The sequence below is a fragment of the Ovis aries genome, chromosome X (assembly GCF_016772045.2).
Source record: "Ovis aries strain OAR_USU_Benz2616 breed Rambouillet chromosome X, ARS-UI_Ramb_v3.0, whole genome shotgun sequence".
NCBI lineage: Eukaryota > Metazoa > Chordata > Mammalia > Artiodactyla > Bovidae > Ovis > Ovis aries.
The window spans coordinates 23,622,773-23,694,861 of record NC_056080.1 but is presented as its reverse complement, the minus strand read 5'-3'; the positions used below and the strand labels follow the sequence as shown (position 1 = coordinate 23,694,861).

The 72,089-nt window shown below is 40.5% G+C and overlaps 2 protein-coding genes across 2 annotated transcripts; both read left to right on the top strand.

The window, feature by feature from the left end:
• The first annotated feature begins 23,414 nt into the window (after positions 1-23,414).
• Positions 23,415-25,750, top strand: LOC114111443 (serine/threonine-protein phosphatase 2A 65 kDa regulatory subunit A alpha isoform-like). Its single transcript, XM_042241762.2, has one exon. It carries the CDS (start codon positions 23,431-23,433, stop codon positions 25,198-25,200), a length of 1,770 nt encoding a protein of 589 aa, XP_042097696.1. The 5' UTR covers positions 23,415-23,430; the 3' UTR covers positions 25,201-25,750.
• A 2,919-nt stretch (positions 25,751-28,669) lies between these two features.
• On the top strand, positions 28,670-57,798 carry LOC101109519 (serine/threonine-protein phosphatase 2A 65 kDa regulatory subunit A alpha isoform-like). Its single transcript, XM_042241952.2, has 3 exons — positions 28,670-30,478; positions 31,066-31,131; positions 56,673-57,798. Exon 1 carries the CDS (start codon positions 28,679-28,681, stop codon positions 30,446-30,448), a length of 1,770 nt encoding a protein of 589 aa, XP_042097886.1. The 5' UTR covers positions 28,670-28,678; the 3' UTR covers positions 30,449-30,478; positions 31,066-31,131; positions 56,673-57,798.
• Positions 57,799-72,089: the final 14,291 nt, after the last annotated feature.

Here is a 72,089-nt window from a genome sequence, read left to right as displayed (position 1 = left end):
CCTAATCAAATAAATGGGCCAAAGAACTAAACAGATATTTCTCCCAAGAAGACATACAGATGGCTAACAAACACATGAAAAGATCACTCATTACCAGAGAAATGCAAGTCAAAACCACAATGAGGTATCATCTCATGCTGGTCAGAATGGCCATCATCACAAAGTCTACAAACAATAAATGCTAGAGAGGGTGTGGAAAAAGGGGAGCCCTTTTACACTGTTAGTGGGAATGCAACTAGTACAGTCACTATGAAGAACAGTGTCGAGATTCCTTTAAAAACTAGAAATAGAACTGCCATATGATCCAGCAATCCCACTGCTGAGCATACACACCAAGGAAACCAGAATTGAAACAGACCTGTGTACCCCAATGTTCATCGCAGCACTGTTTACAATAGCTAGGACATGGAAGCAACCTAGATGTCCATCAGCAGATGAATGGATTAAGAAAGTTGTGGTACATATACACAATGGAATATTACTCAACTATTAAAAAGAACACACTTGAATCAGTTCTAATGAGGTGGATGGAAACAGAAAACAGAGCCTATTATACAGAGTGAAGTAAGTCAGAAAGAATAACACCAATACAGTATATTAACGCATATATGTGGAATTTAGAAAGATGGTAATGACAACCCTATACACGAGACAGCAAAAGAGACACAAATATAATGAACAGACTTTTGAACTCTGGGAGAAAGCGAGGGTGGGATGAGTTAAGAAAGCAGCATTGAAACAAATATATTACCACATATGAAATAGATGATCAGTTCAAGTTCAGTGCATGAAACAGGGCACTCAAAGCCAGTGCACTGGGACAACCCAGAGGGATGGGGTGGGGAGGGAGGTGGGGGGTTCAGGATGGGGGACACATGTACACCTGTGGCTGATTCATGTCAATGTATGCCAAAACCCACAATAAAGTAATTAGCCTCCAATTAAAATATAATAATTAATCTAAAAAAATAGGAGATTTTCCTTGTAAATGTCTCTGACAAAAGACAACTTCTACTGGGTTTTCAGAGCTTTTCTTATCTGCTGTTTCTTAAAAAAAAATCAGCCTAAAACAAAGTCTCATACCAAAGGACATACTTTAGGGTGACAAATTCTGCTCCCCTTCACATCTAAACAAGTAAATGCCCACTCATCATTCTCCTCCAAAACCTCATCTCATCATGAATCATAGTAAATATATAAATTCTTTTAGAAAAAATTCCCTTGGGTCATTTAAAAGCAAATGGCTCCTTACATTTAAAATATGCAAATTCTGCCATTTTTGCTAATGATATAGATTTGAGCAACTGATCCCACAAAAGAATGTTTTGAAGACCACTATTTCATGTATTGATTAAATTTCTTCAGAATTTTTTTACTTCAAAGAGCTAAAATTATTTACAAACACTCACCACTTATTAACATTTTGTTGTTTAATATTGAGAACTCAAAAATTATCATTTTTGTTTTTTAGGGTTAAATTGTGAAATCCCTATAACCTGTCCAACACAGTTCAGTTCAGTTCAGTTCAGTTGCTTAGTCGTGTCTGACTCTTTGCAACCCCATGAATCGCCACACGCCAGGCCTCCCTGTTCATCACCATCTCCCAGAGTTCACCCAGACTCACGTCCATAGAGTCCGTGATGCCATCCAGCCATCTCATCCTCTGTTGTCCCCTTTTCCTCCTGCCCCCAATCCCTCCCACCATCAGAGTCTTTTCCAATGAGTCAACTCTTCTCATGAGGTGGCCAAAGTACTGGAGTTTCAGCTTTAGCTGCCAAAGAACACCCAGGGCTGATCTACTTCAGAATGGACTGGCTGGATTTCCTTGCAGTCCGAGGGACTCTCAAGAGTCTTCTCCAACACCACAGTTCAAAAGCATCAATTCTTCAGCGCTCAGCCTTCTTCACAGTCCAACTCTCACAACCATACATGACCACAGAAAAAACCATAGCCTTGACTAGATAGACCTTAGTCGGCAAAGTAATGTCTCTGCTTTTGAATATGCTATCTAGGTTGGTCATAACTTTTCTTCCAAGGAGTAAGCGTCTTTTAAATTCATGGCTGCAGTCACCATCTGCAGTGATTCTGGAGCCCAAAAAAATAAAGTCAGCCACTGTTTCCCCATCTATTTCCCATGAAGTGATGGGAACAGATGCCATGATCTTCGTTTTCTGAATGTTGAGCTTTAAGCCAACTTTTTCACTCTCCTCTTTCACTTTCATCAAGAGGCTTTTTAGCTCCTCTTCACTTTCTGCCATAAGGGTGGTGTCATCTCCATATCTGAGGTTATTGATATTTCTCCTGGCAATCTTGATTCCAGCTTGTGTTTCTTCCAGTCCAGCGTTTCTCATGATGTACTCTGCATATAAGTTAAATAAACAGGGTGACAATATACAGCCTTGACGTACTCCTTTTCCTATTTGGAACCAGTCTGTTGTTCCATGTCCAGTTCTAACTGTTGCTTCCTGACCTGCATACAGATTTCTCAAGAGGCAGGTCAGGTGGTCTGTATTCCCATCTCTTTCAGAATTTTTCACAATTTATTGTGATCCACACAGTCAAAAGCTTTGGCATAGTCAATAAAGCAGAAACAGATGTTTTTCTGGAACTCTCTTGCTTTTTTCATGATCCAGCGGATGTTGGCAATTTGATCTCTGGTTCCTCTGCCTTTTCTAAAACCAGCTTGAACGTCAGGGAGTTCACGGTTCACGTATTGCTGAAGCCTAGCTTGGAGAATTTTGAGCATTACTTTACTAGCGTGTGAGATGAGTGCAATTGTGCAGTAGTTTGAGCATTCTTTGGCATTGCCTTTCTTTGGAATTGGAATGAAAACTGACCTTTTCCAGTCTTGACAGTGACTTAACCCTTTTGCTAGCTACAAAAAACCATGGATAAAATCAAACCTAGAGGACTTCCCTGATGGTCTGATGGATAGGAGACTGCCTGCCAATGCAGGGAACAGGGGTTCTATCTCTGGTCTGGGAAGATCCCACATGTCATGGAGCAACTAAATCTGGGTGAGCCACAACTGCTGAGCCCATGTGCCACAACTAGTGAAGCCTATGCACCCTAGAGCAAGAGAAGCCACTGCAATTCGAGGCCTGCACACTGCAACTAGAGAGCAGTCCCCGCTTGCCACAACTGGAAAAAGCCTGCGCAGCAATGAAGACCCAGCACAGCCAAAAATGAGTAAGTGAATAAGTAAAATTTTAAAAATCAAACTTAGGAAAACATTAGATATGCCAATAGAAATATGAAGAACCATTTTTTTAACCCTAGGGAAAAGGAAGGATATTGCAGCTATTGTTGGAATTTTGTGTTCTAAAACACACAGAGAGAGAATTTTGAAAAAGAACTTACAATGCTGGTGTGGTGTCCACAGAAGTACATTAGCAAAATAAAGACAGATGGCACTGAATTAATCTAACACCCAACTCTAACACTTAACAGCTATGTTGCCATCACACACTTCTCTACTGTAGTAATTCAGACTTCAACTTGACATAGACCACAAAATATATGCATGTATTCAACACCATCTGCTGCATAAGTAGAATTCAAGGGAAAGGAGCTTGCCACCATGGGATGTCAGTAGTAAAAGCTCATTCTAGGGTAACACTCTTCTAATGGGAAGAAGTAAAGAGCTTGGGTGGCCCAGTTGCTGACCCAGGTATATTTGCCAAAAGCCAACTGACACCTCTCCCAAAATATTCTCCCGAAAACAGAGTGGCACAATGCACGGACCTTCACATGAAGTAACCCTGTTGTGAACCCTGTTGTGAAAATTTTAAATAAATTTTCAAAACGAATTAAAAATCAGGCTGTATAAATAGACTTTTCGTTTGCTCCTGTCAGTAAAGTCCTAAACTAACAAAAATGGGATGTTCAATGTACCCAGTGTGAAAAGGAGAATTTCATGTTCTGTATCAGTTCAGTTCAGTTCAGTTCAGTCGCTCAGTCGTGTCTGACTCTTTGCGACCCCATGAATCACAGCACGCCAGGCCTCCCTGTCCGTCACCAACTCCCGGAGTTCACTCAGACTCACGTCCATCGAGTCAGTGATGCCATCCAGCCATCTCATCCTCTGTCGTCCCCTTCTCCTCCTGGCCCCAATCCCTCCCAGCATCAGAGTCTTTTCCAATGAGTCAACTCTGTGCATGAGGTGGCCAAAGTACTAGAGTTTCAGCTTTAGCATCATTCCTTCCAAAGAAATCCCAGGGCTGATCTCCTTCAGAATGGACTGGTTGGATCTCCTTGCAGTCCAAGGGACTCTCAAGAGTCTTCTCCAACACCACAGTTCAAAAGCAACAATTCTTCGGCGCTCAGCTTTCTTTATAGTCCAACTCTCACATCCATACATGACTACTGGAATATAGACATAGCTAAAAAGATACAGGGAAATCAAATGCTACTGTAAGGAAGCAAAATTCACCACTCTAAAATGTGCCTCTTTGACATGAAGATTAGTTCTGGCTGATTATTTTTAAGAAACAGTAGACTCAATAAAATTTTCTTGTTACCTGATCCTTAACAGCATAAAAGAATTTAGATAAAGGTCCTGTTCCTGGAATAGAAGCGTCACCACTCAACTTCTTCACCTCTTAACCCTGGATAAACAGGCTTGAGATCTCTCCTAGTTGGGATATAAGGAGGGGGTCACAGGCATGTCGTCAGCATCCAACCATCATGAATTTCAGGAAGGCCATCATGGGGAGAAGAAAACAAAACACTGGATCATGATGATTCAGATGTTAAATTAATGCACTGTTCTGATAGACTTCAAACTCTTAAAAGTAAAAGAAAACCTCTTAATAATAAGCCAGAAACAAAGGCGACTAAGCAACCAAGAAGGTAACAGAGGATATTTGATGGTATTTTGACATATTCCCCAAAACAGTACACTCTGGGTAAATTTGTAAACTAAACCAAATATATTTATGAGGAGAGGAGAGAAAATAAAAACGTTTTAGAGAATAAGTTGTTTTAAAATTACACCAAGCAGGGCTTCCCTGGTGGCTCAGTGGTAAAGAATCCACCTGCCAGTGCAGGAGACACAGGTTTGATTCCTAGTCCAGGAAGATCCCACAGGCTGCAGAGCAGCTAAGACCATGAGCCTGTCTGCTAGAGCCTGGGAACCACAACTCCTGAGCCTATGGGCCCCAACTACTGAAGCCCACACATCTAGAGCCTGTGCTCCACAACAAGAGACAACACTGCAATGAGAAGTCTGCACACTGCAACTAGAGAGTAGCCCCCACTCACCACAACTAGAGAAAAGCCCTCACAGCAATGAAGACTCAGCATGGCCAAAAATAAATTTTAAAAAATCATATCAAGCAGTTTATTTCTAACATCAACCCTAAGACTTAAATTAAAAATACAACAAAACGAAATAAAAAGCAACACGAACATAATGTGGTTTGCCCCTACGATAGCTGTGAATGTTCAAAAACCTCAAAAAGGCCCTTAAAAAGAAGAAAAACTGCCATAAATGATGATTCAAGCCTTTAATTTCCTGATAATATAACGGAAGTTAAAGATAATTAATGCAATTAACCAACATCAAAGGAAAATAAACTTTGAGATAGCTGCACCTATAGTTATGCAACCCTGCTTCCCAAATGCTCCAGGACATTCCAAAATCACGAAAGGAGGTAACAGACAAAAGGTTCTCACTTTTACATGGAATATATGAGATGCTGTGAGATTTAAATGCAGAGTGCTTAGGAGTGTTTTCACTCTATGAGATGCTACATTCACTATCACGGTAATCTGAGTCTATGCCCTGACCAGTAACACTGAAGAAGCTAAAGTTGAATGACCACCAAATGGTCATTACTTAAATCAGACTGATTATATTCTTTGCACCCAAAAATGGAGAGGCTCTATACAGTCATCAAAAACAAAACCAGGAGCTGACTGTGGCTCAGATCATGAACTCCTTATTACCAAATTCAGACTTAAATTGAAGAAAGTAGGGAAAACCACTAGGCCATTCAGGTATGACCTAAATCAAATCCCTTATGATTATACAGTGGAAGTGAGAAATAGATTTAAGGGACTAGATCTGATAGATAGAGTGACTGATGAACTATGGACGGAGGTTGGTGACACTGTACAGGAGACAGGGAGCAAGACCATCCCCATGAAAAAGAAATGCAAAAAGGCAAAATGGCTGTCTGAGGAGGCCTTACAAATAGCTGTGAAAAGAAGAGAAGCAAAAGGCAAAGGAGAAAAGGAAAAATATACCCATTTGAATGCAGATTTCCAAACAATAGAAAGGAGAGATAAGAAAGCCTTCCTCAGCGATCAATGCAAAGAAATAGAGGAAAACGACAGAATGGGAAAGACTAGAGATCTCTTCAAGAAAATTAGAAATACCAAGGGAACATTTCATGCAAAGATGGGCTCAATAAAGGACAGAAATGGTATGGACCTAACAGAAGCAGAAGATATTACGAAGAGGTGGCAAGAATACACAGAAGAACTATACAAAAAGATCTTCATGATCCAGATAATCACAATGGTGTGATCATTCACCTAGAGCCAGACATCCTGGAATGTGAAGTCAAGTGGACCTTAGGAGGCATCACTATGAACAAAGCTAGTGGAGGTGATGGAATTCCAGTTGAGCTATTTCAAATCCTAAAAGATGATGCTGGGAAAGTGCTGCACTCAATATGCCAGCAAATTTGGAAAACTCAGCAGTGGCCACAGGACTGGAAAAGGTCAGTTTTCATTCCAATCCCAAAGAAAGGCAATGCCAAAGAATGCTCAAACTACTGCACAATTGCACTCATCTCACAAGCTAGTGAAGTAATGCTCAAAATTCTCCAAGCCAGCCTTCAGCAGTATGTGAACTGTGACCTTCCAGATGTTCAAGCTGGTTTTAGAAAAGGCAGAGGAACCAGAGATCAAATTGCCAACATCTGCTGGATCATGGAAAAAGCAAGAGAGTTCCAGAAAAACATCTGTTTCTGCTTTATTGACTATGCCAAAGCCTTTGACTGTGTGGAGCACAGTAAACTGGAAAATTCTGAAAGAAATGGGAATACAGACCACCTGACCTGCCTCTTGAGAAATCTGTATGCAGGTCAGGAAGCAAGAGTTAGAACTGGACATGGAACAACAGACTGGTTCCAAATAGGAAAAGGAGTACGTCAAGGCTGTATATTGTCACCCTGCTTATTTAACTTATATGCAGAGTACATCATGAGAAACGCTGGGCTGGAAGAAGCACAAGCTGGAATCAAGATTGCCAGGAGAAATATCAATAACCTCACATATGCAGATGACACCACCCTTATGGCAGAAAGTGAAGAGGAACTGAAGAGCCTCTGGATGAAAGTGAAAGAGGAGGGTGAAAACGTTCACTTAAAGCTCAACATTCAGAAAATGAAGATCATGGCATCTGTTCCCATCACTTCATGGCAAATAGATGGGGAAAGAGTGGAAACAGTGGCTGACTTTATTTTGGGGGGCTCCAAAATCACTGCAGATGTTGATTGCAGCCATGAAATTAAAAGACTCCTTGGAAGGAAAGCTATGACCAACCCAGATAGCATATTAAAAAGCAGAGACGTTACTTTGCCAACAAAGGTCCATCTAGTCAAGGCTATGGTTTTTCCAGGAGTCACATATGGATGTAAGAGTTGGACTGTGAAGAAAGCTGAGCGCCAAAGAATTGATGCTTTTGAACTATGGTGTTGGAGAAGACTCTTGAGAGTCCCTCGGACTGCAAGGAGATCCAACCAGTCCATCCTAAAGGAGATCAGTCCTGGCTGTTCATTGGAAGGACTGATGCTAAAGCTGAAACTCCGGTACTTTGGCCATCTGATGTGAAGAACTGACTCATTTGAAAAGACCCTGATACTGGGAAAGATTGAAGGCAGGAGGAGAAGGGGACGACAGAGGATGAGATTGTTGGATGGCATCACTGACTCAATGGACAGGAGTTTGGGTAGGCTCCGGGAGTTGGTAATGGACAGGGAGGCCTGGTGTGGTGTAATTCATGGGGTTGCAAAGAGTCGGACACAACTGAGCAACTGAACTGAACAGTATGGAAAATATAAAATGAAAATAAAATATGAAAAACTTTTAACCCATGGTCTTATAATTCTTTTTTTTCTTTTTTTAATTATTATTTTTTTTTTTACTTTACAATATTGGATTGGTTTTGCCATACATCAACATGAATCCACCACAGGTGTACACGTGTTCCCCATCCTGGACCCCCCTCCCACCTCCCTCCCCATACCATCCCTTTGGGTCATTCTGGAATCAATTTACAATTTTGGGCCTGATGGATAGCATTAACCAGTTTTATAACAGATGCTCACCCAAAGAAATTCAAATCACGTTAATAAAAAACCTACTTTAGATGTTTCCTTTTCATCACATGGAGCCAGATTGAAGAGCTAAGAAGAATGTCCCATTTCTACATAATAGCCACTAATGGTAAAGTTTGCAAGTATTTGGGTAAATGTTAAAAACATGGCTTGGCTTTAAGACAAGTTTAGATTCATCACCTACATGCACAATTCACAAAGGTTATGCAAAAGACTAAAGGACAGTTGTAGTAGTTTGGGATGAGAAACTGGACAGGTAACTTATGACTCCCTCGATAAAGGAGGGGAATTAATGGTTTCCCTGGGTATCTCCATGTATACAGGAAGTATAAACTCTATTAAACTTGTTTGTTTTTCTCCTGTTAATCTGTCTTTTCATCCCAGCCAAGAACACAGAAGGGTAGAGGGAAAATTCATTTTTCTCCCTGACAACAGAAACTCATAATGAAAGAAAATGTACAGTGCTATTCAAGTGCAAAATTCTTGGTCAGCCTCCCTGCTTCTTCAGCAGAGGGCACTCTGCAGTGAAAAGTGGCCACCTTCCCACTATAGTACCCAAGACTACAGTTGAAGTGAAGTGAAGTTTCCCACCTTCACTGGCCTATCAGTGTGAAGCTCCAAAGGCCGGGCTATAGTGGTCAGTGGTGGTGAATATACATCTATTCAGGGTTTGCCTGATGCTCAGCTTCCACCCACACTGTCTTCTTGATCTGTTCTAAGCAGGTATGTGTAGCAAAACGATCAATCCTAGGAAAGCTGAGAAGTTACTACAAATTGCTAAAAATATCAGTGTTATGGCCTTCACACCCCTTACTTAAAAACTGATGGATTCAGAGGGAAAACACCACAGAAATTCAACCTTCCTTTCTGTTCCAAGATAACACTGAAAGTCAGATAGCCCTTCCTTCTATTTTCTCAGCACCATAATGGGATCATGGTTACCAGATTCCAGGAGCCTTAGTTGCCTAAACAGGCATCTCAGGAAGCTGGGGAAAAGAAGTGCAGCTTAGCAGCTACCAGCACAGACTGTGAAGTCCGACCTGGGTCCTGCCACTTAGCTGTGTGTGAGCTGTGTCATCTGGTACAAGTTACTCAACCGTGCAATGCCCCGGCTCTCTAGTCTGAAATCAGTACACAGGTGTGAGAAATTAAAGGAGATAATGTATGTTCAGTGTTCAGCTTGTGACATAGTAAACACTCGGCATACTTCTATTAAATCATCATTAATAAGAGTAGTTTCTCTTTGTTAATGCCATCTGCTTCTCATTATTTCATTACTCTCTAACTCTCAGAACACAGTCACTTGTTTCAATACTTTAGACGCACAAAAATCAGTTATGTAAACAACTTAACACTAAAGACTCTAAAATAAGAATAAATGGTTCCATGTCTCTCTGTTCCTACAGTCCTACTTTATTGAGATAATATTGCTAAAATAAGCAGTAAAAATTTATAGCTTATTGTTCCATAAATTCTCCCTGCATTAGTGCATATAGCATGCATACACACACACACACACACACATAATATACATCTTTTCTTTAACTTAAAAAAAAATTTTCTAACTGACCTCTTTCACGTCTTGCCATGCCCTCCTCCACGGGATCTTCCTGACCCCAGGAATGAACCCAGGTCTCCTGCATTGCAGGAAGATTCTTTACTGACTGAGCCACCAGGGGGGCCCCCAGTTACCTATAGTGCTATCTTATTTTTTCCAATATAGTATTCTGAACTGGACTGCGATTTAACTGGCCCCGCATTAATGAATACTCAGGTTGCTCCTGTTTGTATTATAAATAATGCTGCAAAGAACCACCTCTCACATACATCTTTGCTTATATATGTAAGTATATCCATACAGTAAATTCCTAACAATGGCAATGCTCAGTCAAAAATCATGTACTTTTTAAAAACGTTTTCTCGTGTATAGGAATGCAAGGGATTTCTGTGTGTTGATTTTATATCCTGCAACTTTACTATATTCATTGATTAGCTCTAGTAATTTTCTGGTGGAGTCTTTAGGGTTTTCCATGTAGAGGATCATGTCATCTGCAAACAGTGAGAGTTTTACTTCTTCTTTTCCAATTTAGATTCCTTTTATTTCTTTTTCTGCTCTGATTGCTGTGGCCAAAACTTCCAGAACTATGTTGAATAGTAGCGGTGAAAGTGGACACCCTTGTCTTGTTCCTGACTTTAGGAGAAATGCTTTCAATTTTTCACCATTGAGGATAATGTTTGCTGTGAGTTTGTCATAGATAGCTTTTATTATGTTGAGGTATGTTCCTTCTATTCCTGCTTTCTGGAGAGTTTTTATCATAAATGGATGTTGAATTTTGTCAAAGGCCTTCTCTGCATCCATTGAGATAATCATATGGTTTTTATTTTTCAATTTGTTAATGTGGTGAATTACATTGATTGATTTGCGGATATTGAAGAATCCTTGCATCCCTGGGATAAAGCCCACTTGGTCATGGTGTATGATCTTTTTAATGTGTTGTTGGATTCTGATTGCTAGAATTTTAAATGCTGGAGAGGGTGTGGAGAAAAGGGAACCCTCCTACACTGTTGGTGGGAATGCAAACTAGTACAGCCACTATGGAGAACAGTGTGGAGATTCCTTAAAAAATTGCAAATAGAATTACCTTATGACCCAGCAATCCCACTGCTGGGCATACACACCAAGGAAACCAGAATTGAAAGAGACACACGTACCCCAATGTTCATCGCAGCACTGTTTATAATAGCCAGGACATGGAAACAACCTAGATGTCCATCAGCAGATGAATGGATAAGAAAGCTGTGGTACATATACACAATGGAGTATTACTCAGCCGTTAAAAAGAAATTCATTTGAATCAGTTCTGATGAGATGGATGAAACTGGAGCCGATTATACAGAGTGAAGTAAGCCAGAAAGAAAAACACCAATACAGTATACTAACACATATATATGGAATTTAGAAAGATGGCAATGACAACCCTGTATGCAAGACGGGAAAAAAGACACAGATGTGTATAACGGACTTTTGGACTCAGAGGGAGAGGGAGAGGGTGGGATGATTTGGGAGAATGGCATTCTAACATGTATACTATCATGTAAGAATTGAATCGCCAGTCTGTCTGACGCAGGATACAGCATGCTTGGGGCTGGTGCATGGGGATGACCCAGAGAGATGTTATGGGGAGGGAGGTAGGAGGGGGGTTCATGTTTGGGAACGCATGTAAGAATTAAAGATTTTAAAATTTAAAAAATAAAAAACTAAAATAATAATAATAATAATAAATAAATAAAAAGACTTTTATCACAAAAAAATAAATAAAAATAAAAACGTTTTCTCTATACTGCCAAATGGGCACACAAACAGGTTATAACTCTCATACTTGTCAATCACTTAAGAGGATGACTACACATTCACTTTGCTAATACTCTTATTGAATTATTATTTGGGAAATACAAGCTATGTCTCAAATTAAAATGCACAGCTGAACAAGAGCAAGGACACTGCCTTTCCTGTCTTGAGGTAAGGTGAAGTCGCTCAGTCATGTCCGACTCTTTGCAACCCCGTGGACTGTAACCTACTAGGCTTCTCCGTCCATGGGATTCTCCAGGCAAGAATACTGGAGTGGATTGCCATTTCCTTCTCCAGGGTATCTTCCCGACCCAGGGATCGAACCCCGGTCTCCCGCATTGGAGGCAGACGCTTTAACCTCTGAGCTACCACACACACAACGACTGACAGACTGTTTGACCCATAGGAGCCTTTTAGAATATGTGGATTTAGTGAGTGGTAACACTGGAGACACGAGAGGGGAGAGTGGGTTCTATGGGTCATCTAGGAAAATTCCATACTTATCACAAGCTTTCCTCCTGTTTTCTCACATTTTCCATCTATCCATGGGAGTATTATTTGCCAGCAATTTCAGAGAACTGTTGTCACAAAAGCTATGGTTTATAAATAAACCCCCTTTTCAAACTCAGAGTTCTAGTGTGCATTTTTTATGTCACTGTAGCGCACTAAGTCTTCAGGTGGTGGCACCTTAGTGGCTTCAGAAGTCTTACCAAGACTAAATTACTTCCCCAAAATTTTAGATGGGGAAATTACTATCAATTAATGCAATTAAGATCAATCTGAAAGCTAGCATGGGGTAGCACTTGAATAGTTCAAACCCCAGTAATTCAGATTTGGCAAAAAGTTAAATGGAGCACCAAAAATAGGCCAGAGAACTGTCTGTGGGTCTTACAGAACATTTCAGCAATACTGGGCATAGTACAGTACTGTCCCACCAATTACACAAGGTGGCAGCTAATGGATTAGGGAGCTGTGGTATTTGGTGACAAGTCACAGCACTTAAAATGCCAGCTATTAATTTTGTTGTCTATTATTTATTTTAAATATTAGTCATAGAGTGTCAACTGGACTTCAGGCTATTAGAAATCCCCTAGATAGTATAATTTCTGTGAAGGGAAATGTACCTATCAGTTTATCCTTTAATGACATTTGTCATTTCTGAATGATGGGAAGGGGTGAAATGTTTTGACTCTTAAAAGAGCACTTATTTGTGCTCTCCCATTTTCTTCAGGTAGAAAATGCTGCAAGGCATTCTTCTTTGAGGCATTTTCATATAGAACCAGTGACATTTAATACACATTAAAACCAAGAATGGAAGTAAACATTTCTGAGCACCTCCTATGTCCCTGACACCATCCCAGGCTTTGTGTATGTGTAATTTCATGTAACCCTTATGTATATACTATTTTGTGTGTATTTTTGTTTTACATATATGGAAGTGGACACAGAGAGCTTGAGTAACTTGGTCAGGGATTCAAAACTCGTTATCTGCCTCCAAAGCTTATGCTCTTTCTACTGTATGGCTGCTTTGTCTACATCTGTCAAAATGCCAAGAAAATATTTTCAGATAAGAGCCTAAGCAAAAAAAAAAAAAACAAAACAGCATTTTCATCCCTGGGAATTTTTAGCATTGAAATGAGCCAGCTTTTCCAATCACGAATGAATGATAAGGAATGATGAACGCATGCAAATGTCCGACTTATAAACAGACAGAAGAACACTGTACATCATTAGTCAATTCTGGATTGCTTATACTAACAGCCGAGAGTGGGCGTGAAGACAATCTGGAATAGAGAAATTTTAAAAATTCTATTTGACTTCAGACTGCATTTTTGGCCTATGAATTATTAAAAATAGTAAATTATCACTGCCTTATTATTATGAGATGTTATTTCCTGGACATCAGCTTCCAAATCATAAAACACCAAAACATTAAATTTAAAGACAAAGAATTCCACAGGAAAAATTTTACACGAAACCACAAAGCAGATCATTGAAGTTTGGACTATATGACTATATAAATTGGTAGCATATGAAAGATTTCACACTCTGGTATGCTACACTCAGTTCTCTGACCCATGCTTCTTATGAACACAGACTCAATTTATCTTCTTCAGGCACTGGAATTACTTTATTCAAAGATAAAATAACAAATCCATATATAACTTGCATGGCTTTTTTAAGTTGCCCTATCAGGCTCTTAAACTTTTTACTTTTAAATCTGTGTATAATAATAGAAAAACTTCTTTAAAAAGGATTTTAAGTAGAGATACAAACTGCAGTGCCAATATGAGTACAATTAGCAATATTTTCTTCATTCCTAACTTATTCCTTTACAAATAGAAAGTGATTATTAACTCAGGTACTATTCGTGCTAAGTCACTTTAGTCATGTCTGACTCTTTGAGACCCAATGGACTGTAGCCCACCAGGCTCCTCTGTCCACGGGATTCTCCAGGCAAGAACACTGGGATGAGTTGCCATGCCCTCCTCCAGGGGATCTTTCCAACTCAGGGATCGAACCTGGGTCTCTTATGTCTCCTGCATTGGCTGGCAGGTTCTTTACCACTGAGCCACCTGAGAAGCCCCAGGTACTATTAGTTACACAATTAAATGAAACAATAATTTCATGTGGACAAAGGGCTTTGAAAGAAAGAACATATTTGTTGAGTACTGTGGAGAAATTAATGAACAACACGGCATCAGTCAGGCTCTCCTGTCCCACTCTCTCACAGCCTCATACCTTATGTTCTGCAAACAGTGATATTGCTAACCTTGGTAGCACTGCGCCTGGGTGCCCACTTGGCCATGGGCCACTTTTGTGTATCCTAGTATATCAGTAGTCTTTGAAGACTCGCTGCTGCTGCTGCTGCTGCTGCCCAGAGAAAATAAACATGTCTGCAGTCCCCACAGCTCCTTGAGTCTTCTTCCATTTTCCCTGGCTGCACCTTATCTATTATGGGTTCAGTGAACAGTGTGAGTGGCAAGGCAATTGGTGTAGCCAGCAGCATACCTAGCAGGTAGGGGAGCCTCAGGCAGGGAGGAAGCCAGTGGCCACCACGGAACATGTGGTATCTGGTGGCCACTGTCCTCTCAGTGTGGGCCCTGATGGAAGACTGGGAGGCAGTGAATGGGTCACTGGATAATATTGAAAAGACACTATAGGCAGTGAGCTCTCACTTGCTGGACAAATCTGCACATACTGCTGCTAACACCATGAGGTGGATTTTGTTGACTGCCTTGAAGGCAAACATGGGGAATGCTCTCCCTGATGCTGCGCGAGTGCACAGAGAGTATTATAAAGACGTTAGAAGTGGTGAGCTTTCGGAAAAAAAGCAGTGCACGCTGCTGCTGACACCATGGGGTGGACTTTATTGACTGCCTTGAAGGAAAACATGGAGAATGCTCTCTGTGATGCTGCACCAGTGCGTGAACTACAGAGATGGGCAAAGGAAGTAGAGCAACAGATGTAGATGCTAGGACAAGAGCTGCATGGCCTTGGGGACCATGGTGTCTCGGACTGTGAGATTACAGAATGCTAGGCAACTCACACAGGGTGCACCTAATCAAACACACGGCCTGATGAAATGGATCAATGCCACCATCTGCACCATGCAGACCAACGCAGGAGTGTTCCCAAATACCATAAGTAAATGGCATACTTGTGCCAAGCTAACCCAAGTGGTAAGAGAATTGGGCATGAGACAGGCGATGTTTAACCTAAATGCCTGGAGCCCAGATGATAAGCCTCTTACCGGCGGTATGTGAGACACCATTTTAACCAGTGCTCCATCTGCCTATTTTGGATCACTACCTGCTATACTTACACCCTATGTGGGGCACCTCATCTGGCCAGCTTGAGAAACACAAAAGGGCAGCAGCAGCAGGCTAAAGGGATTAGAACAGTGAAAGCCTCCAAGCGGGGTTGAGCTGGTAAAGGCCCCACCTGGTTAACAGCGGTACAAGTGAGGGCTGATTCACTAGCAGCAGGTCTTGACAGAAACAAAATTGATAAGCAACCTAATGCTGTACTCCTAGAGCTGTGGAAGCAATTGAGCCCAGAGCAGCAGTTTACCAAGTGCGGAAAGCACCCACAGCATGAGGTACAGGCAGTTCGGATAGAGGACTTTATGCCAAGTGGAGATGTCTCTGCTGATGCCCTGTTCTGTTTTGAATAGGGCTCAGGCCAAGGTACCCACCCAGAAAGCTCAAGCAGGGACTAGAGGCCCCATGTGGAACATGTAATTCACTGGTCGCTGACCAGTGTACAAAGAGTAATGGCCCTGGTTGACCCTGGTGCTGAATGCAGCCTGGTACATGGCAAACCAGAACAGTTTCCTGGCCACAGTACATATATCAATTGCTACGGTGCCCAAACCACTGAAGTAGAGGCTGTGTCTTTACCACTAGAAATTGGGCAGCTTCCTGTGCGAGTATACACTGTATGCTAAGTCGCCTCAGTCGTGTCCGGCTCTGTGTGACCCCAGAGACGGCCGCCCACCAGGCTCCCCCATCCCTGGGATTCTCCAGGCAAGAACACTGGAGTGGGGTGCCATTGCCTTCTCCGATACACTATATATGTGTTCCCAATTCTGGAATATATTTTGGGGATAGATGTCTTGCAAGGTCTTGTGTTGCAGACCTCTGTGGAGGAATTGTGTCTCCAAGCATGTGTTGTGAAGGCAGTCGTGAGGGGATATGCAAAGCATCCCCCACAGATGTTGCTGACACCCTGGAGGGCAGTAACTGTGAGACAATATCATCTACCTGGTGGCCACAAAGAAATAGGCACCACCATTGCTGAGCTGGTGAAAGTGGACATGTACGTCCTGCAAGAGCCCATTCAACTCCCCGTGTGGTCCATCCAGAAGCCCAATGGCTCTTGGCAGTTGACTGCAGACTACAGGGAACTGGATAAAGTGAGGCTGCCTGTGCATGCTGCTGTACCATCCATCCACGACTTGATGGACCAGTTACCTACAGCGCTGGGCACTTATCACTAAGTGGCAGACTTAGCAAATGCTTTTTCCCCCAATAGCTATAGCTGTTAAAAGTCAAGACCAGTTTGCATCCACTTGGGAAGGGTGTCAGTGGATGTTCCAAGTCCTTCCCCAAGGATATCTACATAGCCCAACAATCTGTCATGGGCTGGCTGCAGGAGATTTGGAAAAATGGAACTGCCCTGCATCAATGAAACTCTTTCATTATATTGATGATGTGCTACTAACCTCTGATTATTTTGCAGGTGTAAAACAGCGTACTGTGAAGGCTGTGTCCCATGATGTACATTGTACTGTAAAGGCTATGTACTATGATATAGACAGTGAACTGTGAAGGCTGTGCCCTCCTAATGAGGTAGTGGCTTGGCTATACCAGCACCTGCATCACACAGGGACAAAAACCATGTGGGCAATTGCCAAAGGGTGGGATCTTCCTATTTCTTGGAGAGAAATAGAAGATGCCTGCCATGACTATTCCACATGTGCCTGGGAAGCTCTTCACCCCCACAGGCTGGCAGCCACTGATGGACAGGTGGTGAGGGGGAGAATTTCTTTGACTCGGTGGCAAGTGAACTTTGTAGGGCCTCTACCACTAGCAGAGAACGCCAGCTTTGCTTTAACAGCTATAGATGCAGCTACAGGTTTGCTATTTGCCTGGCCATGTAAGGCCGCTGACTAACGCTGTACACTTAAGGTGCCTGACTGCCTGACAGCCATGTATGGCCATCCTCTGATTATAGCGGGTGACTGGGGTACCCATTTCACTGGAAAAGAAGTCCAGCACTGGGCAAAGAGGCTGGGAATTCAATGGGTATTTCATATCCCTTATCACCCACAGGCAGGGATCTGACTGAGCCATATAATGGTTTGTTAAAACAAGGCTTGAGGCTGTCTATTGATTCCCCCCTTCTTGAAGCGGTAGACCTGACACATATGGGGGCTTTTACAGGTTCTCAATGAAAAACCACACAGGGGTGGAATCACCCCGGAGGAGGCTCTTCTGCATCGTGCTGCTGCACCAATACAACTGCAGGTGGCAACAACAGATATTTGCCTAAAACCTGGCTATGGAACCCAAGGTAATATCCTGTTGCCAGCCCCAACAGAGACTGCACAAGGACAGATGGTGGACTGGACTTGGCCATGGAAGACAAAGACACCCCACATGTGGTGGGAAGCTTTCCTAGTCCCATGTGGGCAAGGGCTGCAACATGACTTTCAGGCTGTACCCTGGGTGACAAGCACCTGGTCCCCTCATGTGCATGTCACCTGGCCAGGACCACAGGGAACTGCCTCAGTGTTGAAAGGTGTATTTGTACTCTCCCTGAGGTCTATCATGAGTTCCCCTGTTATGCTCCGTGTGGAGCCACAGGATGTGAGAAATCCATGATGTGCAATGCCTAACCAGAGACCCACTGCAAGAACGGTGGGCAGCCTGTCCAGTACCTGGCATTGGAGTTTGCTCTGTATTGGGTGTGTAGCCTGCACTCTAGTGGTTTGTTGTTGTAGCTTTCACTGTTGTTGTGGAATATGGGTACAAGCACCACTAGTGTTCACCAGAAAGAAGCCACAGAGGGCCGACCCTATGTAAACAGTGGGACAGAAGACCCTGAGGGGTGGATTGTGGAGAAGTTAACTGACAACACAGAGTCAGTCAGGCTCTCCTGTCCCACTCTCTCACGGCCTCATACCTTACGTTCTATCAACAACGATATTGCTGACCTTGGTAGCACTGGGCCTGCGCACCCACTTGGCCATGGGCCACTTTTGTCTGTCCTAGCATATCAGTAGTCTTTGAAGACTCCCTGCGGCGGCTGCTGCTGCCCAGAGAGAATAAACATGTCTGCAGTCCCCACAGCTCTTCAGGTCTTCTTCCATCTTCCCCGGTCACGCCTTATCTACTCTGGGTTCAGTGAACAGTGTGAGCGGCAAGACAACTACTTACCATGAACACGGGATTCTGAAAGTACTTTATACCCATGATTTCCTCCAACTCTCAAGACAGTTTCTGTGAGGAGAGCATTATTATCCGCCATCGTTGGAATGAGAAAGCCGAGTCCGCAAGAAGTGCCAGGTTCCAGTGATTATAACCAGCCACCTGGGTTCTATCTTCTAAGCCACGCAGCTGCTGCTTCTAAACTTCAGGAATCCTGAGAAGCACCAGCTGAGAGTGACAGAGGTGAGTTTCAGTCCCTAGTTCACCACTTCATATTTGGGGGACCTTTAGGAAGATGAATCACCTGACTCTTCATTCTCTCATCTGTAAAATGGGAAAAATAATGAATTTAAAACTTAGAGTGGAATGAAAAAGATTTATATATATAAATATATTAAAAATATATATTGGAATCACTTTGCTGTACATAGGAAACTAACACAATATTGTAAATTAACTACATTTCAATGAAAAAAAATTTTTTTAACTTAGGGAGGATGCAAAGTTTAAATGATTAATTGCCTACTGCTGGGAGGGATTGGGGGCAGGAGGAGAAGGGGACGACAGAGGATGGCATCAGCGACTTGATGGACATGAGTTTGAGTGAACTCCGGGAGTCGGTGATGGACAGGGAGGCCTGGCATGCTGCGATTCATGGGGTCGCAAAGAGTCGGACATGACTGAGCAACTGAACTGAACTGAACATGCTGATTAATATTATTAGTTTCCAGAAATGTACAGTACAAATACAAAAATAATTTTGTAAAATGGAGCAGGGTCCATCCTATGAAGGAATAAACATAGGAACACAAGGAGTCAGTACAGTTGTGTTAATCGAGACTATAAGCCTTCCAGAAGCCAAAACAACATACCATACCACTCTCTTTCTCCCAGAACGGATCTTACATCAGTTTATTAGTGAAAACAGGGTTTTCAGAGTGGAGGAATTCAACTGGGGCCTTATGTAGAGGAAACTATGGCAAATAGCAGAGTCCATAAAATGAGAGTCACAGAAAAGCCTGAAGCAAATATCAAAGGTTGTTCTTGTAGCAATCCTAACTGAAAGATAAAGGCCTAACAGAAACTGTAATTTTGAGGCAGCAGTTGAACACAGAATTAAGCTAATGCCGCTAAAGTGTTTTGAATCTATGGGCACTCCAGCCAATATCAATGTGCTCAGCCTTGTCTGATTCTATGACCCCATGGACTGTAGCCAGCCAGCCTCCTCTGTCCACGGGATTTCCCAGACAAGAATACTGGAGTGGCTTGTCATTTCCTTCTCCAGGGGATCCTCCAAAACCAGAGATCAACCAGTCTCTAGCGTCTCCTAAATTGGCAGGCAGATTCTTTACCACTGTTCTACCTGGGTGATTGTTGTTTTTCAGTCACTCAGTTGTGACTTTTTGCGAACCCATGGAATGCAGCACACCAGGCTTCCCTGTCCTTTACCATCTCCTGGAGCTTACTCAAACTCATGTCCATCAAGCAGGTGATGCCATCCAACCATCTCATCCTCTGTTGTCCCCTTCTCCACTTGCCTTCAATCTTTCCCAGCATCAAGGTCTTTTCCAATGAGTTAACTCTTCGAATCAGGTGGCCAAAGTATTAGAGCTTCAGCTTCAGCATCAGTCCTTCCAATGAATATTCAAGACTGATTTCCTTTAGGACGGACTGGTTTGATCTCCTTGCAGTCCAAGACACTATTAAGAGTGTTCTCCAATACCATAGCTCAAAAGCATCAATTCTTCAGCACTCAGCCTTCTTTATGGTCCAAGTCTCACATTCATACATGACTACTGGAAAAACTATAGCTTTGATTAGATGGACCTTTGTTGGCAAAGTAATGTCTCTGCTTTTTAATATGCTATTTAGGTTTGTCATAGCTTTTCTTCCAAGTAGCAAACATCTTTTTATTTTAGGGCTGCAGTCAACATCTGCAGTAATTTTGGAACCCAAGAATACAAAGTCAGTCACTGTTTCCATTGCTTCCCCATTTATTTTCCATGAAGTGATGGGACTGGATGCCATGATCTTCTTTTTTTGAATGTTGGGTTTTCAGCCAGATTTTTCACTCTTCTTTTTTGCCTTCATCAAGATGCTCTTTAGTTCCTCTTTGCTTTCTGCCATAAGGGTGGTGTCATCAGCATATCTGAGGTTACTGATATTTCTCCTGGCAATCTTGATTCCAGCTTATGCTTCATCCAGCCCAGCATTCCACATGATGTACTCTGCATATAAGTTAATTAAGCAGGGTGACATATACAGCCTTGATGTACTCCCTTCACGATTTGGAACCAGTCTGCTGTTCCATGTCCAGTTCTAACTGTTGCTTCTAGGCATGCATATAGGTTTCGCGGGAGGCAGGTAAGGTGGTCTGGGTTTCCCATATCTTTAAAATTTTTCCACAGTTTGTTGTGATCCACACAGTCAAAAGCTTTAGGGTATTCAATGAAATAGATGCTTTTCTGGAATTCTTTTGCTTTTCTATAACCCAACATATTGGAAATTTGATATCTGCTTCCTCTGCCTTTTCTAAATCCAGCTTGGACATCTGGAAGCTCTTGTTCATGTCCTGTTGAAGCCTAGCTTGGAGAATTTTGAGTATTACTTACGTAGTGTGTGAAATGAGAGCAATTGTGCACCTCCTACATTGGTAGGTGGATTCTTTGCCACTGACCCCTGCTGCTGCTAAGTCGCTTCAGTCGTGTCCAACTCTGTACGACCCCAGAGATGGCAGCCCACCAGGCTCCCCCGTCCCTGGGATTCTCCAGGCAAGAACACTGGAGTGGGTTGCCATTTCCTTCTCCAATGCATGAAAGTAAAAAGGGAAAGTGAAGTCGCTCAGTCATGTCCGACTCTTAGCGACCTCATGGACTACAGACTACCAGGCTCCTCCGTCCATGGGATTTTCCAGGCAAAAGTACTGGTGTGGGGTGCCATTGCCTTCTCTGACCCCTAGGGAATTCCAAATCACCTCGAGGGTTTGTTAAAACTCTGATTTCAGAGCTCCACCTGCAATGTTTCTGATTCAGTTATCTCCAGTGGGGCTGTAGGATTTGCATTCTAACAAGTCCTGGGGGAGGAAGATACCCTGGAGAAGGAAATGGCAATCCACTCCAGTATTCTTGCCTATGAAATCCCATGGACAGAAGACGCCTGGCGGGCTACAGTCCATGGGGTCACAAAAGTCTTGGAAATGACTAGGTGAGTAAACAACAACGAGGTGATTTGGATGTTTGCTCACATGTGACACAAGAGTGCGTTAAGACCTGAAATATCTCTGAGAAGTGGTGGGAGCTTGTGTGCTTCAGTCATGTCTGACTCTGTATAACCCTATGGACTGTAACCCACCACTGGTAGCAGTGGTAAATTAAAATTTCAGCGCCTGTAATTCTGGCCATCTCCCAAGACAAAGAAATTCCCCCAAAGAAGAGTCTAGTTCTAAGAAATAGGGCCTCCCATTTTGCCTACTAATATGTTAGCCACAAAATACACATCTCTAAGTTTACCGGTCAAAGGAGCCTGCCAAATGCGCTTATGATATTAATCACTTTCCGATTAGAATGTTTGCCAGTGATAATGATTTTTTCTATTACAGTTAAAATTCAGTCTTTCCTCCCTACACCGTAAGTGTGGAGTCACTTTCTTCCAAAGACCACAGTATAGAAAGGGGTAGAAAGGGCAACTTTACAATGAGAAAACAAAAATGGCATTTTACTTCTGTGGTCTTCTTCCCAAGGATACACAACCTCAGTCTATCCCTAAGATAAACGTCAAACACATCCCAAGTAAGGGACATTCTACAAAACACCTGAATAGTATTCCTCAAAACTGTCAAAAGTCATGAAAAACAAGAAAAGTTTGAGAACCTATCATAGTCTAGAGGAGACCTGACAACAAAATGTCATGTGATAAACCTGGGTGGGATCTAGAACAGAAAAAGGGTATCAGGTAAAGAAGAGCAAACGAATCTGAATAATGAATGGACTTCAGTTAACACTAATATATGAATCCTGGTTCGCCCATTGTGAACAAAGTACCACACCAAGATAAGATGTTACAAAAAGGGAAATTGGTGTGGTATTTGAGAACCCTTTTGCACTTTCATTTTTCTGAAATCAGAAACTCTTCTAAAATTAAAAGTTCATTTTAAATTTCAGTCTTTCTTCTTGATAAGAAGCACATATGCAGATGATTTGCACGTCAAGGTTTCTAATTAATAATGAAAATAGAATCCTCCTCTCCTATGCATATGTGCATTAGTCACTAAGCCCTGTCCAACTCTTTGCCACCCCATGGACTGTAACCCGCCAGGTTCCTCTGTCCATGGGATTCTCCAGGCAAGAATACTGGAGTGGGTAGCCATTCCCTTCTCCAGGGGATAATCACGACCTAGAGATCAAACCAGGGTCTCCTGCACTGCACGCAGACTCTTTGCCATCAGAGGCTCCAGGGAAGCCCCACCTCACTCCCCCCACAACTTCCACGTGTTCCCTACCCACAACCATCCACTGGATGCTGTCCCCTCCGGTCCTGCACACCTTGCAAACCAACCACACGCTCCTGCAAAGTTAATCTGGTCCCTTCACCCAATGGCAAATGGGTGGTAGGTGGGACGTCGCTTGTTAAAATGAAATAAAGAAACACTGGCTCAATTAGGGGTAGCATGGCCAATGACTGTGGGGTTGCCCCTGTAAAGTGACTCAGGCATCTTCATGCCTTTCTTTACTCCTCCCATTCCACCCATTCCCTATCCCTGTTTTCGCAAAGAGCTGGCTGCAGTCTGAGAGGAACGGAGATGGCAGAGGCTGACGGCGATGACTCGCTCAACCCCATGTCAATCCTCATAGACGAGCTCCAGAACGAGGATATTCAGCTTCGCGTCAATAGCATCAATAAGCTGTCCACCATCTCGTTGGCCCTTGGAGTCGAAAAGACCCGCAGTGAGCTTCTGCCCCTCATTATAGACATCCTGTACGATGAGGACGAGGTCCTGTTGGCCCTGGCGGAGCAGCTGGGCACCTTTACCCCTCTGGTCGGAGGTCCCGAGTATGTTCACTGCCTGCTGCCACCCCTAGAGTTGCTGGCCGTGGTGGAGGAGGCCATAGTGCGGGAGAAGGCGGTGGAGTCCCTGAAGGCCATCTCACATGAGCACTCACCCTCCCATCTCGAGGACCACTTTGTGCCACTCGTGAAGCGGCTGGTGGACGGCGACTTAGTCAACTCTCGCATCTCAGCCTGTAGCCTTTTCTCCGTCTGCTACCCTGGCGTGTCCATCGCCATCAAGGCGGAACTTCTACAGTGCTTCCGGGATCTGTGCTCAGATGACAACCTCTTGGTGCGATGTGCAGCAGCCTCCAACCTGGGGGATTTCGCCAAGGTGCTTGAGATAGACGACATCAAGAGTGAGATCATCCCCATATTTTCCAACCTGGCCTCTGACAAGCAGGATTCGGTGCGGCTGCTAATGGTGGAAGTGTGCGTGAACATCGCCCAGCTCCTGCCCCAGGAGGCCCTGGAAGCCCTGGTGATGATCACCCTGTGCCAGGCTGCCGAGGACACATCCTGGCGTGTCCGTTACATGGTGGCCAGCAAGTTCACAGAGCTCCAGACAGCAGTGGGGCCTGAGATCACCAAGACGGGCTTGGTCCCTGCCTTCCAGAACCTGATGAAAGACTGTGAGGCCGAGGTGAGGGCCGCTGCCTCCCACAACCTCAAAGAATTCTGTGAAAATCTCTCCACTGACTATCGGGAGAATGTGATCCTGACCAAGATCTTGCCCTGCAGCAAGGAGCTGGTCTCAGACATCAACCAGCATGTCAGGTCAGCCCTGGCCTCCGTCATCATGGGCCTCTGCCCCATCCTGGGCAAAGATAACACCATCGAGCACCTCATGCCCCTTTTCCTGGCTCTGCTGAGGGATGAGTGCCCGGACGTGCGGCTGAATATCATCTCCAACCTCAGTTGCATGAAAGAGGTGATCGGCATCCAGCAGCTGTCCAAGTTCCTGCTCCCCACCATCATGGAGCTTGTGGAGGATGCCAAGTGGCGGGTGCGTCTGGCCATCGTTGAGTACATGCCTCTGCTGGCTGGACAGTTTGGGCTGGAGTTCTTTGATGCGCAGCTCCACTCCTTGTGCATGTCCTGGCTTGTGGATCATGTCTATGCCATCCGCGAGGCGGCCACCAACAACCTGAAGAAGCTGGTGGAGCTGTTTGGGAAGGAGTGGGCCCTTGCCACTACCATCCCCAGGGTCCTGACCCTGTCTGAGGAACCCAACTACCTGCACCGCATGACTACGCTCTTCTGCATCAATGTGCTGTCTGAGGTCTGTGGGCAGGAGATCACCACCAAGCACATGCTGCCCACAGTGCTGTATATGGCTGAGGACCCCATCGCCAATGTTCGCTTCAACGTGGCCAAGTCCCTACAGAAGATTGGGTCCATCCTGGACAACAGCACACTGCAGACAGAGGTCAAGCCCATCCTGGAGAAGCTGACCCAGGACCGGGACGTGGACGTCAAGTACTTTGCCCAGGAGGCTCTGACTGTCCTGTCTCTCACCTGATGCTGGAAGAGGAGCCAACGCCAGCCTCTGGTATCCACTCTCCCCCTCCCTCCCCCCAAGTCCCTCCTTTGGGGAGACAGTGCCCTTGGCTGTCACTCCCTGTGCATGTTCTGACCCCAGGCCCCTCCCCCAGCACAGTTGCTGGCCCCAGCCTGGGAATCCAGCTTCTCACGGTCCACTCCCTCGGGGTTGGGGGTGCCCAAGCTGGGACAGGGCAGAGATCCTAGGAGGAAGGGTTGTTCATGCTGCGCTGTGTGGTGATGCTGGCATCCCAGGTTGCAGACTCCTGTTGCTATGAGGACCCCTCCCCTATTGATTTCTCCACCTCCCTTCCTTCCCCTTCAGTCGGTTGTTTGTGTCAGTTGTGCCATTTTTATTTAATGCCTTTTACCCCCTTTGCCAGAGAAATGAAGTTCTAGAAAATTTTTAAAAAATGAAAATAGATTCATGGGAAAATACATGTTTCCGCCAAAAAAAAAAAAATGGTAGCTCTTTCTACAAATCACAAGGATTCTTACTGTTTTAATACCTTCCAAACTTCCTAATTTGCATCATTGTTCTAAAAATATTATGTGAAAAGATTGTCACAAAATATTTTCATATTTTCTTTCTTGCTTCTCTTTAGCTGGACATGAATATTCACCTTTTTTCTATTTGAATGAGTTATTGCCTGTTTTTCCACATCTGCTTAAGTGAGTAATATTGTAAGCCTCAATTAACTGTATCTTGAATCTGCAGATTCAATTTCCTTATCTTGGACCCTTTTATTTAACGAACCTAAATAATTCTATTAAACATGAGGCATTCAGCTTCCCTCTAATTATCTGGAGAACTCTGGGAAAGAACTGGGACCACTTTGTTCCAGCTAACCTTAGACTGCAGTGGAAAGTCATTCTCCAGCTCTTTTTGATACTTTGTGGAAGCAGCTATAAAAGGGAACCAAACACCCAAGAATTTCACAAACATTTGGCAAAGTAAAATGTGAGTAGGGAATTCTATATAGTCCATTAAATAAGAATCAAAAATAGAAGTCTTTTCTGCAGTGCTTGGCTCCAAATTAATTACTTAATTTTGTTTTCTCCTGCACCATGGAGCTTGAGGGAACTTAGTTCCTGGATCAGGGATGGAACTGGCACCCTTGGCAATGAAAGCTCAAAGTCTTATCCACTGGACTGCTAGGGAATTCCCCCAAATTATTTTTTTTTTTTAGAAAAAAAAAAGACCCATGTAAGAAGTGTGTTGGAAAATTATGTTATGAAGCTGATTTAAGGTAGGGAAATACCACTCTAGGTATAAATTGTAGATTTTTAGCATGGCATAACTGGTAAAAAGTAGAAGAAAAAGGACCGGCTTAGGTGGTTTAGGCCACAACAGACAGAACAAGATCCATCAAATTAAACCAGTTGCTTCCTCTTATCCACAAAAAGACATTACTAAGTAAGTTCAGGTCTTTATGGAGAGTGGCATAACTTTAGAGTTCTGGTAAAGTTTCTGAGTAGCTAAGCAAATGAGCACATTTTAAAAGTTATACTCCAGTTAGAAAGATTATCAGACTGATTTAGGAGATCTGGCTCTACAACTGGTAATGGTAGCTCAGCTAGTAAAGAATCCACCTGAAATGCAGGAGACCCCAGTTTGATTCCTGGGTCTCGAAGATTCCCCTGGAGAAGGGACAGGCTATCCACTGCAGTTTTCTTGGGCTTCCCTGATGGCTCAGACAGTAATGAATCTCCCTGAAATTTGAGAGACCTTGGTTGGGAAGAACCCCTGGAGAAAGAAATGGCAACCCACTCCAGTATTCTTGCCTATGAAATCTCATGGACAGAAGACGCCTGGTGGGCTACAGTCCATAAGGTCACAAAAGTCTTGGAAATGACTAGGTGAGTAAACAACAACGAGGTGATTTGGATGTTTGCTCACATGTGACACAAGAGTGCATTAAGACCTGAAATATCTCTGAGAAGTGGTGGGAGCTTGTGTGCTTCAGTCATGTCTGACTCTGTACAACCCTATGGACTGTAACCCACCACTGGTAGCAGTGGTAAATTAAAATTTCAGCGCCTGTAATTCTGGCCATCTCCCAAGACAAAGAAATTCCCCTAAAAAAGGGTCTGGTTCTTAGAAATAGGGCCGCCTACTTTGCCTACTAATATGTTAGCCACAAAATACACATCTCTAAGTTTACCAGTTAAAGGAGCCTGCCAAATGCACTTATGATATTAATCACTTTCCGATTAGAATGTTTGCCAATGATGATGATTTTTTCTATTACAGTTAAAATTCAGTCTTTCCTCCCTACACCGTAAGTGTGGAGTCACTTTCTTCCAAAGACCACAGTATAGAAAGGGGTAGAAAGGGCAACTTTACAATGAGAAAACAAAAATGGCATTTTACTTCTGTGGTCTTCTTCCCAAGGATACACAACCTCAGTCTATCCCTAAGATAAACGTCAAACACATCCCAAGTAAGGGACATTCTACAAAACACCTGAATAGTATTCCTCAAAACTGTCAAAAGTCATGAAAAACAAGAAAAGTTTGAGAACCTATCATAGTCTAGAGACCTGACAACAAAATGTCATGTGATAAACCTGGGTGGGATCTAGAACAGAAAAAGGGTACCAGGTAAAGAAAAGCAAACGAATCTGAATAATGAATGGACTTCAGTTAACGCTAATATATGAATCCTGGTTCGCCCATTGTGAACAAAGTACCACACCAAAATAAGATGTTACAAAAAGGGAAGTTGGTGTGGGATTTTGAGAACCCTTTTGTACTTTCATAATTTTTCTGAAATCAGAAACTCTTCTAAAATTAAAAGTTCATTTTAAATTTCAGTCTTTCTTCTTGATAAGAAGCAGATATGCAGATGATTTGCACGTCAAGGTTTCTAATTAATAATGAAAATAGAATCCTCCTCTCCTACGCGTGTGTGCATTAATCACTAAATCGCGTATGATTCTGCCACCGCGTGGACTGTACCTAACACCTCAGAGGCCAGGCTCTGTCCATGGAATTCTCTAGGCAAGAATACTGGAGTGGGTAGCCATTCCCTTCTCCAGGAGATCATCCCGACCTAGAGATCAAGCCATGGTCTCCTATGACGCAGGTGGACTCTTTACCACAGAGGATCCGTGAAAACCCATTCCACTCCCCCAACAACCTCTGTGCCTCCCCCACCCCCAACTCTCCACTGTGTCGTCCCCCATCCCATCATGCACTCCGCCCAACCCCACCTCAGGCTCCTGCAGTTAATGTAGTCTCTTCAGCCAATAGCAAATGGGTGGTAGGTGGGACTTCATTTGTTCGGACAAATGAAATGAAACGCAGGCTCAGGGCGGCGTAGCGTGGCCAATGACTGTGGAGGAGTCCCTGTAAAGTGGCACAGGTATCCCTACGCCTTTCTTGACTCCGCCCATTGCAGCCATTCCCTATCCCTGTTTTCGCAAAGCGCTGGCTGCAGTCTGAGAGGAACAAAGATGGCGGAGGCTGACGGCGATAACTCGCTCGACCCCATGTCGATCCTCATAGACGAGCTCCAGAATGAGGATATTCAGCATCGCGTCAGCAGCATCAATAAGCTGTCCACCATCGCGTTGGCCCTTGGAGTCGAAAAGACCCGCAGTGAGCTTCTGCCCCTCATTATAGACATCCTGTACGATGAGGACGAGGTCCTGTTGGCCCTGGCGGAGCAGCTGGGCACCTTCACCCCTCTGGTCGGAGGTCCCGAGTATGTTCACTGCCTGCTGCCACCCCTAGAGTTGCTGGCCGTGGTGGAGGAGGCCATAGTGCGGGAGAAGGCAGTGGAGTCCCTGAGGGCCATCTCGCATGAGCACTCACCCTCCCATCTCGAGGACCACTTTGTGCCACTCGTGAAGCGGCTGGCGGGCGGCGACTTAGTCAACTCTCGCATCTCAGCCTGTAGCCTTTTCTCCGTCTGCTACCCTAGCGTGTCCATCGCCATCAAGGCGGAACTTCTACAGTGCTTCCGGGATCTGTGCTCAGATGACAACCTCTTGGTGCGATGTGCAGCAGCCTCCAACCTGGGGGATTTCGCCAAGGTGCTTGAGATAGACGACATCAAGAGCGAGATCATCCCCATATTCTCCAACCTGGCCTCTGACGAGCAGGATTCGGTGCGGCTGCTAATGGTGGAAGTGTGCGTGAACATCGCCCAGCTCCTGCCCCAGGAGGCCCTGGAAGCCCTGGTGATGATCACCCTGTGCCAGGCTGCCGAGGACACATCCTGGCGTGTCCGTTACATGGTGGCCAGCAAGTTCACAGATCTCCAGACAGTAGTGGGGCCTGAGATCACCAAGACGGGCCTGGTCCCTGCCTTCCAGAACCTGATGAAAGACTGTGAGGCCGAGGTGAGGGCCGCTGCCTCCCACAACCTCAAAGAATTTTGTGAAAATCTCTCCACTGACTATCGGGAGAATGTGATCCTGACCGAGATCTTGCCCTGCAGCAAGGAGCTGGTCTCAGACATCAACCAGCATGTCAGGTCAGCCCTGGCCTCCGTCATCATGGGCCTCTGCCCCATCCTGGGCAAAGATAACACCATCGAGCACCTCATGCCCCTTTTCCTGGCTCTGCTGAGGGATGAGTGCCCGGATGTGCGGCTGAACATCATCTACAACCTCGATTGCATGAAAGAGGTGATCGGCATCCAGCAGCTGTCCAAGTTCCTGCTCCCCACCATCATGGAGCTTGCGGAGGATGCCAAGTGGCGGGTGCGTCTGGCCATCGTTGAGTACATGCCTCTGCTGGCTGGACAGTTTGGGCTGGAGTTCTTTGATGCGCAGCTCCACTCCTTGTGCATGTCCTGGCTTGTGGATCATGTCTATGCCATCCGCGAGGCGGCCACCAACAACCTGAAGAAGCTGGTGGAGCTGTTTGGGAAGGAGTGGGCCCTTGCCACTACCATCCCCAGGGTCCTGACCCTGTCTGAGGAACCCAACTACCTGCACCGCATGACTACGCTCTTCTGCATCAATGTGCTGTCTGAGGTCTGTGGGCAGGAGATCACCACCAAGCACATGCTGCCCACAGTGCTGTATATGGCTGAGGACCCCATCGCCAATGTTCGCTTCAACGTGGCCAAGTCCCTACAGAAGATTGGGTCCATCCTGGACAACAGCACACTGCAGACAGAGGTCAAGCCCATCCTGGAGAAGCTGACCCAGGACCGGGACGTGGACGTCAAGTACTTTTCCCAGGAGGCTCTGACTGTCCTGTCTCTCGCCTGATGCTGGAAGAGGAGCCAACGCCAGCCTCTGGTATCCACTCTCCCCCTCCCTCCCCCCAAGTCCCTCCTTTGGGGAGACAGTGCCCTTGGCTGTCACTCCCTGTGCATGTTCTGACCCCAGGCCCCTCCCCCAGCACAGTTGCTGGCCCCAGCCTGGGAATCCAGCTTCTCACGGTCCACTCCCTCGGGGTTGGGGGTGCCCAAGGTGGGGCAGAGCAGAGATCCTAGGAGGAAGGGTTGTTCATGCTGCGCTGTGTGGTGATGCTGGCATCCCAGGTTGCAGGCTCCTGTTGCTATGAGGACCCCTCCCCTATTGACTTCTCCACCTCCCTTCCTTCCCCCTCAGTCGGTTGTTTGTGTCAGTTGTGCCATTTTTATTTTATTCCTTTTACCCCCTTTGCCAGCAAAATAAATGTCTAGAAATTTTTAAAAGATGAAATAGATTAATGGGAAAATACATGTTTCTGCCAAAAAAAAAATGGTAGCTCTTTCTACAAATCACAAGGATTCTTACTGTTTTAATACCTTCCATAGTTCCTAATATGCATCATTATTGTTCTAAAAATATTATGTGAAAAGACTAACGTTTTCATATTTTTCTTTCTTGCTTCTCTTTAGCTGGACATGAATATTCACCTTTTTTCTGTTTGATTGAGTTATTGCCTGTTTCCCACATCTGCTTGAGTGAGTATCATTGTAAGCCTCAATTAACTGTATCTTGAATTTGCAGATTTGGCAAAGTAAAATGTGAGTGGGGAATTCTATACAGTCTATTAAATAAGAATCAAAAATAGAAGCCTTTTCTGCAGTGCTTGGCTCCAAATTAATTACTTAATTATTTTTTCCATGCACCATGGAGCTTGAGGGAACTTAGTTCCTGGACCAGGGATGGAACTGGAACCCTTGGCAATGAAAGCTCAAAGTCTTATCCACTGGACTGCTAGGGAATTCCCCCAAATTAATATTTTTTTAAAAAAAAGATCCATGTAAGAACTGTTGTAAAATTATGTTACGAAGCTGATTTAAGGCAGGGAAATACCACTCTAGGTATAAATTGCAGATTTTTAGTATGGCATAACTGGTAAAAAAGTAGAAAAAAAGGACCAGCTTAGGTGGTTTAGGCCACAACAGACATAACAAGACCCATCAAATTAAACCAGTTGCTTCCTCTTACCCACAAAAAGACATTACTAAGATTCAGTAGTTCAGGTCTTTATGGAGAGTGGCATAACTTTAGAGTTCTGGTAAGGTCTCTGAGTAGCTAAGCAAATGAGCATATTTCAAAAGTTATACTCCAGTTAGAAAGACTATCAGACTGATTTAGGAGACCTGGTTCTACCACTGGTAATGGTAGCTCAGCTGGTAAAGAATCTACCCGGAATGCAGGAGACCCCAGTTTGATTCCTGGGTCTGGAAGATTCCCCTGGAGAAGGGATAGACTACCTACTCCAGTATTCTTGGACTTCTCCATTGGCTCATTCGGTAAAGAATCTGCTTGCAATGTGGGAGACCCGGGTTCAATCCCTGGGTTGGGAAGTTCCCCTGGAGAAGGAAATGACAACCCACTCCAGTTTTCTTGCCTGGAGGATCTCCATGGACAGTGGAGCTGGCGGGCCACAGTCGATGGGGTCACAAAGAGTTGGACACAACTGAGTGACTAAGCAGAGCACTTGATAAACAGGGGTTTGTTTTCTCCTTCATAAAAAAGTAATCATACATTTGAACAGGAGCTCTTAGTTCCCAATAGACTTTTTGTATACTGTATCATTTCATCCTGACAAAAACAATAGAATTTATAAGGCAGGGATTTTCTTACTTTCACAGATGAGGAAATAGAGTTTAAAGAATTTATGCCATGAGTTGGGTCACACAATGAGAAAGTGGAAAGCAGGAAGTCGACCTCACGTTTTCTGACTTCCATTCTCTGCTCTTCACACATCACCACAAAGCTATCTAAAGATGCCTTTTTGCTCTAAATTTCCATTACCCTTTGACTAAAATATGGCTTTGAAATTTCAATTCATAATCTCTCTCCAGCTAACTAAATATGAACGTTTCTACATCTCCACTTCCCAAAAGTCAATATGTTTTTCCATTTTAAAATGAGAAAAAATATTGGAGATTTTTAAAAGTATACGAATCAATCATGATTTTAGCATCTTCTATAGATGTAAAGGGCTTTGCCTGCTTTAAAAAAAATTGAGGCAATTCTTCAGAGGAGCGTAGGGATTCTTAATAAAGTTGCAGTCTAAACATGGACCAATATGTTATCACAAAACAACATGAGTTATAGGGTCCATGAGCTTGTTTTGTTCCTCAGTCTAAATTGTGGTAGGTGATAAATAACACATTCTTAAAAAGGTTAAAGTAATGAAGAGCAAATAAGTAGGTGTTTTTTTTTTCATAAATTATGTTTAAAAACTATAGTAGACAATATTCCCCTACTTTTGGCATTTTAACTGTGAAATGAGAATCTAAGTGTTGAAAATTAGATTATGAGAAGTGAAAGTAAGATTTTGGTAAAATTCTGGCACTGCCACTTCTCTGTATAAGTATCAATTACACAAGTAATCATTTCAAATTATGTTGAGGGGTAATCTAAAAAAAAATTTGAAATATTATCTCAGAAATTAGAGAAGCAGACTGGTCTTTAAAATACTAGATTATCTCTATCTCCAAGAGATATCCACACTTTTATGCTGATCACAGCATCATTTGCAGTAGTCCAGATATGGAAACAACTCAAGTGTCCATCAACACTTGATGAATGGATAATGAAAATGTGGTACATGTATGGAATATTATTTATTCTGTAAAAAGAAGGAAATTCTGTCATTTGCAACAACACATGAAAGTGGAAGACATTATGGTTAGTGAAATTAGCCAGACAGAGAAAAATACTGAATTGTCTCACTCATATGTGGAATCTAAAAAGTGAACTCATAAAAGTAGAAAGTAGGATGATGGTGGCCAGGGGCTGGTGGTGCAAAGGGTGGGAGGGAATTGGGGCTATTGGTCAAAGGGTACATACTTTCAGTTAAGCAGGATGAATATGTTCTGGAGATCTAATGTACTATATAGTGACTATAGTTAAAAATATAGTATTGCATACTTGAAATTTGCTAAGAGAATAGATCTTAAGTTTTCTTAACGAACACAAATGGTAACTATATGAGTTGATGGATATGTTAATTACCTTGATGGTGATGATCATTTCACAGTGTATACATACATCAAAACATCGTGTTGTAACTTTAAACATATATAATTTTTAGTTGTCAAATATGCTTCATTAAAGCTGCTGCTGCTGCTAAGTCGCTTCAGTCGTGTCCGACTCTGTGCGACCCCATAGATGGCAGCCCACCAGGCTCCCCCTGTCCCTAGGATTCTCCAGGCAAGAACACTGGAGTGGGTTCATTAAAGCTAGGGAAAATATTACAGTTCTCCTAAAATAATTACAAACTTGGAAAACAGAAATTATTTCACTAGTCATACAGAACACACACACATATGTACAACTGCCTCTGTTTTCAAATCCTATTAAAAGTACAGGGGAAAGAGAACATACAGATACATCTATATTAGTGCTAGAAAGTTGAGGAAGGTATCAGAGGACCAGAGCAGTAAGGAAAGACATAAAGCAAGTCAAACTGACAGAAAATCTAAACACTATTAAAGAAATTGTAAACTTACCAGGACAAAAGTGAGGAACATGCAAGAAAACATCAGTTTTCTCAGAAGCCTGAAATAATCCCCAAACTAGAGCCATGGAGGCTTGGAAAAGGAAGAGGTAGTAAGTAAACAGGTGATTAAAGAAATAGAAAGGAGCTGGACTGATCCCCTAACCACAGAACCATGACTGCGGCATTTGCTACAGACTCTAAAGTAGTCTCACCTGGAAAATACTATGGACAGAGGAACCTGGTGTGCTGCAGTCCAGAGGGTAGCAAGGAGTCAGACGTGACTGAGTGAAAACACACTAAAGAATTTAGAACAACTCTGCATATAACACTAGAGTTTTGACAACTACCCTCAGAATGTCCCTTGTGGTAAGAGAAGGAGGACACTGCCATGAGTCATATACGGCCATTATAAGGAAACAGAAGACTCTGCATCCAAGAAACAAGCTCCCCATACACCCTAAATGAAAGGGCATGCAGCCATATAGCCCCCGCTTCCCTCAGTGAGTGCTGGATTGAGAATCCCTATCGTTAAAACATTTACCCATTGTCAAGGATATGGAGATTCTCTCCTTGGATGCAGAAACTAAGCTTGAACTAACCAATAAGGATCAATCAAGGGCAATTATGTATAAATATGGACAGAACACCAAGAACCCTCATACATTAGAGGAAAATCAACAAAATGAAAGAAAACTACCAAACTCAACAACCAGAAAAATTAACTTCACAAGAAACAGTGTCAGCACAGGAAAAAGAAATGTAAATTTTCAGTGTGGTTTAAAACCATTTAGAAATAACAGGCTTCTATAAAAAAGGAACTTCCCTGGGTGAAATCTGAAAACAGTCCTGGTACAGGGAGGGCAAGGAGAGATCAAAAAAAAAATGCAGGCACCCCAGACTGGTAGGTGTCAGGGTTAAGCAGTGAGGGAATTACCCAGGAGGGTTGTCTGGGCACCATGAAATGACTAGATCTCCATTCCCATTAAGTCTATATAGAGACCTTAATAGGTTCAGTCATGTATGCTGTCCGGCCTCAACACACCTGACTCTCTCAAGGCTGTGTCCTTGAAATGGCTTGGGCAAAAAGACCAGAGGATGGAGCATATATTGCAAGGACAGAGGAGGAGCTTCGGACAGCCTGGGTCAAGCAGCAATCATGCCCTCCCCAGGTCTGCTTCTAATAAGAAGCAACTGAGACCTTGAAAATGTTAAATATTATGGCCACTTTCAAAAAGTTCAATGGGTGGGCTGAAGTCATAATAAAAAAGCAGGAAAATAAAACCAGGAGTTCTCCTGGAGTACTATGCAGAAAAATAAACCTGAAGAGTATGAGGAAAACTAAAAGGCTTAGAAGGGTAGGTAGATTCAGTGGTTCCATTGCACTATTAACAGGGGTTCCAGAGAGAGAAAACAGAATGGAGTTGAGAGAATCATCCAAGAAATAAGAGAAATTTTTCACTGAGCTGAGGAAACATGACTCTTTAGTTGGTAAAATCCACCAAGTGTCCTGTGGTAATGGAGGACATCAGCATAGACAAGTACTGGTAGAACTTCTGAACAACAGTAACAGCTTTCTGAGAGGTAAACCAAGTTGGACTCACATGTACTTCCTGTCCATACCAGGGGAGGCTAAAAGAAAAAAAAAAGGAGAAAAAAAAGTGTCTAAGTGCTATGAATATGTTGCTCATGGAAATGTAAATTGATCCAAACTTTTTATCAAGCAACTTGGCAATAACTATGGAAATTAAGAAAGCACATACACTTTGACTGTGCAGCTGCATTTCTAGGAATCTACCCTACAGGTAAATTTGCACAGGTACAAAATGATATCCACAGATGCATACTGACTGTGCTACCTACAGTGAACCCCAACCCACCTTGGCAACTTGTCTCCTACACCTAATCACCATGCCTATTCCTCTCCCTCCTTAACTCTCTCAATTTCCTCAGAGGTCCAACAGGCTGACTGTAATACTATTTCTTCCCCCTCCTAACCACCCCAGGATCTTACTTTTCTAAACAATTTTATATTTCTGTACATCTACAAGCAAGGTTTGGGCTTCCTAGGTGGCGCTAGTAGTAAAGAGCCCGCCTGCCAATGCAGGAGGTATAAGAGATACAGGTTCGATCCTTGGGTTGGGAAGATCCCCTGGAGAAGGTAATGGCAACCACTCCAGTATTCTTGCCTGGAGAATCCCATGGACAGAGGAGCCTGGTGGGCCACAGTCCATAGGGTCATACATAGTTGGACACAGCTGAAGTGAATGAGCATGCATGCACAAGCAAGGTAATGATATATACTGGGAAAGTATTTTTTTGCCCAAATACTTCTCATTTCAATATAACCAGTGTATGGGGTGTGGAGAGTTTGGGGGAGAATGGATATATGCATATGTATGGCTGAGTCCCTTTGCTGTTTAACTGAAATTATCACAACATTGTTAATCAGCTATGCTACTGCTGCTGCTAAATTGCTTCAGTCATGTCCAACTCTGTGCAACCCCATAGATGGCAGCCCACCAGGCTCCCCCCTCCCTGGGATTCTCCAGGCAAGAATACTGGAGTGGGATACCATTTCCTTCTCCAATGCATGAAAGTGAAAAGTGAAAGTGAGGTTGCTCAGTCATGTCTGACTCTTAGCAACCCCATAGACTGCAGCCTACCAGGCTCCTCCGTCCATGGGATTTTCCAGGCAAGAGTACCGGAGTGGGTTGCCATTGCCTTCTCTGGTTAATCAGCTATATCCCAATATAAATTAAAAGGTGTAAAAAAAATAAAAGATAATCGGTGCTATTGGAGAATGCCAAATGGGAAGATTCCAGAAGCCAAGTTTTTCTCATTTTGAAGAAAGGTGTCTTTTTTTCTCTCTCTAAATTTCTGACTTTCTTAAATAATGTCACACATAAGATGTGTCACAATTCTCCCTAGAAGTGTAAAATATAGCTAGAAGTAGTCCATTCAAAGGGAGAAAAGAGCACAACATGAGAAAAGAGACAAGAGACTTTGAAAATTAAGTCTACAAACTACAGGTTGCCTGGAAAGAGTAGGAGGGTCTCCTCTTTGAGCTCAGCATGAATCTGTTTAAAGCTAATTCAAAACCCTTCCAAATGAGCTTATTAGATTCTAATTTGGTGGCTCAGAACCTAATAAGAATTCAGATCAAACTGTTCTTCTTTCTCAAAGAGAAAGCATTGTCAAAGAGCCAAAATTGGAGTGGGTGTTGGGGGAACTGAGTTATACAGCTTTCACATTATGATTCACCTCTCCACCAGTGAACCCTCCTCCATCTCAGTAGCATCTGTCAGACATTTTTATTCAAATTCCTTTCCACTAAGGGCAATCAGAAGCTGAAGAGATGCTCCTACAGAAGTGACCTCCACAAAAATAAAAGTCAATAATGTGGCCAGCTGACACAGAGGATGTCAAGAAGTGCAAACTAATGATGACAAAGAAAAAGGCAAAACTGTGAGACAGGAAAAAAAAAAAAAACAATCACAGGCCAGGATGAAAAATTAGGGCAATTATCTAGATAAGTCCACCTCAAAACGTGTTACCTGATGATTGACATAAATGTGTTTTCTTCTCTGGTCTCCGTTTTCACAATAGATGGAACAGTGGAACTGCAATAATAGCTTTCTATTTCAGTTTAAAGGGAATATGCCTTCTTTGCTCCTGCTTTACACTTTATATCTGTTGTGAAGGAATGCTTTATAAATATAATGCTAACTAACAGCTTGGCTTAGAATGAAAATAATATTCATCTGGATTATCCAGAGACCAGTTCCAATTCTTCACTTCAGTTAGACTTCTAGAATTGGGTTAACTGGAGTGACTGATTTAGAAGCAACTTAGAGATCACTATAAGTGAGCTAGTACTGGTACTGATTTACCATTTCATCTGAATTTCGAGTAAACACACATACACAGGCAATCACAAGCACACAAACTCACACCCTCACCACGGAAACACACAAACACACAGTCCCCTGTTTAACAGAACTTTGGGAAAGGTTATTCATATTTCGCAATGTTTAAAATTCTTTCCAAGATAACTACGATATTGGCAAATTATAATCCTACTTAACAAAAATGAGGAAGGAGAAGGAAACCACTATTTGTTGAGCACCTAATTTGCACCATGTTTTACAGTGCACATTACTTTCTTCATTTCATTAAATCTTTATATAACCCTTGTCAGGAAGGCATTGTGAGATGAGAATCCTGAGGAGGCTTAGAAAGGTCTGGTATACCTTGCCCAAAGTCAAACAGCTAAGAAAAGGCAGGCCCAAGAGACCAAACTAAGATTCATCTTGTTCTGAAATCAGACCCACTGACACTCCACAAATTTAGGCTTTATTTACCATGAGGCTGGTACATAGGAGTGAGTCACTTAGTGAGTAAGGAAACCTGACAGGGCAGTCCCAGAAAGGGAGCTCTTCCTTTGTCAAATATTGTATTTTCTCTCTTCATTCTCCATAACAGGCCCATTTAGACATTTCCACCACCAAGTATAAGGTTTGAGTGCAGAAAGAGACCTAAGAAAGCACCTTGGCCAATGCCTGCCTGTGTCCTTCCCTACATTAGTCAGCTATTTGCTGATGCAGCTATAACCCCAATATCTATCCCTCCATTCCCAGCTCCAGGTCACAGCAGACAGAAATTCAGACAATGGCAAGGGACATGAAGTCAACAAGACATAATTAAGATGAACACCCATCAAAATAGTTCAGATCTACCAGCCATGATCTGGTTTTTTATTCACTAGTATTTTATCCAGGAGAAGGCAATGGCAGCCCACTCCGGTACTCTTGCCTGGAAAATCCCACGGACGGAGGAGCCTGATAGGCTTCAGTCCATGGGGTTGCAAAGAGTCGGACATGACTGAGCGACTTCACTTTCCCTTTTCACGTTCATGCATTGGAGAAGGAAATGGCAACCCACTCCAGTATTCTTGCCTGGAGAATCCCAGGGAGGGGGGAGCCTGGTAGGCTGTCGTCTATGGGGTCTCACAGAGTCGGACATGACTGAAGCGACTTAGCAGCAGCAGTATTTTATCCAGAGAAGAAAACTAACAGTGCTCTAAGTACACCCACAAACTTAATTACAAACACCAACAATAAATTTTAATCAAAATTGCAGATATATAATAAAATACTCAAAGGAAGTTTATAATGCCATTTTGTAAGGCAAATTTCGCTTTCTCCCACTAATTTTTAAATTAACAGGTAATACCTCTGTCCTGAGTTCTGATTTCAATTCTCTGTACTTGATCCAAATATCATATTTAAACTAGAAAAGGAAACAGCCCTGCTCTAACTCTTGTGGTTAACTAACTAGCTTCACAAACAAGTGGGGAATTGTCCTTTTTGTCAAATACTGTATAAACTCTTTTAGCTATAATTCATAAAACAATGCACCAAGATTGGCATTATGGTACATTAAATGCAGACTCAGCTTTGTAGTCCTCTTTTCATTGTCAAGTGAGAAATTTTGAAGATAAATGAACCCTGGGAATTTCAAGATCTAGAATGTGATACCAGCTGGTGCATGGAGGAAATAAATTCTATCAGGCTCCCTGACATCTCCTGCTGCTGCCTGGAGCTGGGCAGTCTGCAAGGTTGTAAGAGGACCCAGTTTGTCCTTGTCTCTCTGACAGTGTAAGTGGCGGGGGTAGGGGTGGAGGAGTGATCTCTTTAACTCTGTTTAAAGAAAGAAAAAATATATAAGCTGAAGGATACTTTATAGCAAAGCTAATACACTGGATTTTAGAGACTGAGGTGGAATTTTGACGATTGATTCTAGCTATTATAATTTAATAGATAGGAAGGCTGACTTCCTGTGATGGCTAGTTTCTAAAAACAGAGATGGATTTTTAAAATCAGACTTGTACTTTTTAACCCTCTGGATCTTGGTTGACAAAAGTCACAGTTCAACAAGATGTAAAATCAGTATTTCAGAAGTTTGAATGAACTTCTATGAACTACTGTTCTATGAAACATTGTAATTCATTTTACATATTTTCAATAGTGTCTCCAAAGTTCATTTGTGTGAGAAACATGTAATAACTACCTACTCTGTAGTGAATTCTGTGCTAAATGCTGGAAGTTTATAGTTTTAAATAAGATAAACTCTCTCCTTCAAGGGCCTTCAATTTCTATAACATAATGGTGAAAACTAAACCACAAATATCCATCTGCCCTTTTACAAAATCATCTGTTGACAACAGGAAAATATGTAATGATTATACTAGTCCCTGAACTTCAAGAATGGTGTGAGATAGAGCTACTATTTGATCAAGGATGGAAATGAGTAAGATTTTTCAGTTTGGAAGGACAATGTCAGGGAGAGGTTGTAATTAAAAGGTGCAAAGCTGAGAATAATATGCATAATTTCAGTTTAATCATGGTCATCCCCCTTAAAGATCTGGTCCATTTTCGTGCCCTCAACCATAACCTCTCTCTTAGCAACTCTGAGGTAACCTCATTCTCTGTCCTATGCTGAAAAGTTCATCTATTACTTTTTGTTTTAATGTATTTATTTTAACTGGAGGATAATTACTTTACAATGTTGTGATGGTTTTTGCCATACATCAACATGAATCAGCCATGGGTATTCATGTGTCCCCCCATCCTGAACCCCCCCCTCCCATCTATCTCCCTCCTCACCCCACCCCTCTGGGTTGTCCCAGAGCACTGGCTTTGGGTGCTCTGCATCAGCCTTGCACAGGTCATCTGTTATACATATGGTAATGTACATGTTTCAGTGCCCTTCTCCCAAATTATCCCACCCTCATCTTCTCCCACTGAGTCTGAAAGTCTGTTCTTTATAACTGTGTCTCATTTGCTTTCCTGCATGTAGGATCGTTGTTACTGTCTTTCTAAATTCCATAATATATGTGTTAATATAAAGTATTTGTCATTCTCTTTCTGACTTACTTCACTCTCTATAATAGGCTCCTCATTAGAACTGATTCAAATGTGTTCTTTTTATAGCTGAGTAATACTCCATTGTGTATATGTACCACAACTTCCTTATCTATTCATCTGCCAGTGGATACCTAGGTTGCTTCCATGTCCTAGCTATTGTAAAGAGTGCTGCAATGAACATTGGAGTACATGTGTCTCTTTAAATTCTGGTTTCCTCGGGGTATATGCCCAGCAGTGGGATTGCTGGGTTGTATGGCAGTTCTGTTCCCAGCTGTTTAAGGAAATCTCCACACTGTTTTCCATAGAGGCTGTACCAGTTTGCATTCCCACCAACAGTGTAAGAGGGTTCCCTTTTCTCTACACCCTCTTCAGCATTTATTGTTTGTAGACTTTTTGATGATGGCCATTCTGACCAGTGTGATGTGATACCTCACTGTAGTTTTGACTTTCATTTCTCTAATAATGGGTGATGTTGAGCATCCTTTTCATGTATTTATTAGGCATCTGTATGTCTTCTTTGGAGAAATGTCTGTTTAGGTCTTTTGCCCACTTTTGTATTGGGTTGTTTGGTTTTTCTGGTATTGAGTTGCATGAGGTGCTTGTATATTTTTCAGATTATAAGGTTTTTTAAAAAAATCAGCACCTCAGTCTTGGAACCAGCCTCCTCTCTTGCTTTCTCCATTTTTGTTATTAAGGCCATTCTTAAATTCACTCAAATGCAAAAATTTGATATCGTCTTTGATTCCATCTCCTACTTGCACAATTAAAAATATCACTAAGCTCTCTCAGGTGTCCTCCAAACTGCCTTAATTTTTCCTTTCCACCCCACCACTCCAGTTCAAGTACATACAACATCATAGTTACACTGTGCTAACAACATAGTTACTACCTCATAATCTCCTTCTTGGTTCCTGGGCCTTCAGTGTCACAACTCTCCAAGCAGTCTGCACACCAAATTGGCCTCAACAAATACTTGCTAAATAAATATATGCCAAGTTAATTTCCTAAACCATCATTTCTCATCTTCTTCTCCAGACCATCTTTGACAATGTATTCACTAATTTCAAACAAATAAACTGAAACTCCTTAGTCAAGCATTGAAGATCTTCTTTAAACATATGACCTAGGTACTTTTCATGAATCTTCCTTCCTGACTCCTGGACATGGACTTACATCTTCAGTGAAACTCATCCCTTCACTGCTGCTAAGTTGTGTCAGTCGTGTCCGACCCTGTGCGACCCCATAGACAGCAGCCCACCAGGCTCCCCCGTCCCTGGGATTCTCCAGGCAAGAACACTGGAGTGGGTTGCCATTTCCCTCTCCAGTGCATGAAAGTGAAACGTGAAAGCGAAGTCGCTCAGTCGTGTCCGACTCTCAGCGACCCCATGGACTGCAGCCCACCAGGCTCCTCTGTCCATGGGATTTCCCAGGCAAGAGTACTGGAGTGGGTTGCCATTGCCTTCTCCTATCTACCCCCAAATACCCATCACTTTTCAGGGTCTTCTTGAATCTTTTCCATCTTTTAAGATGCAATAATTCTCATCTGAAGTTTACTATGTAGCCCCTTTTATTGTTAGAAATCTATAATATCACCTTCTAAATTCCAGTGTAACCTATTAGGTTGAAGCATATGAAATTGTCACTTTTTAATATTTTACCCAAAACAATTGCAGTTTCAATATAGTAACTGGTGTATCTTTCTGCTCCAGAGTTCCTAGGATATGCCATCCATAATGGATATTCAAATCTATTTGATCCAGTTTTCTTTACCATCCTCATTTATAAGCTGGGCGAAGAAGTGGGTAGATAAGAATTTACTAGTACAGAGCTGGCAGTTTCTTTCCAGCTGATGTTCCTTCAAGACTCATCTTCACTTTGACTTAGCAGTCACATTAGCATGTCTACACTAAAAAGACGGGAGAAGGCAATGGCACCCACTCCAGTACTCTTGCCTGGCAAATCCCATGGGTGGAGGAGCCTGTTAGGCTGCAGTCCATGGGGTTGCTAGGAGTCGGACACAACTGAGCGACTTCACTTCCACTTTTCACTTTCATGCATTGGAGAAGGAAATGGCAACCCGCTCCAGTGTTCTTGCCTGGAGAATCCCAGGGACGGGCCTGGTGGGCTGCCGTTTCTGGGGTCGCACAGAGTCGGACACGACTAAAGTGACTTAGCAGTAGCAACAGCAGCAGCAACTGAAAAGACCATTTCCAGCTTCACTTAGGATAGCCTCTTTTTTTTTTTATTTCTTTTTTTTTAATTTTAAAATCTTTAATTCTTACATGCATTCCCAAACATGAACCCCATGGAGATAGGATGCTTCAGTCATATTGCTCTGGTAAAATTAATAGGTTCTGTGTTGATTTCCTATTGGCTGGCTGCTATACAATAGAAACTTATTTCCCGGCTGTTCTCGAGGCTGGAAGTCCAAAAATGACATGTCAGCAGGGCCATGCTTTCTCTGAGACTTTGGCTAGAATTCTTTCCTGGATCTTCCTTGCTTCTGGAAGTCTCTATCAAGCCTTGGCGATCCTTGACTTGTAGCAGCAGCACTTCAGTCTCCATCTCCACTGTCACGTAGCATCTCCACTTGTGTGTCATGTCTGTCGTCTCTTCTCCTCCTCTTATAAGGACACCAGTCATATCAGATTAAGGACTCATCCTACTTTAATGTGACCTCATTTTCACTAATTACATCTGCAGTGATTCAATTTCAAAATAAGATCACATTCTAAGGTGCTGGGAGTTAAGGATTCAGTGTATCTTTTTGTATATTTTGGAGGGAGAAACAGGTCAACCTATAGGAGGTTCATTCTTCAAAGCTGTAGTTTATCTGAAATGTATACTTTTATAGGACTTGCCTTTAAATAACTGAAAATTTAAAAATTATATAAATTGAAGTACACATTTAAAGTCAGCAAGCATGCTGGCAGTATGCAGTAGCCTTCTGAACTATTATAAGTTTATTCCAGTCCATAATCTTATGCATAGAATGGGTTACAATGTCCTCTTGTAACTTCCACAGTGAGGACTTCAACCCAGGCTTAAGAGGCTCCAGACTCTCATTTACTACCTGGCATGACCGTTTTTGCAACCTCTTTACTGAATTCATGAGTTTTTACTCTCCCTGTGACTGTTATTATCCATCCTCTACAAATAAATGGAGAAAAGACATCATTTTACCTTTAACCTTCCTGTTCACTTCTGTTTCTGTTTAATTCCCCTGGTATTTCCAAGCACATTCTAACTGAACTCTCTACTATCTGTCTGCATGGATCTCACTCTGGGGCCCTCTTGTCTGCTGTCTGCCTGTCATTCATCTATCCTATTCTCCTTTAGCACCTTAGCCAGTGCACTAGACTGTTTCTACAATCCCTTTACACTATATACCGAAAAGAATGTTATCCAATGGAGAGAAAATTGTTGATACTTATAAAGAGAAGACTGCTGTCACACAAACTCAACCCAGAAAATTAGTGTACTGAAATAGAAACTATACAGGCACAAATATATTAACCGCAGCATTAGATATCATAATCATTTTTAGTCAATCATAAAATTACATATAGTAGGGGAACAGATATCTGTTGCTTATTTTAATTTTATATACACTTTAAATATATAATCATTGCGGATGTAATTAGTTAAGATGAAGTCATACTAGAGTAGGGTGTGCCCTTAATCTAATATGATATGTATAACAATCCAATAGAATGTTAAGTAGCTATTAAAAAATAATTATGAAGGTGTTTAACAACAGTGAACATATGTATATAATATTGATAAAAATCTATCATGAAAATGTTTCGCTGATTTTAGTATAGCTATTCTCTAAGAAGAGAATAGTGATACTAACTGATTCTAGAAGTGGTAGAAACATGTTTAAATGTGTGGTGAATTTTAAAGCTAGCTAATAGAAGAACATAAATAGCATATGCAATTATCAAACAACTAGAGATAAAAACTGAAACAAAGGAATTTCAATAAGTAAAACAAAAGGCTAGAAATTAAGAGAGAAATCATGATTAAGAGAAAACATGAAATAAATCAGATGGCAAGAATGCATCCTGCATATCCAGAATAACAGTAAACGTAAAAGTGGTTAAATAACTATGTTGAAAGAGTCTCAGGGAAAATAAATAAATAAATAAATAAATTCTAGACAATTATTTACAACAGACATTCTTTTTCTTATTTCACTGAAGTACCCTTGGACTGCAAGGAGATCCAATGAGTCCATTCTAAAAGAGATCAGTCCTGGGTGTTCATTGGAAGGACTGATGCTAAAGCTGAAACTCTAATACTTTGGCCACCTCATGCAAAGAGTTGACTCATTGGAAAAGACCCTGATGCTGGGAGGGATTGGGGGCAGGAGGAGAAGGGGATGATGGAGGATGAGATGGCTGGATGGCATCACAACTCGATGGATATGAGTTTGAGTAAATTCTGGGAGTTGGTGATGGACAGGGAGGCCTGGCGTGCTGCGATTCATGGGGTTGCAAAGAGTCGGACACAACTGAGTGACTGAACTGAACAGTTGATTTACAATGCATTAATTTCTGCTGTACAGCAAAGTGACTCACTTATACATATAAATATATTCTTTTCCATTCCAGTCTATCACAGGATATTGAAGACAGTTTCCTGTGCTATGCAATAGGACCTTGTTGTTTATCCATCCTATGTATAATAGTTGACATCTTCTAATTCCAAAATCCTAATCCTTCCTTCTGCCCTCCTTCTCCCACCTTGGCAATCAAGGTGTCTTCTCTGTGAGCCTGTTTCTATTTTATAGATATGTTCCTTTGAGTCATATTTTAGATTCCACATATAAGTGATATCATATGTTATCTGTTTACTTCTTACTTCACTTAGGATGATACTCTCTGTGTCTATATGTGATATTGCAAATGGCATTATTTCATTCTTCTGAATGGCTGAATAGTATCCCATTTTATATGTGAACCACATCTTCTTTATGCATTCATTTGTCAGTGGACATTTAGGTTGTTTCCATGTCTTGACTATTGTAACTAGTACCACTATGAACATAAGGGTGCATGTATCTTTTTGAATTATAGTTTTGTCTGGATACATGGATAGGAGTGGGATTGCTTGATCATATGGTAATTCTAGTTTTCATTTTCTGAGGAACCTCCACACTGTTTTCCATAATGGCTGCACTAATTTATAGTCTCACCAAAAGTGTAAAAGTTCTCTTTTCTCCATATTCTCTCCAACATTTATTATTTATACACATTTTAATGATGGCCATTCTGACCAATGTGAGGTGGTACCTCATTGTAGTTGTGATTTGCATTTCTCTAATATTTAGTGATGATGAGCATCTTTTCATGTGCTTATCAGCCATTTATATGTCATCTCTGAGAAATGTCTATTTAGGTCTTCTGCTCATTTTTTGATGGGGTTGTTTGCTTTTCATCATTGAGTTGTATAAGCTGTTTCTATATTTTAGAAATTAAGACCTTGTTGATTGCATCATTTGGAAATATTTTCTCCCAATCTGTAGGTTATCTTTTCATTTTGCTTATGGTTTCCTTTGCTGTGGAGAAGCTTGTAAGTTTGATTAGGTCCCATATGTTTATCTTTGCTTTTATTTTTATCGCTTGGGGAGACTGACCTAAGAAAACATTGGGAATGACAGGGAATATTTTGCCCATGTTCTCTTCTGGGAGTTTTATGATGTCATGTCTTATGTTTAAGCCATTTTGAGCTTATTTTTGTGTATGGTAAGAGGGTATGTTCTAACTTCACTGATTCACATATGGTTGTCCAACTTTCCCAGCACCACTTGCTGAAGAGATTATCTCAAAAGGTATTCTTAAAATGAGAAAGAATGCTTTAAAATACAAGGATGTAAAATGATATCCAAGCTAGATGAAAAGTGGAGTAGATTTCAAGGTGAACATTAAACTGCACAAAAACTTTATATTCCTTTTTATATTGGCTAATGATATAATACAACATGGAGATACAATTATCACAAACGTTTTTTGCATGTAACAAAATGGCTTCAAAATATTTAAATGGTAACTACTTACAAAAGGAATAAACAATAAAAGGATAAATTTTGAGTCATGAATTGCAGTGGAACACTGTAATCACTTTTTGAAGAAGTTCAGTTTATAAATTAAGTCAGAAGAGTAAGATGACTGACAACTGAATGCCATATACTAAATATCTTGTATACCATCTTTTTTTAAATATAAATTTATTTATTTTAATTGGAGGTTAATTACTTTACAATATTATATTGGTTTTGCCATACATCAACATGAATCCACCAAAGGTGTACACATGTTCCCCATCCTGAACCCCCCTCCCTCCTCCCTCCCTGTACCATCCCTCTGGGTCATCTCAGTGTGCCAGCCTCAAGCATCCAGTATCATGCATCGAACCTGGACTGGAAATTCGTTTCATATATGATATACATGTTTCAGTGCCATTCTCCCAAATCATCCCACCCTTGCCCTCTCCCACAGAGTCCAAAAGACTGTTCTATACATCTGTGTCTCTTTTGCTGTCTCGCATACAGGGTTATCGTTACCATCTTGCTAAATTCCATATATATGTGTTAGTATACTGTATTGGTGTTTTTCTTTCTGGCTTGCTTCACTCTGTATAATAGGCTCCAGTTTCATCCACCTCATTAGAACTGATTCAAATGTATTCTTTTTAATGGCTGAGTAATACTCCATTGTGTATACGTACCACAGCTTTCTTATCCATTCATCTGCTGATGGACATCTAGGTTGCTTCCATGTCCTGGCTATTATAAACAGTGCTGTGATGAACATTGGGGTACACGTGTCTCTTTCAATTCTGGTTTCCTCAGTGTGTATGCCCAGCAATGGGATTGCTGGGTCATAAGGCAGTTCTATTTCCAGTTTTTTAAGGCATCTCCACACTGTTCTCCATAGTGGCTGTACTAGTCTGCATTCCCACCAACAGTGTAAGAGGGTTCCCTTTTCTCACACTCTCTCCAGCATTTATTCCTTGTAGACTTTTGGATAGCAGCTATTCTGACTGGCGTGAAATGGTACCTCATTGTGGTTTTGATTTGCATTTCTCTGATAATGAGTGATGTTGAGCATCTTTTCATGTGTTTGTTAGCCATCTGTATGTCTTCTTTGGAGAAATGTCTATTTAGTTCTTTGGCCCATTTTTTGATTGGGTCATTTATTTTTCTGGAATTGAGCTGCAGGAGTTGCTTGTATATTTTTGAGATTAGTTGTTTGTCAGTTGCTTCATTTGCTCTTATTTTCTCCCATTCTGAAGGCTGTCTTTTCACCTTGCTTATAGTTTCCTTTATTGTGCAGAAGCTTTTAAGTTTAATTAGGTCCCATTTGTTTATTTTTGCTTTTATTTCCAATATTCTGGGAGGTGGGTCATAGAGGATCCTGCTGTGATGTATATCAGAGAGTGTTTTGCCTATGTTCTTCTCTAGGAGTTTTATAGTTTCTGGTCTTATGTTTAGATCTTTAATCCATTTTGAGTTTATTTTTGTGTATGGTGTTAGAAAGTGTTCTAGTTTCATTCTTTTACAAGTGGTTGACCAGTTTTCCCTAACCCTAAGTCCAAACCCTGAGAACACCAGAGAACTCCTGACTCCAGGGAACATTAATTGACAGGAGCTCATCAAACGCCTCCATACCTACACTGAAACCAAGCACTACTCAAGGACCAGCAAGTTCCAGAGCAAGACATACCACGCAAATTCTCCAGCAACACAGGAACACAGCCCTGAGCTCCAATATACAGGCTGCCCAAAGTTACTCCAAAACCATTGACATCTCATAACTCATTACTGGACACTTCATTGCACTCCAGAGAGAAGAAATCCAGCTCCACACACCAGAACACCGACACAAGCTTCCCTAACCAAGAAACCTTGACAGGCCACCTGTATACCATCTTTTTAAATATCCATAAAAATATTTACAAATGACCATGTTAAGCCATATGAAAATTTTCAAAAAAAATTAAAGAGAACATTTGAATCAAATTCTCTGAAAAGAGTGGAAAGAAAACAATTTTAACTGTGAAAACTTTGAGTAGCCTTCTATGAATTCCAACAAATGGTGGATTCATGTCAATGTATGGCAAAACCAATACAGTATTGTAAAGTAAAATAAAGTAAAAATAAAAATTTTAAAAAATAAAGAAGCAATTTTACTACATGCTACTTTACTAAAAGTTAAATGGAAAAAAAATCTTCAGCTGCATTGAAAAACTGTATTTTAAAATCCTCTAGAAATGACTGATAATCAGAGTACTATATCTCAAAACATTGCATTGTGATACTCAAAGAAAAATTTATTGCATTAGAAGTGTTTATTAGAAAAACATAGGCTTCCCTGTGGCTCAGTGGTAAAGAATCTGCCTGCCAACTCAGGAGACCATGAGTTCAATCCCTGATCCAGGAGGATCCTACGTGTTGTGGAGTAGCTAAGCCCTTGTGCCACAACTATTGAGCCTGTGCTCTAGAGCCCACGAACTGCAACTACTGAGCCCACACGCCCTAGAGCCCGTGCTCCCCAACAAGAGGAGTCACTGCAATGAGACGCCCAAGCACTGCAACTAGAGAGCAGCCCCCGCTTCCCACAACTAGAGAAGAGCCCAGGTAGCAATGAAGACCCAGCACAGCCAAAAATAAATAAAAATTGTATTAAGAAAAGAAAACCAAAACCTTTCATGTAGTTGACCTGAATAGCACTGCCAAATAGCTTGACCTGACTTTTGTAGGACATTCCATGATACAACAGCAGAATAAACATTTTTGTCAAATATACATGGAACATTCACCAAGATAAGCTAGGTTGTAAAACAAATCTTAACAAATTTCAAAAGACTGAAATAATACAAAATATATTCTCTGAAAATAATGTGCTGTGCAGAGTTGCTCAGTTGTGTCCAACTCTTTGTGATCCCATGGACTGTAGCCTGCCAGGCTCCTCTGGCCATGGGGATTCTCCAGGCAAGAATACTGGAGTGGGTTGCCATGCCCTCCTCCAGGGGAGCTTCCTGACCCCAGGATCAAACCCAGGTATCCTGCATTGCAGGCAGATTCTTTACCATTTGAGGTACCACAGGATTAAACAACTTTCTAGAAAGAAAGCAGACGCTTCTTATTAATTTCTAAAAAAAAAAAAAAAGCAAAAACAAAATAAGCAAAACAATTAAATCCATGACAATTATGGACTTTTTAAAATAGTTATATATTCCAATGACACAACAGAAGAGCAAACTGAAACACAATTCTGGAACCTGAAAAGCAAATGAACAAGTGGTTACCTATGTAATAGAACTGAGAAAGCTGAATCCCATGTAAGCAATAGAGAACACCAAGGAATAACTTGATTTATACCACAGATCCTCCAAAATGCTTCAAAATGTGTTGTTTCAGCTATTTCTGAAATAGGCTAATGAAGTAGCTAAGACAAGAAGATAAAATCAACATCTGGTGAGGGAGAAAAAAAAATCTCCCTTCTCATTTCATGCAGCCAAGTAAGCTTCCTTTCCTATCCAGAAGACAGGAGTTTATTCTCTGGAGGGGAAAAAAATACAGGTTCTGTAGACTGCAGGATACTATGCAGAGTTAAGAGAAGGACACTGAAAGTGTGGTATGTTGTGGAAGTCTGCATGCTGAATGTTAGGACTTCTTTCTTCCTCTCTTGGCTCTCACAATATTGCAACCAGGATTATATACCACTACCACCCCTCCATCCCTACCCAGCAGGGAAGTGGAAGAGTATTTTTCTAGGAACTCTGACCACTAAGGAAAATATATATATACTGTATATACTCAATACAGTAACAATGTGGAGTTTCTCTACAGAAAGGTCTAGCCAGAAGCTATACTCAACAAGTCTCAGCTATCTGCAAAGAAATACCCCAGTGAGCATTTTAGTGCTTACTGTTATGCCCTAGACATTAGAAGACCTCTAAATATCTTTCTCTCTCTCTCTCTCTCTCTCTCTCTCTCTCTCTCTCTCTCTCTCTCACACACACACACACACACACACACGGGGGTGGGGGGAAAGCAAAGAAAAAGTTGGAATGGATAGATTATACAAGAGAAAGAAAGCTTAAAGAAAAACTATTGTTATCTTCCTCATAAGAAAATGAGATATTGCTTCTAGGAAAGAAGAGAAGGATGCTACAGAAGAAACATTTCAAGAATTAAAAAGAGCTCTTGGAAACAAAAGTTAAATGATAGCTGGACACTTCCAAGAGGTCTAACACCCCAATAAGAGAGCTCCAGAAAGAGAGAAGACAAAATGGAGAGGAAGAAATCATCAAAGTCATTATCCAAAAATACTTTCCACAACTGAAAGACCTGAGTTTCCAGATTGAAAGGATCCACCAATAGATATTAGATCCTCTTCATGTCACATCATCAGGAAATTTCAGAACACTGAGTAAAGAGAGGATCCTCAAAGATTTCAGGGAGAGAGGAAAAACATAGGTTCTCATAAAATATCAGAATGACATCAGACTTCTCAGCGGCATCACTGGAAATTAGAAGACAAGGAGGCATTTTATTTTAAAATTCTGAAGAAAAAATGATCTCCAACCAACATCTGTATAGCCAGCTAATTTATTATTGTAAAGATAATTTCTAAAAAGTCACCTTCTCTGAACTCTTCTCTCTAGGGAAGTCATTAAGAGAGGTGCTCTACCATAATGAGGTAGTACAGCAAGAGGACAAGAAGACATGGGATCCAGAAAACCAGGAGCCAAAGCAAGAGAGGAGAAAGGAATACTCAGGAGGCCAGTCAAGTAAGATGCTGAGATGACAATAGGGATAGCTTAGAGCCCAGCTCGGTAAGGCAAGAACTGTTCTGAAGGCTACCACAGTGATCTCCTCCAGAAGAGGACAATGAATGAACACTTGACAAACATGAATATAATGAGAGGAATTTTGAGTTGATTTAGGGATAAGAATATAGAAAATGAAGCAAATGTAGAAAGATAATTAATAGCTCCAAGGCAAATGAAAAAGTTTCCTAGAAAGGAAAGTTAAACTGAGTAATCAACTGTGAATAACATTTCCTTGGTTCTCAACACTGGACAGACATTACCCACTCCAGTACTCTTGCCTGGAGAATCCCATGGACAGAGAAGCCTGGTAGGCTACAGTCCATGGGGTGGCAAAGAGTTGGACACGACTGAGCAACTTCACTTTCACTTTCACTAAGGAGCTTTTAAAACTTCAGATACCCAAACCATGTCTGGACCAATTAAATCAATAATAGGCATCAGTATTTATGTTTTAAGCTCCCCAAGTGATTTAAATGGGCAGCCAATATGAAAACCACTGATTTAGTCATAATAATGTAAATGCGAAATATGCATGTAAGCAAAACAACAAAAAATCAGGAGCCTGGGAATATGGTTAAAAAATGGGGGGAGGGGTGATAAAGATGAGGAGTAGGTGGACAGAAAATTAATTTGTCCTTATATATAAAGGGAAGTCAGGTGATAATGGTTGAAATTGAGACATCAAGAAGTAGCCACAAGCACATATTATATAGAGATATGGAGATAATATCAAATGAATCTTCTAAAACACTTGAGAGTAAGAAATACGAGCAGGGGGACTCTGTGTTTCTTATAACATGCCATATAGAACTGCTTGATTCTTTAAACTATGTGCATGTGTGACTTTGACAAAAATGAAAAACAAGTTTTAAAAATAAAAGCTAAAATAATAATGTAGAAAATAACCACCAAAAGAAAAAAAAACAAGTCTAGTTTTTTCAAAAAGCTAATTAAGTAACAAAAACATAGCTAAGAAAAAGATAACAGACACACATACACACTTGGATTCTGAAATGAAAACGTAACTAGAGATAGAGGTAATACTAAATAAAATTGTAAAAAAAAAAATATGTATCACTTTGTACTTAATAAACTTGAAAGCAAGATGACCTGAATGATTTTCTAAACTATGTAAGTTAGTTACTGAAATAGGCTTGAGGTAAAAAAAATCAAGACACTGATAATCATGAAAGAAAGTTAAAAACCTACCATGACAAAGTCACCAGGCAGAGCAGGTTTCACAAAGGAAATATTCCTGTACTTTGTATAAACAGTTCCAGATCATAGGAAAATAAGAAAATCTTCTCAAATTATAATGTAAGCTTAATTTAACCTCATTACTATATCAGACCAATGGTGACAGTAACGTGGAAACATATATTACCATATGTAAAATAGATAGCCAGTGGGAATTTGCTGTATGACTCAGGGAACTCAAACCAGGGCTCAGTAACAACCTAGAAGGGTAGGGTGGGGAGGGAGGTGAGAGGGATGTTCAAGTGAGAGGGGACATAGGTAATCTATGGCTGATTCATGTTGATGTTTGGTAGAAACCAACATAATTCTGTAAAGCAATTATCCTTCAATTAAAAATAAATAAATAAATAACATAAGACCGCTATAAGTATTGATAAAAATTCTAAGTAAATATTTGCAAATTGAGTCTGTGATTAAAGTAATATATTATCATCAAGTAATAAAAATAGAAACAATTTCTATCCTTTTGACCCATCAGATTAGCAAAATATTAAAAGATTTATTATAGTCAGTGTTGGCAGTGTATGTGGAAATGGTACTCTCTTGCACTACTGCTGGGAGCATAAACTTTATAGCATTTTAAATGAGAAGTTGACAGTTTCAATCTAATCTAAACTTTATTAAGCAGAAGATAGATTTCACCCAACAATTCCACTTCTAAATATCTATTCTAGAAAAGAACAAATACATATATTCAAGGATACTTACTTCAGTATTATTTATAAGAATAGACAATCAGAAACAATCTAAATGTCCATCAATAGAGGAGTGGTTAACTATCTTATGCTCCATATATATTTTGAAATACTATGTAGCAGTTTTAAAAATGAGACAGATTTCAAAGGAAAAATATGTCAAAACCATAATAAGTGAAGAAAATGTGTTGCCCCATTGGTATAGCTTAAAATTTTATTTGTGTTTATATGTGTATATATGTATATTAAATTATTGAAAGAATTAATTGGATGCATATTAAGCCTTTAAGAATGGTTAAGTGAAGTGAAGTGAAAGTCACTCAGTCTTGTCCAACTCTTTGCGACCCCATGAATTATACAGTCCATGGAATTCTCCAGGCCAGAATACTGGACTGGGTAGCCTTTCCCTTCTCCAGGGGATCTTCCCAACCCAGGGATTGAATCCAGGTCTCCCACATTGCAGGCAGATTCTTTACCAGCTAAGCCAAGAATGATTAAGGATGACCTAATAAGGATCATGAGATTTAAGAGGAGAAGAATAAGTAAAGAGTGACTTCCATTTTTTACTCTATATATTTCTGCATTTGAATTTTTCCAATGAAAATATATTCATGTAACTGTGTGATTAAAATGTAAATATTGGGACTTCCATGGTAGTCCAGTGGCTAGGACTCCATGCTTCCACTGCAGGGAGCACAGGTTCAATCCCTGGTTGGGAACTAGGATCCCACAGGCTATGCATGGTGTGGCCAAACAAAAAATTTAATAAAATTTAAAAAAATAAAAATTAAAAAATAAAGATCACATATTTATGTGGAAATATCCTGAAAAGAAAGAAGAAAAAAATTTTAATGTAAACAATTGTACATTTTGATTTAAGGTGGTATAATCCTGAGCATTTAAAAAAATATTCTAAGGTTTTTACCTGAAGCTGGGTTGTATGGCTGCTCCAACTCAATGAGACAGTTTAAAAATTACCAAACATGGCAAGAAGATTTTGGAAACAAAAGTCTGAAGTGACTAACAAGCTAATCTCCCATTTCAAAATGTGTCACTATTTCACTATTTAGAAAAAAAGATAAATATGTCCTTGGAATATTTCAAATTTCAATTGAACTATTTCCTTACTCACAAATTTTGACAATCCAATGAGACACGTGCCTGATGTAAAAATGCTTCTGGGTCCAAGCAAGCCTTCCCAGAGTAGATAAGAGGGATTCTTTTTGTTAACCAAACAAGCAACTTACTACATGATTAAAGAGAATATTCAATTGGTCCCAAACTGTTTCCCATTTCTCCTGATAGTAAACAAATCTTGTGACATACATAGAAATTTTAGAAATCAAATAACTGAGTGTGATATAAAATGTTTCACCTTTGAGGTAGCATTAAAGAGTAATCAGTTTGATAGAATCAAATCCTGATTTTACTAGCCTCAAAAATCCAACCTTCATATACTAATTTAAGTATCTAAGATATAATTTCTGTCCTGTGGTCCTAAAAATAAGTAGTTAAATATGAAACTTTTTGGCACAGCTTTGTAATAGAGACATCTCTGTTTTTATCTTGTTTGCAACTTGGTGATATTATTTCCCTTAATTTTTCTATTTCCTTTAGAGGTAGGATAATCAGGCCATGATTTACTTTAATGAAATTCAGAGAACAGAATTTCCACATAAAACACTGCCAACATACCTCTACACACTTAAAACTTAAGGATCCTTGTTGCTTACCAGAAATATTACTTGGCTACTCCATGATAGCAAATTAGACAGCAAAAGCACTTAGAGCTTTACATTAATGCTTTGCACTTTGCAGACTCCAGGGGCCCGTCTGAAGTACTGTAGGACTACTATATATAAAATATGAAACAAACAAGGACCTACTATACAGCACAGGGAACTCTACTCCACACTCTGTAATGACCGATTATGGGAAAAGAATATTAAAAGGGTGAATATATGTGTGTATATATAGCTAATTTACTTTGCTGCATGACAGAAAATAACCTAAGACTGTAAATCAACTATATTCCAATAAAAAATAATTTTAAAAAATAAAGTACTGTGTGAAGGTAGGGCAGAAGACAATGAGTGGTGAGGTTACTTCCCTGCAGCCCTCCTCCTGTCACTTAAGTCACCTTTCCTCTCCTTAAGGCTTATCCACTCCCATGTTCCAAGATAAATCCTGACCTTAGTCTTCAGAAATTTAAGTCTATTGCAGTGACTTAGGATCAAGTCACTCTACACCTCTAGCTTTGTTTGACAGGGTGCCTAATTATAATTGGTAGGTTTTCAACCATTTTCACAAGGTAAGGTTTCTCTCAGTATCCTTGTTCTAGCAGCTAAGTACACGACTTGTTATCTAGTTCCAGAATCCCTGAGAATCTAGAGGCTAAACAAGACAGATCTTGGTGTGGATCTCAGCTCCAGCACTTGAGAGCTCTCTTACTTTGGGCAAGTTTCTTAGTTTCTCCAAACCTCAGTTTAAAATGGCAGGATAACAGTACTTAGCACACAGAAAATGTAGCACAGTGTATGTCACAAAGTAGACGCTAGATAAATGTTAATCCCCACAACACACATCTTTTCTGCTGATTTTTCTTTGATAACTGAGAAGTTTACCAGAACCTCTGGAACTGGAAATTTGTCTTGCTGCTCTTTCAAATCTATATGCCACGCCTAGGGCTAAGCCTCTGAAATAAGTCAGCAACGTCTTTTGCCTACTCAAATTTGCAACTTTGCTCAACATTGACGTCTATGGGACCTGTGCTTCTTGAGACACATGACTGATTTTCTTCTCTCCTGATGCTCTTTCAGAATTTTATACTGCATCCTGGCTCAACAACTCTGTACCACGGGAACTGAGATTTGTACCCTAGTGCCTGCCCTGAATTCTACTGAGAAGTGTCTCCAAAATCCTGCCGAGATGACTCCTGGGTCTACCCATGGAATGCCTTCTGAAACTCCTATATCACAAGTGTTCCTCACTTTCAAAGCAGAAATAAAAAATAAAAAGTAGTGGATTGTCTTTGCCCCAGGTCCCTTTCCTGACTTTGAGAGAGCTATTTGGATGAGATGGAATTCTACCATCAAGCTGTTGAAAGACAGCCACTAAATTATTGCCTGATTCCTATTATATACCAGCATTATGCTAAAAATTCTATATTCATTATTGCAAATGCTCACAACAGTGTAAGGTAGCACTGCCCCCCACCCCTTACCAGATGGAAAAATTTAAGATCAAACAGTGTTCTCAAGTTGACAAACCAGCAAGGAACAGAGCTGGAAATGTAAACCCTTGTTTGTTTTACTTCAAGGTATCTATAAGGGCTCTTCAAAAATGGTAGATTCCTTTCTCACTCTATCACATTCCCCATCACTACACCATTACCTATAAATTAACAGACTACTTCAAAATGTTTTTTTTTAATGTTCAAGTTCCAAAGTAATTTACTCCTTGATCAACAAAAACCAGCCCACGAATCTGTATACATATTCCTTTTGACTAAATGATAGTGACAGCTAGCACTTATCGTTTATGTTTGCCACCATTCAATGTATGTGTCTTAACTCATTTAGGCCTGTTACAAGGAGTAACACGTTGCTTGCGCATCATACTCTCTGATTACTCATCACACTTTAGTGTCTGGCTCTTTTTCACCTTAAAGATGGAAGACATAAAATTCTTCAAGTTACTGTAGAGGTCACACTTGTCTGAAAAGGGTATATTTCAGGATAAAGTTAGAATCTTTTTCCAAGAAAAGAATCTCTCCTCCCATAACAATAAATACTGTTCTACTCCATTTGGGTAGCATTCTTTAGACTCTGGCAGGAATGTAGTATACCAAAATCAGGGTTTATCACCTAAAGGCTGCAGTAAAGTTATTTTTTTTTAATTTATATAGTACATGTTCAACAATCCTATATATTATAACGTTCTGGTGAGAATAACAATAATCAATAAAGCATTTAATTTCTAAAAAATCAGGCTTGTTTTGCTTCTCTATTGAATGAGTCAGTGTCTGGCACATGTAAAGTAAAATGAAGAAAATGAGCTTATAAATCACAGTAATCTCCCAGATAATCACTACTCATTTAGTGAAGGGACAATGTGCTCACTACATGAGGCATTCTTATAAAAGACACCAAGCTGCAATTAACGATCTATAGATCTCATTTGCTCTGAATTAGTAAGTGCTCTGATTCTAATAAATTCTCGATACCTAAGGACCTTATTCTGATTATTTTTATCTCATGTTTCTTGCCCACAGAGAAAGGAAAAGGAAAATGACTTCTCCTTAAATACCAGCTGAGTGCATTCTTTTTCCTCTATTTTTCATATATCTAACTGAGGAATGTATTCGAACCAAAATACTGTCAGAATACATTTCATTTTTAAAAAAGATTACAATATTATTTCTTCCAATTCTTGTAAATAAAACATTTAGCTACTTCGGGAATACCATGATAATGTTCAAAATATACTTAGCTAATGAAGAAAAAGTGCTGGAGAAGACTCGAGAGTCCCTTGGAAAGCAAGGAGATCAAACCAATTATGAAGGAAATCAACTGAATATTCATTGGAAGGACTGATGCTGAAGCTGAAGCTCCAATACTTTGGCCACCTGATGGGAAGAGCCAACTCATTGGAAAAGACCTTGATGCTGGGAAAGATCGAAGGCAAAGGAGACGAGGGTGGCAGAGGATGAGATGGTTAGACAGTATCACCGACTCAATGGATATGAATTTGAGCAAACTCTGGGAGATCGTAAAGGACAGAGAAGCTTGGCATGCTGCAGTCCATGGGGTCGCAAAGAGCTGGACATGACTTAGTGACTGAAAAACAATGGAAAAAATCCTTAAGTACCTTCTAAATTACATGGAAAAAATTAATTGATTTAGCTTTATTTTAAAATATTTAAATTATGCTATGAAACATATATCCTAATATTTGAAGTAAAATGATTACCTATATGCTAAATGTTACACATAAACCAGAATTTGATTCCCTAAAAGATACCATTGCCTGGGTAGAACATATAATACTAATAGCTTCATCACTGCATTTCTTATAACAAAAGAAATATAATTTCACATTCCTGGCAGGCATTAAGGATTAATAAATGCAAAGTGGAAAAATCACCAAAGACTCAGGTTTGAGATAGAGAAGAATGAATCTATAACAAATTTCAGAATCCAAACACTCATTAAGTGAAATCTGAAGAAATTTTAACCCACTGTTAATAAGTTTTGTTTCAGTCAAGGGCCCAGAGATGAGGCACTCAGATGAGAATAATGCAAATTAAGTTTAACAGGTAAATTTTTTTAAAAAAAGAATTTAATGTTTATAAAGATTGGGCAAGATGGAGTTACCATCCTGAGAGTATCCCTCCTTATCTTAAGTAAGGCTGAGAGACTCTTATGGCTGAACTAAGGCATAGGTCACTTAGTTATATAAAGTGTTAAAGGGAGTGTCTTTGAGCAAAGAACAAAACAAGGACATTCTAGGAACAAATGGTCTCTCATCTCAAGTAAGCCGGCAGAGCAGAGGTGTCACTTGGAGAGGTGCCCCAAAGACTCAGCTCTTGAGGAAGTCTCTAGGTGACGCTAATCTGTGCTCAGTGATGAGGGCCTCTAATCTACCAGGTTCTGGCACACAGGTGTGGAATCTGGGGAAAGAGAAATCAGAACACAAGAAGGTAACTCAGTCACAGTCTGGTAAGTGTCTATCGAATCCAAGAAGAGAGAAGGGCCACAATCAGACATCTGAGGTGTGCTAAAGGGCAGAAATCCCATTCATGCCACATCAAGAAAACAGATGAGAAAATCAGACCTCAAATGTCAGGAAGGCTGGTATGGAAAAATCCTTCCTCCAGGACCTGTGACATTCAGAATTCTTTGTAGAATTCTGAAGGCAGTGGATCACTGATGGCACTTCTGTTACCATAACCTACCAGTTGCATTAGAAATGCATCTGTCAAGCAAATCAAAATAATGTATTTTTCTATGATTTTGGTGAGAAGTGAACTCACATTACAGTAAAAGTAATTAAAGCTTTCTGGCTATTTCAATCTCAAACAAAAAAGGTATTTCTTCCCCGCCTTCTCAAGCAAAAGAGTAGTGATAACTGTTTAGTCTTCATGATGAGATGTTGTCATACTGAATATCAACTTGGGTGAAAAAAGAAGCTATAAAACAAGGCAGTTTTCTATAACTTTGGGGAATCTCTCTTCTCCATCTAACATGAAAAATAAATGGTCACCTCTTGCTGCTGCTATTTCTTCCTGACTCTATCATCCTTCCACTCACCTTCCAATTTAGACTTTTCATTTGCTGTCTTCAGAGAAAGACACGTAAGGAAACGTGTTAAGAATTATATATTTAAATACATTATCTGAATGTCATACATTACATGTTTACGGTACTTTTTTGCATCTGTTTTCACTGTTTCCTCATTTAAGGATTTTAAAATTTCCCATCACCAGCACCATGCTCTATAAAGATTTGATGTAACATACAAGAATCCATACAGCAAAGTAAGACAAGAAATAAAATTGAGAAAGAAACACAGTAATGAGATCAGGTAAAATATAAATTAGAATTGATAGATAAATTCCAGGGAGCAATTCAGGATGCATATCAGCCACCCATGGGAAACTTCACTATAGTGTAGAGCACAGAGAAGGCAATTTGTACTTGAACTCACTGGAGGCTAAAGAAAAAGAGGAATCTGGTCTTTTGCCTGATTTATAATGCCCAGAATATTTACCTATTGCCCTCTAATTTGGGGTCACTGAGAATACCAGAAATCTGACCTCTGTTCTATATTAGAATAGGTTATCTGAGCTGAAAAGGACTGAAGATCATCTAACCCAAAGAGTACTAGAGGGAGGGATCAAGTGAGTTTTCAGTCCAACAAAAAATAGAAGAACCAGCTGTAGAACCCTGACACCTGGAGTTCAGTGAATTTTTCAATCAGCAACTTTGCCCCCTCTCTCTATTGTAGAGCAGGATACCAAGAATCTAAGAATCTTCTGTTTGGGCCTCTTTAAATTGAAACAGGGCTTCCCTGGTGGCTCAGATGGTAAAGCATCTGCCTGCAAAGCAGGAGACCTGGGTTCAATCCCTGGGTTGGGAAGATCCCCTGGAGGATAGGGGGTTGCCCTAGGTTCATACTTACAATTAAGAGAAAGTGTAAAGTGAGGAGGTGAGCATCATATGTATGTTTACTAGCGCCTTCTTAGAATCAAAAGGGAGACAAAAGAGTTCCCACGTCAGGTAAATACAAACTAACAAGTGAGCTAACTGTGGAACAAAGCCCGGCACTATCTAAAGGAATACAATTAACCCCAACATTTAGTGTAAACTTCACACTGTCCAGCAGCCAATAAAAAAACTATTAGACCTATGAAGCATCAGGAAAACTTGACATATAACCATGAAAAAAACAGCTGATATATAGAGATCAAGATTCGACAAAGAGGAAGGAATTAACAATTATATTAAAATCACAATGGAAAATATAATTGAGATGTTCCAATTTTCTAAGAAAAACATGAACATAATGAGGAGAGGACCAAAAATATAAAGTCAAATGAAAGTTTTAGGAATGAACAACATAATATGTGAAATTCACTGAACACAGCAGATTGGATACTACAGAAAAAAATATGAAACTTGAAGACATTAGCAATATAAACTAACCAAACTGAAGCACAAGCAGAAAAAAATCTGGAAAAAATGAATAGAAACTCAACAACCTATGGAACAATATTAAGTGGTCTAATGTACTTATTGGAGTCACAGAAAGAACAGACAGAAGGAAGAATAGAAAAATTATTTGAAAAAATAATGGTTGAAAAATTTCCAAATTACGTAAACTATAAGCCCCCAGAACCAAGAGTATCAATGAATCCCAAGAAGAATAAACAAAAAGAAAACCAGAGAGAGGCATATCATAATCAAATTGTTTAAAAGAGAAAATATTAAATGCAGTCAGAAGAAGGTGCTCTATGTACAGAGAAACAAGACTAAGAATCATTGCAGAGTTCTTGTTAGAAACCATTAATGCCTAAAGACAATGAAATGACATCTTTAGTCAAAGAAAAAAACTATAATCAATTACAATTAAGAATTGTAATCCCAGTGAAAATATCTTTCAAAAATGAAAATGAAGGAAACTTCTTGTTTCAGCTCCAATATGTAAAGAACTTAGATGTCACACCTGTCCTTACAACAAAAATACACTGAACAAACTGAAAAATCAAGTTTTTCCTTGGAGCCATCAGAGAATTAAGGTCACAGGGCAAACATCACCTTGAAATCTGGAGAGACAGATGCATCCAGAGAGGCATAGCCATGATTCCCTGACTGGGAGCAGAAGCTGTGGGAGCAGAAGCTACTGGGAACACCGAATGGGAGGGCTGACCAGTTGCTGGAGACTGAGAACGCACGAGTGTGAGAGTAAGAAATTTCTGAGGGTCACTTCTTGGGGGGCCCCACCTTCTCACAGGCTTTACCTCCAGGAAACTGACCAGGTTCTCCCAGTGAAGATCTAAGAAACACTCATGACTCTGGCAAGGGAAAGGGAAGAGTAATCACTAAGAAACATGCCTTCTCCATGATGAAGGTCCGCTATCCAGAGGAAAAGACTTTTCCAGAGCTTTATTACAACTGGAGGACGGGAATTTCTCCCACTCCAGCCGCTTATCTAGCATTCCTGTCTCACTGAAGACAGAACTTTTTATAAGAGCTATACCTCTTGGATTAAGAATCTGCCTGCTGGGCAGGGGACATGGGTTCGATCCCTGGTCCAGGAAGATCCCACGTGCTGAGGAGTACCTAAGCCCATGCACCACAACTACTGAGCCCGTGTTTTAGAGCCCAGGAGCTGCAACTACTGAGCCCATATGCTGAAACTACTGAAGCCTGCTCATAGAGGAGATGCTCCACAACAAGAGAAGCCAGCACAATGAGAAGCCCACACACCACGATGAAGAGTAGCCCCTGCTTGCCACAACTGGAGAAAGCCCACACACAGCAACAAAGACCCAGTGCAGCCATCAATAAATAAACACATAATTTTTGTTACAAAAAGCTGTACCACTGGATAGATAAATGTGGAATACCTATGCAGAGGAATACTACTCAGCAATAAAAAAGGAATAAATTACTGACAAATGCAACAACAAAACAGATAAATCTTAAAAACTTTATGCTGTGCAAAAGAATCTCAATACAAAAGAGCATATACTGTATAATTTTATTTATCTGAAATTCATTTGTTTTAAAAGGCAAATTAACTTATAGTGATAGAAAGCAGATTAAGTGGTTGTTTCTGGGCACAGAATCGACTAAGAAAAGCTCAAGAAAACATTCTTGAGTTATGGCAATGTTCTAAATCTCCTGTAGTGGTGGATACATGGGTGTATACATTTGTCAAAACTCATCAAAAATGAACACTTAAAATAAGTGTATTTGGGTGCCAAATCTTTTTTTTTTAACTTTGAAATTTTTCTAGTCTACATGGTAAGCATATATCATCTTGCTCCTTCTTGAGCAGAACTAAGAATGTCCCCTTCACCAGTACTCACCAGACTAATCCCCAGACTTGAAACCAGCAACTCTATCATCCCATATTCTTCTCTTCTGAAAAGAAAAGCAATAGGAATTACACTAATCTTTGGTCATCCGTTACATTTACTGGCCCTTAAATTATTTTTTTATTTACCACCATAAATTAGTATTTATTGAAGATTCATTGAATGCTTTCCAACTCCTTTTTCTCATGTCACATGAATATACTTAGTACTGCCATAATGTTATTGTAAATAAGTTAATTAATGAGTTAAATGAAGAAATTAGTACAATTTCTTTATTTTTAAAAACTCATCTTTAATTACATATAAAAAAGGCAGCAGAGACACTGTTCTTTGTCATATCTTAAAAATGTATTACTTCCAAGTTCAACCTCACAGTCCTTGTGAAATAACCTGGCCCTCATCTTCCAAACCTCTACCACAGAAACTTGCTCAATAATACCTTCTTTCCTGTCTCTAATTAAAAAGAAAACAAACCCTTGCTCATAAAGCCTTCTTCTTCCCCTATGAAATCCAAAACTCTTTCCTAATGTATTCCCTGATGAATTAGGACAGTGATACAAAATGTTCCTTAGCTAAAGAAGCAATTTTCTCCAGCTGTCACTACATTTATCACTATTCTCTTTGGTTCGCTGACTAGTTGTTTAGATGAATATATGTCATATTGGGGTCCAGGAGCATCGGATGCTTTTCTACTACTCAGTTTGCACACGTTACTTCTTAATGAAGATGGTGATAAACAAAATCAACATAGTCATCCTACATCCTAAATGTAGACACATGCTACGTGCTCTTGAGTCAATCTTGGCTTACCATTAGCTAAACAGAGATTAATTTATAAATGCTGATAATCAGCCTTACTACAGAACTGTGTGCAGTATCTCTACAGAACACAATATACATCTAGAGCCTAAGAAAAGAAATTAAAGTAACCATTTATTCAGTCTGCCAAGGGACTATGCAACCTTATAATTATCTGGCTTTAGATAGAAGAGATAGATTGCAATTGGATACACATGAGGGCACAGGTTTATGCCTCAGATGACAGACGGCAGAGAAAAAGCTCCAGAGTGCAAGCTTTCTACCAGACCTTTTTAATTTATTTTCCCCAAACGCATCAAATTTTAATGCTGCCTCTCTGACCCAGTATGTTAGCTTTTTTATGAACTTATGATTAACTAGTTCCAAAGTAGCAGGAGCTAAATTTTCTTCCATTTAAAACTAAATTTTACTCATAGAAGTTATAACCCCTAAATACTGGGTGAAAGAGACCAAATGAGGAATGAAAGTATTTTAAAAAGACAAATGAGAACAGAAAATTTAGTCTTGCACTATAATTACCAGAGCATCTAGAATTCTATAAACCAAATCTGGTCAGGTCCAACCCTGGCAATTCAACCTAAAGACCAGGGTTCAAGAATTAGCCATATCAACTACAGCCCAGCAGCTTGGTCCCCCAAATGAAGATGATCTCTTTCAGACCATACAGTAATTCAGAGCCTTGGATGGAATGGAAACAGTGCTTGTAACATGGATATCCCTTTTATTCAAAGACTGTAAGATGTAACACTGTATTCAGGTACCTAAATTATGTGGGCAGGATCTGGACTTCCAAATATATGGCCAGGATGTGAGCTTGGTTTGGGGCTGTCCCAGAATGAAAAACAGGGCAAGGTTAAGTTTTCAAACATATGCCAGAGACCTCTGGTCAGGTAGCTTCAGTCACTGTGAACACTCTTCCTGCTCATAATGCATGTTTTGACTACTGAGAGAAGAATTTGGAAAAAAAAAATTTGCTAAAGTCGATGACTATATACTGATTAAAAAACTTCCCCTATGAATGCTGGTTAAGGAGCAACTCAAAGGATGCAATATGACACTGGTAAAAGAGAACAAAAGTCCCAGAAAAATTCACCCTCCTCCCAATTTTTATTAATACCTTTGAAGTGCATTTTGTAGTAATAAATTTATGTTTAAACCAAGCTCAGTCCACTCACTCTCATCAATACCATTACAACTCACATCTCAACTCTTTACCTTAAAAAAAAAAGTCCTTGCACAAGTTAGTAAAAGTTTTAGATTATTTAAGTTCTCTCTCAATAATGGAATGACCTCACAATAAATCTAAAGCAGGAACTCTGTACTTCTTGAATGTCTAACAAACTTTGGTTTTCCTCTTGTAAAACTTTAGCTCATTTTCTCATATGCACTACAGGGGAGCTAGGCCTGTTGAATGTTCCACAAAAGTAGATTATCCTATATTCTTTTACATGATACCCTTTGCTATCATCTCTATCTTCTTAGAATTTAAGCACTTGTCCTCAGTACTGATTAATCTAGACCTTTATCATTTTCAGATAAATTAATGTGTATATATACATATATATATATATATATGAGTATATATGCTGGTGAGTTTCTGGAGGGACAGGGAAAGACCTTGGATATACATCTTTGCAGCTCTCACTGCACCTAAAAGAGCACTAAAGAGTGTTGAATTAATTAGTAGTTATCTCCCACATAAGCCTGGAATTTGGCAATAGTGACAGAAGGGTCATACTCAAATCCCAGATATGGCAAGTCAGGATCCAAGAAATGAAGTGTAATTCCATCAGCAATTACTGAGCACTTACTATTTGTCAGGCAGAAGGACACAAAGATAAGTAAAACATGGCTTCTGTCCTCAAGGATCTCACCATCTAAAAGAAAGAGTAGGGGTAAGCGATTAGATACCGTAAGGTAGTGTTATAAAGACAATGCTATGGAGCTGGCATCATTATCAGCACCATCATCATCATCACCACCACCACCATTTATTGAGTACTTACTATGTACCAGGCTCTATTCTAAGAACTTCAAAAGTGTAACTTTAAATTACACGCCCATAACAGCTCTATGAAGTAGGTTAATCCAGGGAAAGATCAAGCTACGTGCTGGAGGTCACACAGCTGATAAGTGGTAAAGATGGCTTCGGACCACAGCAGTTTGACTCCAGGAGTACAAACTCATAACCACTAGGCAATAACGTCTCTCATAACTTCCAGCAGAGTACCATAAAGTCTGTTACTGGACTAGTATGTAATGTCATATGGAAGGATTTTCAGGGAAGATGATATGTATTCTAGTTAATCCAGGAACAAAATCTGAGTTGACTTTGTGGTCATCTTTTTAGATTCAAGCAAATTTAACTATTTTTTTTATTTTGGAATTTTTTAGATAATAGAGTTCTCATATCCCTCACCCACTTTGTTGTTGTTGTTGTTGTTGTTGTTGTTGTCTTTAGTCAGTAAGTCATGTCTGACTCCTTGCGACCCCATGGACTATAGCCCACCAGGCTCCTCCATCCATGGGATTTTCCAGGCAAGAATCCTGGAGTGGGGTGCCATTTCCTACTTCAGAGGATCTTCCAGATCCAGGGCTTGAACCTGCGTCTCCTGCATTAGCAGGTGGATTCTTTGCCACCAGGGAAGCCCATAGGGAAAGAACTGGATTAAAAATCTGGACTTCTCAAACTTGTGACCAAACTTGCATGAGTCTACATGAAATCAGGTATAAAGTAGTACTGATAATTTACCTTTGTCTCAGAGTTATTATTGTAATCAAATACTATGTTTCATAATTCACATATCTTGAGATGAAAATTACAGGCCTTATTCCCATAAAACTCATTATATATCTCTTCCTTATATTATATATACCTAATTTTTCATCCATTATTAGATGAAATCTGAATCTCCAATAAGAGTCCCTGCCCTAAACCAGTGGTCCGTAAAAGTGTTAAGTATGATCATACTAGAGGCGACACCATTTTACGGAACTAAGTTTCCAGGGAAACAAAGCAAAACAGGGATAAATCCAAAATATGAGAAGCCTATTTCATCTCACTGAAGGCCTGACACTAGAGAGAACCACAGAAAGATGTGAGTCCATCAGGGGTTAACTTCACATATTCACCTAGCGCATCTGATGCCTGATTTGCAGGCCCATGTCAAGGCTCAGGCACACAAGTAGGGAGCATATCATAGACTTAAAGGCCCCAGCTTTCTTGACTTCAGCATTTGAGGAAGTGTAGTTGATGCTGAGGCAACCACTGTAGCATGATTTAAGCCCATGTTATTTATAGAAAAAGATCTGTAGGCAGAAATTAGTTTCTGAAAGATAAAGATTTATTTTAATTTTTTACTTAGATGACTATAGTGTTTAATAAAACTGTTCTTTTTCAAAGTATTTAAAACAAATTAATGCTTATAATTCTTCAGGCTCTGCCCACAGATGACATGCATATTAAGACTTTATCTGCTAAAGCGAATGAGTAAATTGCATTTAAATACCAACATTATAGGTCTGTTTGTTCTAAAATCTTCCTCCCAAAGATTCCTCCACCCTCTCGCCTCCCTCTTCCAAGCCCAGAAGGTCACTCATTCTTACTGTAGTGCAGAATCATACTTTTGCTTTAGATGTTACTGTTAGTCACTGCATTAGTCATTTTCAACTTCCTTGAAGCAATACTGAAACCTTCTTTGCCAACTCCATTACCTGTTATGACTAGAGCTGAAATCATCCTTCTCTACTCTCCACTGCCAAACTCAGGGTATGCCCAGAGGAAAGAAAATAGCAGATAGAAACAAGTCACACAGTATATTATAGCATCTCTGCTGAGCATAATCCCTCATCAGGAAGAAATTTTCTTTCCTCTGCACAATTTTCTCAGTGGTTAAGCCACTTTTTTTGCAAAATTAAATCAGAGTTACAAAAAAAAAAAAAAAAAAACACAAGAGGTTCATAGAGCAGCAAGGGATAGGTATTGTGGCCCATAGTAGCTCTTTTTTAAGAAGAAAAAACTCATCTCTGTACCTCTCCTTCCTATGACCCCAGAGGAATATGATTGTTTCAGGGGATATAATTTTACATTTCAATATCTTCCCAACACATGATGGAAAAAACTGCAAAACTGGAGCCTGAAACCAGAAAGCCATGCAGAGCTGTGTGTGTGTTTTGGAGGGAAGGGGGAGCAATGAACAGAAAGGAAGCAGAAACCCATTGTGCTGTTCTGGTCTGCAGCCAAACCACCCTGCTTACTCCTGCTTCTGGTGCCTCAGGGAGTTTGTTTTTCAAGCTTTTTATGGCAAAAAAGAAAAATGTATTGGGAAATGGGAAAAAAAATATTGTCTTCAAAGTGATATTTTTTAGTCCTATCCCTGTAATCTATCACATAAAAGATGAAGGCATGCAATTGACTTTTTCAGAAAAATCTTATAGGAACGAGATTTTTGTATGTAATTGCTGTATCCTCTAAAGATCAAACAAACTCAATTCTTTGATGTTAAAATCTGGAGTTAGTCTTTAAGTTTTTTCCCCAACAATCAAGTAGGGGTTTCTTGTCCCCACTTGGCACATTTGGAAGTAAAATAAATGACCATTTCTGCAGGCATCTCAGGAATAAGTGTTTTGGCATCACATGCTTCATTAGCCCCTGACAGGACAGTGGAGTGCCGGGGTGGAACGCAGAGGGTAGCAGTGAGCAGATGCATTAGAAAAGGTCATGTCTCAATCTGCTGACTCCCTGAAAGCTGGGGAGCTTCTTTTTAGGAAACTCCTCAGTCTTAGAAAGCTGAAAGCTTTAAGAAAGTCGGCTTGCCCTTCTGTATGTCAGACTATTTTCTTTTCATGGAAGAGTGAATGAAAAAATGTCATAGCTTAGCTATTAATGCTCTCCAAAAAAACTGTTATCAAAACATAATAAAATTTTAAAGTTAATCATTTGACTTGGTTATGGTCTTTCCAATGGTGGTCTCTTCTGAAAGATGAAAGACTGATTAGGTAGATAGTTTTTAAACCTATATAATAGATGATTCATAGTATCATATGTAATAAATGTATGTAATATACAAACATCTATATCTAACAAAACATATAACATTCATATATACATATATTATTGATTTCAAGCATCTAGCAAGAATTTGACCTCTAGTTTTCTCAAACTTAATGAAAATGAAGATTATTTATAGTGAGAACAAATATATATATTGTTAGGAACCCAGTTTATATTCCTGTGATCATGGTATTATATTAGGAATAAGGAATGGCAGCTTTGGGTTTAAATAAATAAAACAGGATAAGAATAAATGACCCTTACTGACCAAAAAAAAGGAAATTGATTGGTTTATTGTTAAACAACTTTTTGTTAGTCTAGCAGATGCTCCATTTCTAAGTGGGTTGATCCCTTCCAAAGCCACATAACACTTTTATATTTTATCAATAAGGATGCTGGATGTCAAAGCTCCCGATACCCAGTATGTCCTTTTAACTTTTTGCACTAAAATACTCATGGAGTATATCAAGTCCAATTAGATAAATAATTATTTATGGCACTTCAAGCAGTTTTAACTCATGACAATACTTTCAGGAATGTGGAAAATTATCAAACCTCAAGGCAGTGACAGAGAATGAGTCATTAACTCTTCACTAAAAACATTTCATCCATTTACCATTTATTCTACACCTAAGACATGCCAGACATAGTGACAGGTGAAAAATGTCAGCACTAGGTCTCAACTCTGTCCTTGCATGTTTTGCTTGAACATAATTATTTCTTATGGGTTCAACTGAGGACTTGAAGCTCTGTAAACTCAGTAAAAGTACAAAGTCTCTACTGCTTTTCACTACTGGTATCAATAAAATTTCATAACCATAAATGTTAATTTGTATTTATGAAGAATGGTTAAAATACTGGAATCCTCTTAAATCTACAACCTTCCTTTCTTTTAATAATTCAAGAGGGCGAATCTTCATCAGCATCTCTGCCTTTGTTTTTCTCAAATTCTTGTTGTTGTTCAGTTGCTAAGTCATGTCCCACTATTTTTGTGATCCTATGGACTGCAGCCCACCAGGCTCCTCGGTCTATGGGATTTCTAGGCAAGAATACTGGAGTGGGTTGCCATTTCTTCTCCAGGGGATCTTCCCAACCCAGGGATCGAACCCACATCTCCTACATCTCCTAAATTGGCAGGCTGATTTTTTTTTAAACCACTGAGCGTCCTAAGAAGCCATATAGCTGTGTTATTTTTGCTTAACTCCTCCTCTCTTTTAATCCATTCAAGTTACCAGGAGCTTGGCTATTCACCTTGTGAAATTTTACATTACTGAAGTAGATACAAATGCACCAACCACAGAAACCCCAGCTTTCAATTCCAGAACCGAGAAGACAACAGCAGTAGAGGTAAGAATAAGGGAATTTTCTATCTTACTTCTCTAGCCAAGTTCAGAAAGTGCAGTCAGATTGCCTACTTTCCAGAAATGAGAGCCAAGGGAGCCAGCCAACTTCTTCAAAGGTACTCTAAAAGGAGCATTTGTTCAGGCTCTGCCTCCTCTCGGAAGTATCTTAAAGAAGGAGCCGTAAGAAAATATAAAAACTTAGGTTCACCTGTTCTGGCAGAAGACTCCATTACGAATGGCTGCATTTTTACTCTTAAGCATCTATCTCAAATAACAGATCTGAAAAATCTAAACTCTGAAACATTCTCTAAAAAGTCACAAAGAATTGCTGAAAACAGTGACATTTTACTATAAATTATTTTCTACTATTCAGTTTAGCATCTTCTTAGAGATACAAGAATTTTAGCCACCAGTGTCAATGTCAGATTCATTCATATTAACAGCAGTTAATTCTGGATTTTTGCTTGATATGTTATTAAGAATTTGTTTCTATCCAGTCTTTTTTTTCCTCAATTCATTTTTTTTACATTTTTGTCACAATTCTCACATTTACCCCTATTATGTCTTCCCTCCAAAAATTACTATAAGCAAGATACACATATATGTATATGTGTGTGTATATATATATATATGTAGTAACTTGGCTGTTCAAAATACAGAAAGACTAGATTTTAGGCTTACAGAAATATCAAACACATTAAAGCGTTCTCTGTAGAGAAGTTTGAGTTGTGGCTTGGAAGTTTGATGGGGAACTGTTCTCAAATAAAATATAGGTTTGATCTCCAGACTGAACTGATAATGAAATAAATGAACATGAGATAAATAGGTTACTGGTATCCTCAGATACCTTGGTTTACTCACGTGATGAAGACCTCACAAGTCATAAAGGCATAAGTGTGCACAAGAACATTTCAGTTTGGCAAATTCCACTCTCCATTTTTTGGGTGGGGTGGGGATCAGCACTAAACCTTTTTGACATGCCTGAAGAGAAAGACTGAAGTCGAGTTCATTATCTCTTTAGTGCAGAAGTCTGGGAAATGAAGCGCCTAGACCAGGGAGACTCAATCCAGCTAGCATTCCTTTTTGTTTTTCAAGCTGCCCTGACAATAATGTGGCAGGGTGAAAAGATCACGAACACTTTATACACATTGTGCTAATTACTGCAAGTACTTAAAGTTGTAATTAGCTTATTATACTGCAGAGATCCTAACATGGCATGTCTTTCAAAAGAATTTCTCTCCAGATCATTAGTGGGAAAGCTAACAACATCTGCTTCAAATAAAATCAACCAATTAGCACAGGCAACTCCACATAGTTTGCAATCAGAGAATTATATTGTGCCAAGTGCTAATTTCAATGTGAATGCTATCTCCTTCTCATATCCCACGCTTTTCTGCCAGCACAGCTGGTGTTTAAC

Excerpts from the sequence above, each read along its gene's own strand:
- LOC114111443 (XM_042241762.2), top strand. The coding sequence starts at position 23,431 with ATGGCAGAGGCTGACGGCGATGACTCGCTCAACCCCATGTCAATCCTC.
- LOC101109519 (XM_042241952.2), top strand. The coding sequence starts at position 28,679 with ATGGCGGAGGCTGACGGCGATAACTCGCTCGACCCCATGTCGATCCTC.